The sequence below is a fragment of the Salvelinus alpinus genome, chromosome 1 (assembly GCF_045679555.1).
Source record: "Salvelinus alpinus chromosome 1, SLU_Salpinus.1, whole genome shotgun sequence".
In the NCBI taxonomy this organism is placed as follows: domain Eukaryota; kingdom Metazoa; phylum Chordata; class Actinopteri; order Salmoniformes; family Salmonidae; genus Salvelinus; species Salvelinus alpinus.
Window position 1 is genome coordinate 23,342,478 of NC_092086.1, and position 72,089 is coordinate 23,414,566.

The following is a 72,089-nucleotide window of genomic DNA, read 5'->3' on the forward strand; positions in this document are numbered from 1 at the left end:
CTCCTCCTCCCCTTCTCCCCTCCTCCTCACTCATCCCTTTCTCCCCTCCTCCTACCCTTCTCCCCTCCTCCTCTCTCCTTCTCCCCTCCTCCCCTCCTCCTCCCCTCCTAATCCTCTCTCCCCTCCTCCCCTTCTCTCCTCCTCCTCCCTCCTTCTCCCCCCCCTCCGCCTCCCTCCTTCTCGACCCAGTTCTTCATCATCTGTTGTTAGATTCCTCCTTAAATCATTCTGTCACTTCTCACACTCAGCGCCTGTGGAGCGTGAGCCGAGCCTGAGCTGGTTTCAATTTGAGTCCCGGTAGAAGTTAATACGTTTGTGATAAATTCTGCTGGGTCTGGCTGAAGCTGGAGCTGATTTGGAAGCGGTGTATGCTTTCGGCTCCTGCCTTGATTACCTACCCAGCTACCTCTCGTCCTAGACTTCATTGGGAAAACACAAAGAGAGCCTGTGTTTTCCACTCTGACCCCTGATGCAACACGACCCCATGCAGAGAGAAGCCTGCTATTGTTGCTTCTTAGAGGGCTCAGGTTACAGGTGGGCCCAGGTATTAAAAAGATAACACTGACGTGGTGAATGCATGGCTGCTGGCTACTGCAATAGTATATGTGGTGTCAAGGGGGAAAGTAGATTTCATTTCTTGCCGGTACAGGACACAAAAGTGCACGCACACATTTTTTTATACTACAAAAATGACAGGGTAGCCTACTCTGCTGACACTGGCAAACAGATCAATAAAAACCATGTTGTCTGTCCATCTGACCTGGAGGAGGAAATGATTGTCCAAAAACAAACAAAAGTGGCACTGACCCAGTGAAAAAGACAGTGAACATGCACATTTACCTGGGATATGTTCTCCAATGGTGCCAATAAGAGGCTACTATTAGCTCAATTAAATTAAGAATTTTGATAACTGAATGACAGATTGGAGTATTTTCATTGTCATCTCATTAATGCAATAGCCATTTGCTTTCCAAAACAGTTTTTCCGCAATTGCATTTTTTAATATTGCACATGCCTGGCTGGGACTCTCTGCTTTTCACGGACAGTCGCAACTCAACAATAATCTATTTGGTATTTGCAGCGCGTGCTGCCCAAATTGCAGGCCCTTCCGACATCAGTCTATGCTATTTAAAACAATCCACAGCTTTTTAAAGACGCTAATGATCCTCTGTGGCCAAATCATGCTTTCTGTTGTATTAGCATATTTTGAATGAGTGTATTTATTTATGTATAGAAAGGAGTAAGCTAATTAGGCTATATCATTTTGCCAATTTACTTGAATTTACTTTAGTTTCCTCTAGCCTTATGGACACACCGCCTATGCCTTTTAGTGTGTCATACACACCACCAGTCATGATGTTTTCATCTGATGGTCAAACAGTCATCTAACAAAGGTGCTCCTGCAGGCTACACGTGCACATTCGTCCACTCACAACAAAACATTCAGCATCCAAACCTCAACAGTGCGCTGTGCCCCCGCAATCTGATGAATGGAATGAGACATCTGTTATAAAACAACTACGTGTATTGTAATGACGTTCTGCGATTGTCATTAGTCCTACATTTGTAGCCTAATTGATGAAGCCACTGTTGTCCTCGTGCGCTTCGACTTCGGTCTCGGCCACAAATCTCTGCATTGACAAAATGTAAGTGTTCTCCTCAAACCACAATGCAATTTGGAGCGTATACCACCCAGTTAGGTGTCAATTTGCTAATTGTTCATGTGGCTGACCTGCAGTAATGTTAACCAATGGTGTAGTAGCCTATAGTCTTTTGGGCATGCTGCATTAATTGTGATTGGCTCACGTTTTAAAGGTATGGAGTACCGCACTATTTATTTTGCAGGATGCTGTACTGGACCTATCACCTTACTTTCACCCCTGGTGGTGTCCCTGGCGGTGTCCCTGGTGGTGTCCCTGGTGAATGCTTGGAAAACACATCAGGAACTAATGGAAGGGAGTCTGCCTGATCCACAACATCAACAAAATAACAATAAGGGCTGTCAAATGTAACATTTCATTAAAGAGAGTTGTCACAATCCAAGGATTTTCAAATCAAACATCTGTTTTGGCCCAACTAAATGTAAAATGAAGTTGCTCTTGTAGAAATTAAATGCTTGAGCAATTGGTTTGTGGGTTAAGGACCAGCCCCTGTTCCTCTTGTGTAATTTCACAAACCTCTCAACGGACCACTGAGCTCGACATAGACGTATTGCAGCATGATCATTATTCGTTATTTTCTAGGACCTACTTTACTTTTTCAGACAAGTCTTCATTGTACCTGGAGAGAAATGATTCCCAGTCGTAGAGGGGCTGACTGGGAGCCAGCAGCTAGCAGCTACACCATAAGTGACAATGGCATTTAGTAAAACAAACCTCGCAGCCATTTAATAGTCATCCGTGGTAACCTTTGGAAAATGGCGTGATGTTGGTAAGCACCCGTTTGGCCATCATTAACCAGCTGGAAATGAGTAGAGCCTTTCACTGCCAGGCAAAGTGATTGGACGGCATCCGCCAGTCACCCAACACAGCGGCCAATTAGAGATAATTTAAGACTAAAGTCATTTGGACAGTTTTTCTGGAAATGACTGTAGAGGTCTTGTTGCCGTTCTTGAACACGTATAAATGAGCGAGCGAGTGAAGGGGATATTTTGACAGGTTTTTGCCAAAATCCAGAGAGAGAGAGAGAGAGATCATGGAGAGACAGAGATTATATGTTGTCTAACATCCCTGTGTTGATTGGAGGTAAAGTAATGGGGTTAAGCGAGGTCTAGCTAGCACAGTTGTGGATTACCAGAGAAAATTCATTGGGCCCAGACGTCAATTCATCGTCTATTCCACGTTGGTTCAATGTAATTTAATTGAAATGACGTGGAAACAACGTTGATTCAACCAGTGTGTGCCCAGTGGAAAATTAAATAAAACAAAGGGTCTCCCAACTTCAACTCACCTGTCCCCAAATCACCTCTCCATGAACATGCTGGCTGAATCGCTGCACGAACACACAGAGGATAAATGTACCTAGGTGGTCGGACTTCCCCACTTAAGAAATCTGACGATTGTTCTTGTAGGAAAACAGCGCGAAAATTGTCCAGCAGCCAAAGAACATAAGGCTAGTCTTTAGTCTGGGCATGCTTTACTGAGAACATTCAACTCTGGTGCTTTCATTTATTACTTTCCAAAATTGTGGGTAAAGTTGTGGATAAAGTTATAGATAAAGTTGTGGACAAAGTTGTGGATAAAAATTGAAATGTATTTCTTTACACGTCCAGTACCAGTCAAAAGTTTAGACACACCTACTCATTCAAGGTTTTTGTTAATTTTTACTGTTTTCTACCTTTTTGAATATTAGGGAAGATATCAAAACTATGAAATAACATAAATGCAATCATGTAAACAAAAAGTGTTAAACAAATCAAAATATATTTTAGATTTTAAATTCTTCAAAGTAGCCACCCTTTGCCTTGATGACAGCTTTGCACACTCTTGACATTCTCTCAACCAGCTTCACCTGGAATGCTTTTACAACAGTCTTGAAGGAGTTCCCACATATGCTGAGCACTTGTTGGTTGCTTTTCCTTCACTCTGCGGTCCAACTCATCCCAAACCGTCTCAATTGGGTTGAGGTCGGGTGATTGTGGAGGCCAGGTCATCTGATGCAGCACTCCATCACTCTCCTTCTTGGTCAAATAGCCCTTCCACAGCCTGGAGGTTTGTTTTGGGTATTGTCCTGTTGAAAAACAACTGATCGTCCAACTAATCGCAAACCAGATGGGATGGTGTATCCTTGCAGAATGCTGTGGTAACCATGCTGGTTAAGTATGCCTTGAATTCTAAATAAATCACAGACAGTGTCACCAGCAAAGCACCCCCACACCATCACACCTCATCCTTCGTTCACCTACTCTGCGTCTCACAAAGATATGGCGGTTGGAACCAAAAATCTCAAATTTGGACTCATCAGACCAAAGGACAGATTTCCACCAGTCTAATGCCCATTGTTCGTGTTTCTTGGACCAAGCAAGCATCTTCTTCTTATTGGTGTCCTTTAGTAGTGGTTTATTTGCAGCAATTCGACCATGAAGGCCTGATTCACATAGTCTCCTCTGAACAGTTGATGTTGAGATGTGTCTGTTACTTGAACTCTGTGAAGTATTTATCTGGGCTGCAATCTGATGTGCAGTTATTCTAATGATGTTATCCTCTGCAGCAGAGGTAACTCTGGGTCTTCCTTTCCTGTGGCGGTCCTCATGAGAGCCAGTTTCATCATAGTGTTTGAAGAATCTCAAATATAAAATATATTTTGATTTGTTAAAATTTTTTGGGGTTACTACATGATTCCATATGTGTTATTTCATAGTTTTAATATCTTCACTAATATTCTACAATCAGGAAAATAGTAAAAATAAAGAAAGATCCTGCAATGAGTAGGTGTGTTCAAACTTTTGACTGGTACTGTATGTGTACAGTGAAGAGTAATTGATTCCTCTGTTAGTTATACTCCCTGGAAAATATACTCCCTGGAAAGCAGTGAGAATTGTTGTTGAGTGGACTATCCTGGCTAAATAAAGAATTGTATTGAACCCATCAAGTGGAGCCCTGCACCCGTTATCCTCATAGACTTCCTCACAGTCCTAGCAGACCTCTCTAAAAACACATCGCTGACTTTGGCCCATCGTTGACATGCATTGACTCACTCTGGGGCCCTGCCGCTCTGGGGCCCTGCCACTCTTCCCTGAGGTCCGGGGACCTGACCAAGATCAGCCCCTTGACCTGGCTGTGTGAACAGGTGGAAGGGCCCTGTGTGCTTGCCATCCGTCTCTCACTGTTTGCTCGGGGATGGTCTGACAGGAAACCGGCCAGACTGCGGTCGGCTGAACCGGCCGGCGCTGAGCCCTTTTCGGCTAGGTGTGAGGAAGAACTGGTGACATCACCGCACTGGTGGAATCCTCCTCAGCCAGGAGAAAAGGGGAGGAGAGGAGAAGGAAGGGAGGAGGAGAGGAGGAGGAAGTGAGGAAGGGAAGAGGAGAAAGGGAGGAGGAGGTGAGGGGATGAGGGGAGGGAGGAGACAGGTTGAGTCTATTTCAAGCAGTACTTATATAGACACTGACCTGGATGAGACACTACCTAAGAACAAGGCTGTGGATAAAGCCCTTAGTGTTTTACAACATATCACAGCTTGGTTCAAGAGGTTTCTCTGGTTCATGTTGTACAGGACGAACCCCTGGCCCTAGTCATAGTGTTGTGTATTAAGTTGTTGAAGACCGATTCCATTGATGGATTAGAAACATGATCCATTTACCGCATGGATTAATATGTGATATGTTGGTTTCTACACATCAATGACGTATTGACTGCTACTCATGACTGTCAGATATACTATCCCTGTATGAAGTAGAGAGCCTGGCATCTCCCACTATACACACAGCCAATCAGAGTTACAACAAAATAAACTCATTGGCATTGACACAAGGTTGGACAGCATTGCTCTTCTTGGTGAATAATGTAGTACATTTAGGGAAAACATAACTGCTTGTGGGATATGGTGTACCATGAAGGCCTCAGCCAGGCCCAGGTCTAATCCACTGTGCTTCCTGCTGCTGCTCCTGCCCAGTGTCAGAGGTTTACTGTCCCATGGCCCTATCCACCAATAGTCACATCCAATCAGCCCACGAAGCTCACACAGTGTGTGTGTGTGTGGGTGCATGTGTGGGTGTGTGTCCTATATGTGTGTGGTCCTATTCACAACACACGCACACACACACACACACACACACACACACACACACACACACACACACACACACACACACACACACACACACACACACACACACACACACACACACACACACACACACACTGCCTTCCTCTCCTCGTTTGGTCTACCAACACCTCTTCGCCCTGAGACTCAATTAGGAGCCCTTGGCCGGAAAGCCGCCGACGTCCACTCACTGGGTCCAGACGCTGAGACAAGAACAGGCTCACCAGGCAGTTCCCCTTCTCCCCTCCACCCTCCACCCCTCTCACCTCCAACCCTCTCCCCTTCTCCCTTCTCCCCTCTCCCCTTTCCCCTCCACCCCTCTCCACTCCAACCCTCTCCCCTCCACCCCTCTTCCCTTCTCTCTCCACTCCAACCCTCCACCCCTCTCCCCTTCTCCCCTATCCCCTTCTCCCCTCCACCCCTCCACCCCTCTGAATCTCTGACAGCTCTTTGGCAAAACGCAGACAACCAGAGATGTCAGGGCAAGGCAAAAGTGCAATCTGTCTCAAAACACTTGGTTAACTGTGGGAGCTGATGCTAGCCTGACACATAGCATCTCTCTTGCTTTGCACTGAGCCATGCATGGACATGTCTACATAGAGAGAGAAACAGGAGGGTCTGGGTTTAGTGGAGGACAGCGTATGGACATGGCTACATAGAGAGAGGGAAACAGGAGGGTCTGGGTTTAGTGGAGGACAGCGTATGGACATGTCTACATAGAGAGAGGGAAACAGGAGGGTCTGGGTTTAGTGGAGGACAGCGTATGGACATGGCTACATAGAGAGAGGGAAACAGGAGGGTCTGGGTTTAGTGGAGGACAGCGTATGGACATGGCTACATAGAGAGAGGGAAACAGGAGGGTCTGGGTTTAGTGGAGGACAGCGTATGGACATGTCTACATAGAGAGAGGGAAACAGGAGGGTCTGGGTTTAGTGGAGGACAGCGTATGGACATGGCTACATAGAGAGAGGGAAACAGGAGGGTCTGGGTTTAGTGGAGGACAGCGTATGGACATGTCTACATAGAGAGAGGGAAACAGGAGGGTCTGGGTTTAGTGGAGGACAGCGTATGGACATGGCTACATAGAGAGAGGGAAACAGGAGGGTCTGGGTTTAGTGGAGGACAGCGTATGGACATGTCTACATAGAGAGAGAAACAGGAGGGTCTGGGTTTAGTGGAGGACAGCGTATGGACATGGCTACATAGAGAGAGGGAAACAGGAGGGTCTGGGTTTAGTGGAGGACAGCGTATGGACATGTCTACATAGAGAGAGGGAAACAGGAGGGTCTGGGTTTAGTGGAGGACAGCGTTTTATACCTGTTGAGCAGGAGGTCCAGAAGCAGAGCATGCCCATTGATGCTTTTTCTCCGCTGTAGACCAACTGGACTCATGAGCCAATGAGAAAACGTGTAGTCTCGACTTCTACCCAACGAGAGAACGTGATTGGACGCTGATTAAAAACAGATGGGCGATCTATCTTCATTTTCAGTTTGAAAATAGAAAAAATATTTTTAAATCCTTCCTGATTGCTGCAGGACACAGTCATTTTTCAATCGATTTATAAAAAACATATTTCGCTCCTGGATTTATTCTGAGATCGAGTAAATAACTTCAATGGCATAGTTAGTTAATTTCATGGCATAGAACCAACACAACTAACAGCAGCTACTGCGCTGAATCACTGAGTAACTACAGACTGCAAAGTTGTCCATAACATATTCCCTGGGGTCAAATGACAGCTCTTCCCCAATAAAAACAGTTCATATTTAGAATAGTGTCCTGCTGAATAGCCCAGGGCACCCCATTAACCTCTGACCTCTGACCTCTAACTAGGCACTAAGCTACTGGGGGTTTACAGCTGTGAGTTTCACGCTGGGGTCAGACCTTGGTTCAAATATGATTTGAAGCTATTTCAAATATTTCATCTGTGCTTGATTGAACTTGCCTGGCTTAATGGACAGACAGAATACTCCCAAAAATGTAAACACTCTCTGCTACTCCCGGCAAGCCAACGATATACGTTATTTGAATGATTTCAAACTCTATCTGAACCCAGGTCTGGTTAAGGTGGGTAGAAGCTCTTTCATGAAGTTTGAATCCAAGCAGGAAAACAAGTAAGCAGCCGGTACGATTCCCAGACGACTTCAGTGATGTTTAGATGTTGTGTCAATCTTCTGTCCATCAGCAAGATCATTAAGATTTTAATAGACTCAATTATTCATACCAGAATAATACACCAGGGTTTTATATTATTGCTGTTATACCCATGTAGTATCACTGAAATTACACAATCCAGCCACTCAACTACATTTATATGTAAATACAAAGTATTTTCTAAAGTATCATGTAACAACAAAGTTGTTATTACAGCATTAAAACGTAAGTAGGAGCAACTTCTTTGTGTATAATGTAGATAAGAAAATGAGATAGAAAAGATTCCATAATGAATCATCTTATTCTACTGTTTCAGCCTTCATTTTGTGAAAGAGTGTGTGAAGGATTAGTTTGTTTATCCAACCAGGAATGAACAGCTGTTGAAGATGAAGTGCTTTGAGAGGGCGCGACACTTCTGTGACAAGTGAGACTGTCGTGTTGGAGTGTCACCAGTCACCTGATCTCACCTGATAACACGACAGGAGTGTGTCAAGTGTTACTAAGGGCTCTATTCAGTCTGTATGGCAGAAGCATTACAGATTCCTCAATGGAAATGTGAAGGTATCTTCTATTTCAGGGACATATACAGCGTTAGCCATGAATGCATGTCTCTGCTCCGGCGGGAACATTGTCTTTACATTTCAAGCACGCTCTGAAGCTGATCTTCCGCAATAAGGTTTGAAAATTGCCCTTAGCTGTGACCTTTTGATGTGAAATCTCACTCTTTTCACCACCCTTTAACTTGGTACTTTTCTCTACATCTGAGTGATTTCCCATCACATTCCTTAATCTCAAATAATTGACAAGTAAACAAACATGTCCTGACAAAAATCTGTGTAGAAGACAAAGTAAATCAGCGCCCATTCCTGAAAGATAGAACACTGGCCAACTGGAACACTTCTACTTCCTCATTCCCAATGTCTCTAATTGGTTGCTGGTGTTTGACACGGAGGTGACAGGTGTTTGTATTTCTCTTCCTGAACCCCACCCAAGGTTTATCTAGGTTTTCACACCCTGGCTACATCCACCAACCCACCACCCCAGCCCAGCTCTAGTCCTTCAGCAGAGGCAAGGCGTTGCATGTGTGACTCACATCTCACCACTATCTCCGTGTGTGTGTGTATGTTGTGTGCATGTGTGCATTTGTGTGTATGATGTGTGCATGTGTGCATGTGTGTGTATACACCAACTGAAACTGACTGAATCCCACAATTCTAAAGCATTTTTTGGCCAAAACAGAAAGAGGTGTTCCCTTTGCTGATCTCCGTTGCATGCCTTGCCTGCATTCAGTGTTTTCAACGTTTCAAAGTTTATTCCCCACGTGCACAGGATACAACAGGTGTAAAACACTACGTTTAAATTATTCCGTGAGAGCTCTTTCCCTGCATTGCAGTGTGCAGTTGATGTAATGTAATTTGCTGTAAACATTGAAGAAGCCATGAGAACGTACAGTTACAATACATCACATACCAGTCAGATTAATGATAAAACTCCCCTAGCAATAGAAATCTGATGATCAGACAGTCAGTCCCAGTTACTGTGTAGTATTGTACTGAGTGGACTGATCAGACAGTCAGTCCCAGTTACTGTGTAGTATTGTACTGAGTGGACTGATCAGACAGTCAGTCCCAGTTACAGTGTAGTATTGTACTGAGTGGACTGATCAGACAGTCAGTCCCAGTTACAGTGTAGTATTGTACTGAGTGGGCTGATCAGACAGTCAGTCCCAGTTACAGTGTAGTATTGTACTGAGTGGACTGATCAGACAGTCTGTCCCAGTTACAGTGTAGTATTGTACTGAGTGGGCTGATCAGACAGTCAGTCCCAGTTACTGTGTAGTATTGTACTGAGTGGACTGATCAGACAGTCAGTCCCAGTTACAGTGTAGTATTGTACTGAGTGGGCTGATCAGACAGTCTGTCCCAGTTACAGTGTAGTATTGTACTGAGTGGGCTGATCAGACAGTCTGTCCCAGTTACAGTGTAGTATTGTACTGAGTGGACTGATCAGACAGTCAGTCCCAGTTACAGTGTAGTATTGTACTGAGTGGACTGATCAGACAGTCAGTCCCTGTTACTGTGTAGTATTGTACTGAGTGGACTGATCAGACAGTCAGTCCCAGTTACAGTGTAGTATTGTACTGAGTGGACTGATCAGACAGTCAGTCCCAGTTACAGTGTAGTATTGTACTGAGTGGACTGATCAGACAGTCAGTCCCAGTTACAGTGTAGTATTGTACTGAGTGGACTGATCAGACAGTCAGTCCCAGTTACAGTGTAGTATTGTACTGAGTGGGCTGATCAGACAGTCAGTCCCAGTTACAGTGTAGTATTGTACTGAGTGGACTGATCAGACAGTCAGTCCCTGTTACTGTGTAGTATTGTACTGAGTGGACTGATCAGACAGTCAGTCCCTGTTACTGTGTAGTATTACATACATCTTTGTGGATGAAGCTGGATTCAACCTGGCAAAAACACGCCGCTGGGGAAGAAATGTGATTGGACAGAGAGCAACCGTGAATGTCCCAGGCCAGAGAGGAGCTGACATCACAATGTGTGCAGCACTGTCCAACGACGGTTTGCTGTTACACAAACCACTCATTGGCCACTACAATACAGAGAGGCTCATTTCTTTTCTTGATGACCTGCATAATCGATTTGTGCCAGCGGAGGAGAGAGGGCAAGAAACTCCCCTACCTTCGTTGTTGTGTGGGATAATGTGGCATTCCACCAGTCTGCTGCAGTCACATTTTCTCCGCTGTTTATCCAGGAAGAACATTGCTTGTGATGTAGATGAGGTGCTGTGGTCAGATCAAAATAGGAAGCAGGATGCAACCTAATGTCTTTGTTCTTACATTTTGCATGTGTTTTTGTTTTTTTGTGTTTAGAGTTTTGAAAGAATGAGCCACTTTCATTTTTTAGTTTTGTACAGAACACCCTTTATCTTACTGAATGTTTTTCCTGGTTTTCTCCTGTTGGGTATGGAAAGTGTTACATACAAAACACAAGTGTTCAAAAATACTGCATTTTGGAAATAAATGACAACGTTTTTGTTACCGTATTGCATTTTTGTGTGTTTATTTATGTATATTTGAGTAGGTATACATTACTGTAACATGCTTTTACAACCAACTACAGTGTAACACTGAAAATGCATAAAGCATAAACCTACTGATGGTATATTCATAGTAGTGTTTTGTGTTGAGCACATCAGTGTGTTGGTTGGTAGACAGATCTATTCACATGACGCGTGTGTGTCATTTTGATGCAAATAATACATTTAGGAAAGAGAGAACAGTTTTTGCTAGAGATTTGTAGAGTTTTGTGATTTTGTGTTTAGATTTTTGAGAGAACAGCTTTTGCTAGAGATTTGTGGTTTTGTGTTTAGATTTTTGGGAAAATGGCCCAAAGATTCAGCAAACATGTATAAACAATTGTGGGAAAACTGTGCTATATGCAAAGATATAGATAACATGAAGTATATAGTAGATAACATGAAGTATATTGAAGCAAATTGCTGCATTTCTGATTCATTCTTCTTACATATACTTTAGTACAGTCAAAGTGAAAAGGTGTTATTCTATAATGAAATAGTGATTTATGAGAAATCATTCACACTTCAAAGAGAAGTTCATAATGTATGTAATGGTCCCTGTTAGTGTCTCTTAGGTCAGTGTGTTATGAGTGACAATGTATGCTTTCTGAGAACTGTTGCCAGTGTTATGGTCGACCGAGCTAATTTTGAGACATGTATTAAGTGTTTTGGTGGTTTGAGTGAGTTTTCGAAGTGAGATTACCTGTTTGGCTAAGATGCATGTTGATAATGCAGACTGAAGAGTTTTGAAAAAGTGGCTTCAGTATTGACCGATGCTTGTAAGCAATTGAAAAAAACTTAAACTGGCCAGCAATTACTCATATTTTAGCTGTAATTTACAACTCAGCTCATATGAAGTGGAAATGTAAAAACATGCTTTTTTATAGGATAAACTGCATAGAAAATGTCTTGTAATGCATCATACAGCGCAGTGTGGAAACAATTATTTTGTGGCAAGCCCAGCTTTGTTGGCAGATCCCTACCTGTGCTGTGTGTGTGTGTGTGTGTGTGTGTGTGTGTGTGTGTGTGTGTGTGTGTGTGTGTGTGTGTGTGTGTGTGTGTGTGTGTGTGTGTGTGTGTGTGTGTGTGTGTGTGTGTGTGTGTGTGTGTGTGTGTGTGTGTGTGTGTGTGTGTGTGTGTGTGGATACACTTCAGCACAGGGGGAATAATTGCCTATGAAACATCACTAAGTTCCTTTTGACAAGTGTGCTGCGCTTCAGCCAAACATCATCTGGACCTAGAGAATCCAAGCACTGCCAGACACATGTATTATGAGTCTCAACTCTCTGCAGCTGAAGGCCTGCCAGGCTGAGTGAGAAAAAACACAGTCAGAACACTATTACAGCTCAACAAAGTAAGTCTGCTACTTCATGTGTGAACGGACTCAAACCCTGGGCCCCTAGGAGGACGGACTGGACTCAAACCCTGGGCCCCTAGGCGGACGAACTGGACTCAAACCCTGGGCCCCTAGGCGGACGGACTGGACTTAAACCCGGGGACCCTAGGCGGACGGACTGGACTCAAACCCTGGGCCCCTAGGCGGACGGACTGGACTCAAACCCGGGGAACCTGGGCGGACAGATTGGACTCAAACCCGGGTAATATCTGTGACTATGTTAGCCTGTTAGCCTAAAGCCTAGACATTAATTCTCATCATGTTGCTCATCACATGTGTGGGTCACCAACCACCTCTGTAACACATGACTATTAACCAACTAAAGACAATATTTGTTTACCTTTTAACCTAAATGTAACCTTTATTTTATAATGTAATAATGCAGACATAGTTACAATAACACGTATTGATCCTATATAGCCAATAATATGGACCCACTCCATGTGGACTGAGTACAAAACACCACAACCGGTTAAGAGCTTCAGTAAGTTGTGTGTTGTGGTGTGCATGTGCTTGTGCAGTGTAGACAGTGCTCAACACAAAAATGTCAGAGAAAAGGAGTCTGGGACAGTAGGTTGGTGGGGATCATACAAACACAAATAAAAGTTGTTCCCAAAATACAAGCACAGGATTATAGTCGCCCCAGAGAGGCAGTAAAGCTCATGAAATAAAGTTGACTAACACATAAAGACATAATAAGTATTCCTTTCAGCCATTAACAGGACGGGGTAACTTAACGAGGGGATGCCATGGCCACATACACACACTAAACCAGATTCTGACACACCAATGGCCATCATGGATATTTATCTGAAGGGAGAGATATACAGTACAGTACCAGTCAAAGGTTTGGACACAGCTACTCATTATTTTTACTATTTTCTACATTGTAGAATAATAGTGAAGACATCAAAACTATGAAATAACACATATGGAGTCATGTATTAACCCAAAAAGCGTTAAACAAATTCTTCAAAGTAGGCACCCTTTGCCTTGATGACAGCATTGCACACTCTTGGCATTCTCTCAACCAGCTTCACCTGGAATGCTTTTCCAACAGTCTTGAAAATCCCACTAATGCTGAGCACTTGTTGGCTGCTTTTCCTTCACTCTATGGTCCAACTCATCCCAAACCATCTCAATTGGGTAGAGGTCGGGTGACTGTGGAGGCCAGGTCATCTGATGCAGCACTTGATCACTCTCCTTCTTGGTCAAATAGCCCTTCCAAAGCCGTTAGGTGTGTTGGGTCATTGTCCTGTTGAAAAACAAATGAAAGTCCCACTAAGTGCAAACCAGATGGGATGGCCTATTGCTGCAGAATGCTGTGGTAGCCATGCTGGTTAAGTGTGCTTTGAAATTCTAAATAAATCACAGACAGTGTCACCAGCAAAGCAGCCCCACACCATCATACCTCCTCCTCCTATATTCACCTACTCTGCGTCTCACAAAGACACGGAGGTTGGAACCAAAAATGTTACTTTTGGACTCATGACACCAAAGTCAGATTTCCACCAGTCTGATGTCCATTGCTCGTGTTTCTTGGCCCAAGCAAGTCTCTTCTTCTTATTGGTGTCCTTCGGTAGTGGTTCTTTGCAGCAATTCGACCATGCAGGCCTGATTCACACAGTCTCCTCTCAACAGTTGATGTTGATATGTGCCTGTTACTTGAATTCAGTGAAGCATTTATTTGGGCTGTAATTTGAGGCTGGTAACTCTTATGAACTTATCCTCTGCAGCAGAGGTAACTCTGGGTCTTCCTTTCCAGTGGCAGTCCTCATGAGAGCCAGTTTCATCATAGTGCTTGATGGTTTTTGCGACTGCACTTGAAAAAAAGTTAAAGGTTCTTGACATTTTCCAGATTGAATGACCTTCATGTCTTAAAATAATGATTGACTGTCATTCCTCTTTGCTTATTTGAGCTGTTCTTGCCATAATATGGACTAGGTCTTTTACCAAATAGGGCTATCTTCTTTATACCACCCTCACCTTGTCACAACACAACTGATTCACCACAAATTAACTTTTAAAAATGCACACCTGTTAATTGAAATACATTCCTGGTGACTACCTCATGAAGCTGGTTCAGAGAATGCCAAGAGTATGTAAAGCTGTCATCAAGGCAAAGGGTGGCTACTTTGAAGAATCTCAATATAAAATATATTTTGAACACTTTTTTGGTTACTACATTAATCCATGTGTCATTTCATAGTTTTGATGTCTTCACTATTATTCTACAATGTAGAAAATCGTAAAAATAAAGTAAAACCCTTGAATGAGTAGGTGTGTCCAAACTTTTGACTGGTACTGTACATCAGAGATGTATCATGACTACTATTTTAGAAAAACAATATAGAGATGTTTATTAGAGATGTATCATGATCTCTATCTGAAGGGAAAGACACTGTGGAGGTGTTTATTAGAGATGTATCATGATCTCTATCTGAAGGGAAAGACTGTAGAGATGTTCATTAGAGATGTATCATGATCTCTATCTGAAGGGAAAGACTGTAGAGATGTTCATTAGAGATGTATCATGATCTCTATCTGAAGGGAAAGACTGTAGAGATGTATCATGATCTCTATCTGAAGGGAAAGACACTGTGGAGATGTTTATTAGAGATGTATCATGATCTCTATCTGAAGGGAAAGACACTGTAGAGATGTTTATTAGAGATGTATCATGGATATATCCCATTGTCGTCAACAAGGCTAGGTGCCTTTAATCTCTAGGTGTGTGTGTGTGTTTGTGTGTGTGTGTGTGTGTGTGTGTGTGTGTGTGTGTGTGTGTGTGTGTGTGTGTGTGTGTGTGTGTGTGTGTGTGTGTGTGTGTGTGTGTGTGTGTGTGTGTGTGTGTGTGTGTGTGTGTGTGTGTGTGTGTGTGTGTGTGTGTGTATGCACGTGTATCGGAGAACTGTCCTTGATTTTAAAGCCTGAGACCAATCTGGTCCCAGTTAAACTATTCCAAGCATAGTGGTGTTAAAAGGTTTGACTAAACTAAAGGATACCTGAGGAGGCGTTCCAAGCGCCGTAATTCTCCGTAACCTAACGTAATGATGTTCAACTTCTGGTGTGATTGAAGAGTGGAATATATTGTATCATGTGCTGAAGGTTTCTATGTGGGTTATTTTAGTTTGTAAAAGTACAGTTCAGCTGCATTGATCAACTCAATAGAATTGATTATAATACATGTTGGAACTAATACACTACTCTGCCACTGAAGTAAGAAGCCTTAGTATTTAGTTGTCAGTAATATGACTGGAGAGTTGAGACGACACAAACGTCTAAGAGAATTGAGACATCTTAGCCATTTACACGGCACCGTTGTGTTTCCTAGCAAAGAGCGGTGGGGTAGCTACTGTAACTAGTTATGAAGAAGGGAATCATTAATGCCACACAGTTAGACAACTTATTTAGCTAGTTAGATAAAGTTGTAAACAATTAGTTGAACAGCATTCCTGCACAATTTTGCTAGTTAACAAAACGTTGTCACCTCACAAACATGTCTCTAGTCCAGTTTACATTTTGCTGATTGTGACTTATCCTCTTTTCAAGCATATCGGTCTGCATTGCAGTCCCACTCAGGAAGAAATTTGCTCGCAGACAGACAGCAAGCCAGACAGTAAGCTAAACAGCAAACTAGACGTTAAGCTAAACAGCAAGCTAGATGGCAAGCTAAACAGCAAGCAAACTAAAATAAAAACATAGCCAAGAGCAGTCCTGAAGTAAACTTTCATTTCATTGACTGTGCCATTAAAAGGCAGTTGGCGGTGTTGCAAGTTTGAGATAACATGACAAATTGAAGCTATGTAGCGGCTGAGGTAATAAGGGAGGCAGGAGAAATTAGCTACTAAGGTCTGCTCTCTGTTGGGTATAAGTGATTTTGATTGGTTGATGGGGTACGGGGGAGTTGTGGGTAGGGGTTGCAAAATAGTACATGCACCAAATGTCTGTGCATGACATGTTGTTGTGTTATGCTCACTGGCTCTGTGTCTGGGGCTCAGAAGTAATAAACCCTTCTTTTTCATGTGTATATTTGGTCTAATATGTCTCTGTTCACATCTGGCCTCAAAGTCTACTGTATTAGAACAGCATAATCCTCCCTGGCCCTGTGGCCTCAAAGTACAGAATTTGATTTGATTTGATTTGATTAGAACAGCAGAATCCTCCCTGGCCATGTGGCCTCAAAGTACAGAATGTGATTTGATTTGATTAGAACAGCAGACTCCTCCCTGGCCATGTGGCCTCAAAGTACAGAATGTGATTTGATTTGATTTGATTAGAACAGCAGAATCCTCCCTGGCCATGTGACCTCAAAGTACAGAATGTGATTTGATTTGATTAGAACAGCAGAATCCTCCCTGGCCATGTGGCCTCAAAGTACAGAATTTGATTTGATTTGATTAGAACAGCATAATCGTCCTTGGCCCTGTGGCCTCAAAGTACAGAATTTGATTTGATTTGATTTGATTAGAACAGCAGAATCCTCCCTGGCCATGTGGCCTCAAAGTACAGAATGTGATTTGATTTGATTAGAACAGCAGACTCCTCCCTGGCCATGTGGCCTCAAAGTACAGAATGTGATTTGATTTGATTTGATTAGAACAGCAGAATCCTCCCTGGCCATGTGGCCTCAAAGTACAGAATGTGATTTGATTTGATTAGAACAGCATAATCCTCCTTGGCCATATGGCCTCAAAGTACAGAATTTGATTTGATTTGATTAGAACAGCAGAATCCTCCCTGGCCATGTGGCCTCAAAGTACAGAATTTGATTTGATTTGATTAGAACAGCAGAATCCTCCCTGGCCCTGTGGCGTTGACATCAGGGCTGGGTCCTGACTGGGCAGAGTAAGTCATATATTCTCCCTCTTGGCAAGCCTGCAAGCAGTGACCGACCACCCTGTCTGGAGAGAGGGAAGTGGTAACACCCCTCTGGGTGAAAAAAACGTTGCACTGCTTTTAGAAGCTGGGTTCAAATAGTATATACTGTATATATTTTTTTCAAATACTTAAGATGCACTTGATTGAGCTTGTCTAGCACAATGGAACGAATGGAATAGTCACAAAAGATCAAACCCCACCTCTATGGCACTCCAGGCAGACTCACAGTGTAATGGAGACACAGGGCGTTAGGAACCAGGTGCAGTTGGAGAGTTTAATATAAATGAAAACGTAATGACACAAAAACAAGAGAAGAGTCTGGACATTAGAACATAAACAGAGACAATAACAGGAGGAGGGGGGATGGAGGAGGGGGATGGACAGACGGACATTAGAACATAAACAGAGACAATAACAGGAGGAGGTGGGATGGAGGAGGGGGGATGGACAGACGGACATTAGAACATAAACAGAGACAATAACAGGAGGAGGGGGGATGGACAGACGGACATTAGGAATGATGATCATTAATCCTTCTCTCTCTGGCCAATGCCACTCCTTCAGGCTTCAGACCACCTGTCTAATCAAAGGGTTTATACTACAAGATAGAGTTCCGCGTTCTCTTTGTCACCTACAAACACACACACACATACACATACACATACACAAACACACACACACACACACACACACACACACACACACACACACACACACACACACACACACACACACACACACACACACACACACACACACACACACACACACACACACACACACACACACACACACACACTTACAGTGCATTTGGAAAGTATTCAGACCCTTTCTCCACATTTTGTAACATTACAACCTTATTCTAAAACGTATTGAATATTTTTTTCCCTCATCAATCTACACACAACACCCCATAATGACAAAGCGAAAACAGCTTTTTAGAAATGTTTGTACATTTATAAAAAAACAAAAACAGAAATACCTTATTTACATAAGTATTCAGACCCTTTGCTATGAGACTTGAAATTGAGCTCAGGTGTATCCTATTTCCATTTATCATCCTTGAGATGTTTCTACAACTTGATTGGAGTCCACCTATGGTAAATTCAATTAATTGGACATGATTTGGAAAGGCACACACCTGTCTATGCAAGGTCCCACAGTTGACAGTGCATTTCAGAGCAAAAACCAAGTCATGAGGTTGAAATAATTGTCCGTTGAGCTTCGAGACAGGACTGTGCCGAGGCACAGATCTGGGGAAGGGTACCAACAAAATTCTGCAGCATTCAAGATCCCCAAGAACACAGTGGCCTCCATCATTCTTAAATGGAAGAAGTTTGGAACCACCAAGACTAGAGCTGGCCACTTGGACAAACTGAGCAATCAGGGGAGAAGAGCCTTGGTCAGGGAGGTGACCAAAAACCCGATGGTCACTCTGACAGAGCTCCAGAATTGCTCTGTGGAGATGGGGGTACCTTACAGAAGGACAACCATCTCCACAGCACTCCAACAATCAGGCCTTTATGGTAGAGTGGCCAGACGGAAGCCACTCCTCAGTAAAATACATACAGTTTGACAGCCCGCTTGGAGTTTAACAAAAGGCACCTAAAGGACTCTCAGGCCATGAGAAACAATCTTCTCTGGTCTGATGAAACCAAGACTGAACTATTTGGCCTGAATGCCAATGCAGCAAAGTACAGAGAGATCCTTGATGAAAATCTGCTCCAGAGCGTTTAGGACCTCAGACTGTGAAGGTTCACCTTCCAACAAGACAACGACCATAAGAACACAGCCAAGACAACGTAGGAGTGGCTTCGGGACAAGTCTCTGAATGTCCTTGAGTGGCCCAGCCAGAGCCTGAACTTGAACCCGATCGAACATCTCTGGAGAGACCTGAAAATAGCTGTGCAGCAACGCTCCCCTTCCAACCTGACAGAGCTTGAGAGGATCTGCAAAGAAGAATGGGAGAAACTCCCCAAATACAGGGTTTCTAGAAACCTGTTTTTGCTTGTCATTATGGGGTATTGTGTGGTGATTGATGAGAAAAAAAACTATAATGTAACAAAATGTGGAAAAAGTCAAGGGGTCTGAATACTTTCCAAATGCACTGTACACACATACACACACACCACCCTCACACCTCCCAACACATCCCTCTCCCACCATCCTCCATCCTTGTCCTGCTCCCTAATTGGTTTCCTCAGTGTTTTTGGCCGGTAGAGCTGGCACAGTGTGGTGACTAGGATGTCATTTTCAGAGTGTCTGGCTCAGTGGGGTGACTAGGATATCAGTGTCAGCGTGTCTGTGTGACACGTAATTGCAGCGGTTCCAAATTGCAATCCCCGCTGTGACAGTAAAAATATACGGACTTTGCCAAATACAGACAGATTATTCTGACATTCACAGTACTATTCATAATTTCTGCCTGACCAATCTCAGAAATAGTCTCAGAAATGCTAAGTTGTACTGGTTTTGCCAGTAATCATATCATGCATTGACAGGGATCCATGAATAGTTCTTACCCGCTAACTGACTCCTAGGTTGAATATTAACAAACATCATATTCAGTAATGTCTCAAGTTGAAATCTTTTCCATATTATGTCGTGACCTGTGCCACCAAATGTATGTAAAACATCTGTTTTTCCCAGGGATTGACTTCACATCTGCAAATGGTAGAACGTGACTGAGAGCCTTAGAGTGGAGATACAGTATGTAAGGAAGGGTGTTGGGTTGTGTGTGTGTGTGCGTGTGTGTGTGTGTGTGTGTGTGCGTGCGTGCGTGCGTGTGTGCGTGCGTGCGTGCGTGCGTGCGTGGGTGCGTGCGTGCGTGCGTGCGTGCGTGCGCGCGCGCGCGCGCGTGTGTGTGTGTGTATATATGCATGACCAGGCAGATCGCTCAAGAGTGACTTCGAAATTGGACATATGTCCACATCCTGAGGTCGTTGGGAAATGTCTTCAAAACCGGCCACTGGGGGGCAACAGTGAGCGCTATTACCATCACGGTTTTGCCAGGGCGTTATGGACGGGGGTGATGGATGGGCGTAATCTCATGACTCTGGATCAGAAGGTTGTGTGTTTGACCACAGTGGTGGACACTCATTTTTTATTTAGATTTTCTTACCCTATCCCAAACGTAATTCTTACCTTAACCATTCAGAATGAGTGTCTAAGCTTAATGTTTTAACCCTATACAAAACCTTAACCTTGGAGCTACTTCGAAATTTGACGTTTGGAGAAACGTGGATCAACGTCTAATTCTGCAGTGAGACTGTGAGAGCTTGTTGATATGACAGGTTTGAAGACCCTTTCCCACATACATAAGGACACTGGTGGCTGACGTGAGGGAAGCCACAGATGGGTGAGGTCATTATGACCTCGCCGCCGCCCCACCACCGCTGAGGTCTGGTCCTGACGTGTGAACGCAGGCTTCTCAAACTGTCGCCCAACTGACAGGACCAACCCCAGTATTTAGAGAGGCCTCGGTATCCCCCGTATACATTTCCAGCCACACCACACACACACACATGCGCGCTACCACACACACATATGCACACAAACATACCTAGGGACGGACACACACCCACACATACTTTGGGCAGCTGCCCAGTTGTTAGCCCAGCCAGCAATCAACCTCACCCATGATTAACACTAGGGATCGGATCCAGCAGAGATGTGGCTAAAGTACCCAGCAGCTTCATCGGTGCCTCATCGGTGTCATGTCACTTCCAGAGCAGTGTGAAGGAGGTCTTGCTTTCATAATACTCATGCATGGCTTAAACAGGGCGGAGGGAAGGGTGTGTGGTGGTGGTGTGCTTGTGTGTGTGTGTGTGTGTGTGTGTGTGTGTGTGTGTGTGTGTGTGTGTGTGTGTGTGTGTGTGTGTGTGTGTGTGTGTGTGTGTGTGTGTGTGTGTGTGTGTGTGTGTGTGTGTGTGTGTGTGTGTGTGTGTGTGTGTGTGTGTGTGTGGTAAAGAGTCTCTCAACCCTGTTGGAATCCATATCTCTCTTCGCTCCTCGTTTGGTTCCGAGCATTGCTGGATGCCAGTAGAATACGGTAAACGCACTACATTAACCTCTGGTTGATTAATATTTAGAAGTACCTCATATTAAGAAAAGAAAATGGTTGTATAGCAAAAATAATCTCATTTTTAAAACGAACCATATCATTGAGTGTATGTTCATTTATCTTTCTCTTGCCATTCGCCGAAACCTAAAAACATAACATTTGGATAGGAGTTACCGCACTGTGGGCTGTGGTCCTCGAGTCAATACAATGGTCTTAGCATACAGCTACATCAAACTTTGTCCCAAATGGCACCCTATTCCCTATATACTGTAGTGCACTACATTTGACCAGGACCCATAGGAGTAGTGCACTATATAGGTATTACGGTGCAATTTGGGACTCAACATAAATGTCCATAAGACAGACGTTGAGAATCAATATGTTAACCACACGTGATCTGTAGCAGCATTATGAAGATCACAAATAAATGATCTACTTAGTCGCTTTAAGGCACAATCCTGGGTTTGTGTTTCAGCTCAATGGTAGCCCTAATATCTGGTTTGGTATAAGTCTGAGAGACCGGGCTGGGGAAATGTTACCACTCTCAAATTAATATCAAGCTGCAGCTGCAAGGACTGGCAATACATGAAATCAACATGGAGGTTGAGAAAAATCTAGCAGTGACTCTGATTGGACCACAGATCGCCATCAGCTCTTTCTGATTGGTCTACAGAAGCAAACACTTTTAGTTTTCCTTGGCCGACCGTCCTATCCTCTAGAGGAGTCCTTGTGGAAAAAAGGGTCAGCGGAGTGAAGTGGCGCCGAAAAAACACAAAGTCAAATAAACCAAATGTTTTAAAAGCTTTCACACATATTTATTTTCACATAAATAAAGGCGCAGGTATTACTTCTTCATAATTAAGCCTGTTGACGGTGGGATTCAGAGCTCAGCCAACATAGAGTTCCCTTTTTTCATTTGTGTCAATGTAACATTCATGCTGAGCCCCAGAGAGTGCCCGGTTTGGGGAAGTGGGGCTTTCAAAAGCGATAAAAATCAACTAGTGCCTGCCCAAGGACGTGGCTGTGTATGTCAAGGACAGAGACATTAGCAAGTCAAGCATAAAACTGAAACACAGCCAGGCTATAGGAGGGGTTTCCACCGTGAAACTGAAACACAGCCAGGCTATAGGAGGGGTTTCCACCGTGAAACTGAAACATACCCAGGCTATAGGAGGGGTTTCCACCGTGAAACTGAAACATACCCAGGCTATTGGAGGGGTTTCCACCATGAAACTGAAACATAGCCAGGCTATAGGAGGGGTTTCCACCGTGAAACTGAAACATAGCCAGGCTATAGGAGGGGTTTCCACCGTGAAACTGAAACATACCCAGGCTATATGAGGTGTTTCCACCGTGAAACTGAAACATACCCAGGCTATAGGAGGGGTTTCCACCGTGAAACTGAAACATAGCCAGGCTATATGAGGGGTTTCCACCGTGAAACTGAAACATACCCAGGCTATAGGAGGGGTTTCCACCGTGAAACTGAAACATACCCAGGCTATAGGAGGGGTTTCCACCGTGAAACTGAAACATACCCAGGCTATAGGAGGGGTTTCCACCGTGAAATTGAAACATACCCAGGCTATAGGAGGGGAAATGAAATAGAAAAATAATGATTTTAATAACAGGTATGACTGGTTTTAAATTGTGTATAAGTAGTGTAGAGTTAATTATTAGGTAATATTATTATTTTAGTTTTTAATCATTAACAAACAGTTAAAATTTATCGGTTTTATTTGGTTCTTGTCAGACAGTTGTCTTTTAGATGGTTGCAAAATAACTCATAAAAGGGTCGTTCCTCCAATTCCGTGCCTTTTGAGAAGTGTAACTTGGTCAAAAGAAACGTTCACCTAATTGTAACATTGTGTCATAAAGAGCATTCTAACAAGTTTGTCCATCTCAATAGTTTTTTTCTTTACTATAGTAAGTGCCTATTAAGTGCCGAATAAAGTAACAGGGTTGATCGTAACAGGGTTGATGATTTCTTCTTAAATCAGCCATAAATCCCATTGTGACAGGGGGAATGGAAGCTTGTTGTGTGCAACAGGGTGTGGCAATTGAATGCAAGCTTTACAAAAAAAAAATATTGTAAAAAAAAATCTAGTTTGTCTATTTATGGGTACCAGGATTGACGTGTTATGCTCGACCCACTAAGTTTTCCACTACAGAACACCAGAGAATGGCCAAAAAGAGTAGAACCAGCGCACCTGCTTTTACTCTATGAGACTATTAGATGAGCAATGTTTGTTTTGAAAAAGATATAGAGTTCAGTTCACATCACAGGGTTGACCAAAAAATGAGGAACAGACGTAAACAAATCACTAATTGTCTACCGTAAAACATACCAGGTAGAAGACTACAGTAAAGCTATTTTAAGGGTGTAGGGACAAGTACATGAAGATAAACCAAAATGCAGATAAAACCATGATAAAGCAGCTGATTGAATCCAGTCTGAAGAGTTCTTCAGTTCCTTACTAGATCTTGTCTGCGCTGAAATAGTCCCATTCCTATGCATGTGTTTATTAATAACCAGGGAAAGCTATGTTTTGAAAAGCTTAGTAGTGAATAGCTTTTTTGGCCATTTGAAACCTTCACAAATGTTAAATGCTACACAACGCAGATCGCTCATGAAGCTTTGAAATTAGCTTACCAGACTGTTGCCTTTCCAACATAGAAATATAATTACTAGAAGGAACTAAGACCTCAGACAATGGCAATTTGACTGGAACACTCATGGGGAGCCAACACCCAATATTCCACCAGTCCATCCATCTCAGAATACTGACTTGAATGAACATTTCTATTTGTATTTCAAACACCCTACAGATCATACCAAAGACTGCCTCTATTATCTGCATTCAGAAACTCTTTCTGTTGTGAAGAGAGTTAGTTCTCTAGTGTATGGAGGCTCTGACACAGTGACAACATCCGTGAAATCAATAATACTGACAAATCTTACTTTTCAAACACTACGGTGAGTTCACCAAGGCACACTGAAGAATCTTACCTTCCAAAGATGACATACAGTAGCTACACTATCTGATATCTTCTGCGATAAGAACTTCATTGACCAGTCTTAGATTCCCATACTCCCTTAGAGAGACTACAGGAAGAGCAGAAGGCAGCCATAACCCCAACAGCTCAAATTCTATCTATTTTTCCAAATGCTGTTGCTCTTCCCACCTCCATTAGGCTCCATTAGCCTATTTGAGATACACTGTACACTTCAGTGTGTTTTCTCTGATTACATTACCCTGCGTCCTCTGCCGTGATCATTTCACTGGTGAGTAATATTCTGAGGAGCTGTTTTACTTCCTGTTTGGTGACCCAAGAGACCAAGACCTGGGTTACTTCCTGACCCCATGACCTCCATGACCCCTCCAGTACCCCTCCACCCTGCCTCATTAAAACTCTCAGGGGGGGCACCATCTGTACTTCTTTCCACTGAACATTTCACAGAAAATATGTTCAATTATATTATCACTGTACTTGAATAAACCTGAAAACTGAAAATACATTTTTAACATTTCAATATATCGCTATAGGAAAACAAAGATGTTTTTTGTTTGTATTTGCTGAAACACAGAATTGGTGAAAATCTGTTTCAAATGCATTTCATCATGTATACAATAGATATTACCAACAAACTTTGAATGTATAAATTCCCTGGGCCTGGCTGTGAACACCGGTTATTAAAGAGACACTGATCTTACTGATCACTTCACTCAGTTAAGGTGCACTGAAGCCAGGCTGATCCACTTCACATGCAGGTCACGGGAGTAGCTGGGTGCAGCTAGGTGTAGCTAGGTTCTGGGTAACTCTATAGGTTTAATTACAGGACCTTAGCAGCAGGATAAGAGGGTCACAGCTTCTTGATAACCCGGTGGTGAGTCAGAGCTGTTTGTCTCTAACCCGGCCGTCGGAGCGTTCACTGTGAGAACTGGGACAAATAGTTGTTGTCTTTGTGTCAATATTATCCACCTCCCACACTTGTGCATGCACATACGCACACACATACACGGATAGACACACACACACACGCACACAGATATACACACACATACACACACACATACAAACCGTAGACGACTACCCTCCTCGGCCCTGGCCACATAACTGAGTCACCAAGCAAAGTCTACTCCTGTTGAGATACAGTGGGTTCACAGGGTAGGATGAAACAGTGGTTAGCACTAAGCTTGAAAACATCCCCAGCTACTTTATTTGAGGCTGTGTGTGATCGTCAATCCCATAACCTGACATTATCTTAGTCTACTATGACATACTGTAGCTGTGTGTCCTAAAGCAAAAATATACAGTAATAATACATTATCTAAAGAAATTGATTTAGAAAGGGGCACAAGACAGGGATATCCCCTCTCCCCCCTCCGGTTTGCACTAGCAATTTAACCAATTGCAGAAATAATTAGACAGGACCCAAACGTAACAGGTTGGTAAACATTAAACTATATACCTGACCAATATTAAAACGCAATGCCCCCTTTGCAAAAATATTTTGTGAATACTCAAAAATCTCAGTATATAAAACGAATGTGAAAAAAAACAAAATAATGGAAATCGGAATTTTTTTACAAATAACTCAAGATCTACAACAATCATTTAAGTGGACCACAAAAATATATGAAATACTTAGGATGCTTAATAAGTGACAACAAACAAAAAATATTTTAAGATAACTTTATTCCATTACTCAACAATATGAAAGCAGATCGAATTAAATGTAATAATCTTCCCATAAATCTTACAGGGAGAATATACCTCTTTAGAATGGCATGGCTGCCACCGTTTAAAAAAAATGTGGGTAATACCAATTGCCCCACCTAAGACATTCTTTTAAAAAAGTATACTCGATCATAACAGTCATAGAATAAAAAGGAAGGTTTTACATCTTCCTAAGTCTGCTGATGGTTTTAACGTTCCAGACATGGAATTGTATTGCTCTCCAAGGCTTTTACTTGCGACATATAGTTAAATGCACTAAAGAGAAACAATGGGTACATATTGATGATGCGCGTGCTCATCCCCAGAAACTTTTTACATTCATTTTTTGAAAGTATAAAGCTAAGAACATTAACAACTTCATAGTTAAGAACAATATAACAATATTGGGGGAAATTAAACGTTTTCTACAAGAACCTATATCGCTTCATAAAAAACACAACCTCATGTAACAATCCTTGGATAGCTTTTCAGAATTCACCGATAAATTGGTCCATATGGAAAACTAAAGGCATAGAAACCGTAAATGTCTTGGTAACAGGAAATAAATGTATTTCCATGACAGAATTAAAAAGTCATTTTGGACTGACCAATGTAGATAGTTTCAAATACATGCAACTTAAAAGTTGCATATCACGAAATGTCGATGTGAAATCAGAGCAACCGTGAGGGACTCTGTTTTGTATCAGAAAAGGATGTTGATAGGTAAAATATGCAAAACCTTGCAGAGAGCATATCCAACTGACAATATCTTAGAAACAAATATCAACTATTGGACCAATAACTGATGTTGGCACAAAATGTAGGGAAAGCAAAATTGGAGCATAAATAACAAAATTACACTTAATTAAAATGTACGCTTATCCAGTATAAGTTATATAGAATTTATTATACAAGAGACAAAATTCACAAATTCTACATCACAACAACAGAGTCATGTCTTAAGTGTAAAACTAATAATGACTCAATAATCCATGCTTTCTGGGAATACAATAAAGTCCTAAAGTTGTTGGCAGAGCTAGAAAGTTGGCTGTCAGAAGTACAGTATTACAATGTAAACGTACTTTTAATACATATGTCAGCATATTTCAAGACATGGCATATGGGGCTGTAGTGAGATACCCGATGGGTTGGACGATTCTCATCAGTCATCTTTAAAAAATGGAGAACTTGGAAATTAATCAATCAGCCATTATTAACGAAAATCAAATGATGTATTATTTAAAACCCCCTACAGTTGATTTACGCACTGGTGTTAAGTTACATAACAGAAAATACCATCAGAATCTGTCAGTTTAAACTAGAGATATCACTCAGTTAAGGTGCACTGAAGCCAGGCTGATGGCACTTCACATGCAGGTGACGGGAGTAGCTGGGTGCAGCTAGGTGTAGCTAAGTTCTGGATAACTCTATAGGTTTAATTACAGGACCTAAGCAGCAGGATAAGAGGGTCACAGCTTCTTGATAACCCGGTGGTGAGTCAGAGCTGTTTGTCTCACCCGGCCGTCGGAGCGTTCACTTTGAGAACCGGGACAAATAGTTGTCTTTGTGTCAATATTATCCACCTCCCACACTTGTGCATACCCATGTGCATGCGCATGCACACACACACACACACACACACACACACACACACACACACACACACACACACACACACACACACACACACACACACACACACACACACACACACACACACACACACACACACACACACACACACACACACACACACACACACAGATAGACACACACATACACATACACACCCACACACACACAAGCAGTAGACAACTACCCTCCTCAGCCCTGGCCACATAACTGAGTCACCAAGCAAAGTCTACTCCTGTTGAGATACAGTGGGTACACAGGTTAGGATGAAACAGTGGTTAACTCTAAGCATGAAAACATCCCCAGCTACTTTACTTGAGGCTGTGTGTGATCAATTTTACATAACAAAACATACCATCAAAATCTGTCAGTTTATACTGGAGAAATCTGTTTCATTGCATTGGAATGCGTCTCAATCCACCGCATCCTCCAGTGTCACACCTCCGCATCTGCGGTGAAAGGTGGCAGAGCTAGAATGGTGTTTGTCAGACCATGAGACATCATGAAAATCGGTCTTCTCATGTAAATGTCTGTTGTGTCCGGTTTGACCTACAAACTATTATGACCACTCTATGAAAAGGGGAGACTCTCACGAACACGATGGTGTTCTCTGTTCTGCTTTAAGTCTCACGGGACTCATCTGAAGGTAACCGGTACCGGTTAAATTAAAGGGAATGGAAAGAGGATGGTAGTTTCATGCCTACCAAAAAAAAGGGTTAAATATGTGTAAATAAATATTACACTATTTCAATTTTTTTTCAAATATCTCCTAGATTTAGAACAGACACTTCAAAACCTTATCTCTTATGAATTTTTTTGGTCTGTCCTATTTTCCGTTTCTGAATGTGTTTTTCAATGTGTTTCTATAGGCCAAAATCAATATTTGATCAAATAATTTAAAAAAATATATTTTTGATTCCAAAAGGTGTCCTAAAATTCTAAATCAAATAGCTAAATGATCCATAGTATGACCATCTTATAATAATTCCATATGTCAGTTTAGCAACCCCCCCCAACATCTTAGACTTTAAAGAAAACATTGAAAGTGGTTTCAAGCCATGTGGTGGAGGGTGATGCAGGCGCTGGAGATGGGTGTGTGTGGCTCAGTTGGTAGAGCATGGCGCTTGCAACGCCAGGGTTGTGGGTTCATTCCCCACGGGGGGACCAGGATGAATATGTATGAACTTTCCAATTTGTAAGTCGCTCTGGATAAGAGCGTCTGCTAAATGACTTAAAATGTAAAAAATGTAAATGTTAGTGGATCTAGGCATGGGTGATGTAGTTCATGTTAGTATGATGTTGTCGTTTGCATGTGTATGTTTTGTATTTTTTTTCAAATAAAATCTTTCAAAAATAAATAAATAAATAAGAGATAGCTGTGCGAAGAAAGGAATTGTATGTAACCCAACACAAAATCATTATAATAAAGCACAGCGGCACACATTCCTCCAGTCATTGTGACTGTTTGGAGGTAGCTAGTCAGGTATATGGTGGCCCAGACAGACCCGCAGACAGACAGACAAACACAGACAGACAGGAAAACACACAGACAGACAGACCCGTAGACAGACAGACAGAGAACAAAGACTCCTCCATGGCAGATCTTATAAACAACTACACTCATCTTTCTTTCCTCCCACCGTGCAGTCATAACGCTGCCTGGATCAAATATTGAACCTCAGGAAATCGAGGAGGACAATTTCCTCAGAGTGTAACGTTAGAACGCAGAAGGCCGGGCTCCCGGAATCTCGGGGCCACCACCGCTGTGCTGTCCAGTTAGAGACTGCCTCCCCGCAGTGCCCACACTGACATCGAACTGAAAAACGGGAGAACACCAAGAGGAGGAGGAGAAAGAGTAGGAGGATGACAGGAGGAGGAAGGAGAGGAAGGAGACACAGAGCTCCTTAGAGCACACTATTGTTCTTGGCACATTTCAACTGAACGTCTCTCTTTCTCGCTACCGGCTCCAGTTCCCGCTGCCTCAGCCACTTTGCGAAGTGATTGTGAGGCATGGACAGAAAGAGGAGGGGGGAAGATGAAGGGAAGAGAGGGAGGAGGGAAGCAACCCCTGTTGTGTGCCATTATTTACATCTCTGATCAAAATAAGTGCTGTGTACGTACAGTATCAATGACCATCTCCATTTCCCAATGGTTATGTTTTTCAGCAATCCTTCCAGCAAGCCTGTTTTCAATTGGAAGTGTCTTGACCCTGTCCAAGTAGAATCATGTAAAATAGAAGTATTTGTGCTCTCTGTAGAACAGAAGAAGCTCTTCCAACAGCTGTTCATAACAGTGTTGTAGGAATACCTAGAGAGTACAAAATGGCCCACATTCTAACACATGAAAACGTATATCCATACACTCTCAATCTTTACACAAGTTGTTTCATAACCTCATCGCTTTTTTCTTGTTATTTCAAAGATATTCAGACATTGTCTCATTTCATTGTCCCCCCCATTCTGCCCCTGAATGGAATGTATAAAACTTGGCACTCACAGCACGGTCATTTGACACTGTCTTAAAGGCCTTGAAGTGTGCCATTGTTCATTTCACCTCCTCATCCTCCCTAATTATACTAATACCATTGTCGCAGTCCAATGCTAAAATTCCCAGTGGTGATGCCTGAAAGAGTTCAATCTGATCGGCCACACCAGATTAATAACATTTTCTGCAACACTTTATAATAACTTTAGAACATTTAAAAAATAAGCATAATAAATAAGCATAATAAATAAACGTAATAAATAAGCATAATAAATAAATATAATAAATAAGCATAATAAATAATCATAATTAATAAGAATAATAAATAAGCATAATAAATAAACATAATGAATAAACATAATAAATAAGCATAATAAATAATCATAATAAATATGCATAATAAGTAAGCATAATAAATAAGCATAATAAATAAACATAATAAATAAGCATAATAAATAAACATAATAAATAAGCATACTAAATAATCATAATAAATATGCATAATAAGTAAGCATAATAAATAAGCATAATAAATAAACATAATAAATAAGCATAATAAATAAACATAATAAATAAGCATAATAAATAAACATAATAAATAAGCATAATGAAACAGCATAATAAATAAGCATAATTGTCACGACTTCCGCCGAAGTCAGTCCCTCTCCTTGTTCGGGCGGCGTCACCAGCTTTCTAGCCACCGCCGATCCACTTTTCATTTTCCATTTGCTCTGTCTTTGTCTTATCACACCTGGCTTCACTTAATCAATGACTTGTTTAATATTAACCCCCTGTTCTACATGTTGTATTTGTGAGTGATTGTTTGTTGTATTGTGGTCCGTATTGTGTGGCCGTGTATATTACGTTTGAATTTTTGAGTAAAGTATTTTACTACTCATATCTGCTGACCTGCGCCTGACTCATCTCACCAGCTACACACAGACGCCTTTACAATAATAAATAAGCATAATAAACAAACATAATAAATAAGCATAATAAACAAACATAATAAATAAGCATAATAAATAAGCATAATAAATAAGCATATCATCATTTTCAAAAACATTTTTAAGGATGTTGTGCTTTACAATTCATAAGCATTAAGAACATTTATGATCTCTTATAAAGGATTTATAAACATGGAATAATAATTATAATATTAATATAAGTTGAAAATCAAGTCTTACCCAACTTTCTGTTAACAGCAACAGGTTTCATTGTTACCGACACACCTGCAGTGCAGTATTACATTGAAATTGTCACTCTCTTTAACAGTGGAGAGGAAATTTGTATCCAGAACTAAACCTAGACCAGTAGAGAGGAAGTGAGTATCTACATTAGAACTAAACCTAGACCAGTAGAGAGGAAGTGAGTATCTACATTAGAACTAAACCTAGACCAGTAGAGAGGAAGTGAGTATCTACATTAGAACTAAACCTAGACCAGTAGAGAGGAAGTGAGTATCTACATTAGAACTAAACCTAGACCAGTAGAGAGGAAGTGAGTATCTACATTAGAACTAAACCTAGACCAGTAGAGAGGAAGTGAGTATCTACATTACAACTAAACCTAGACCAGTAGAGAGGAAGTGAGTATCTACATTAGAACTAAACCTAGACCAGTAGAGAGGAAGTGAGTATCTACATTAGAACTAAACCTAGACCAGTAGAGAGGAAGTGAGTATCTACATTAGAACTAAACCTAGACCAGTAGAGAGGAAGTGAGTATCTACATTAGAACTAAACCTAGACCAGTAGAGAGGAAGTGAGTATCTACATTAGAACTAAACCTAGACCAGTAGAGAGGAAGTGAGTATCTACATTAGAACTAAACCTAGACCAGTAGAGAGGAAGTGAGTATCTACATTAGAACTAAACCTAGACCAGTAGAGAGGAAGTGAGTATCTACATTAGAACTAAACCTAGACCAGTAGAGAGGAAGTGAGTATCTACATTAGAACTAAACCTAGACCAGTAGAGAGGAAGTGAGTATCTACATTAGAACTAAACCTAGACCAGTAGAGAGGAAGTGAGTATCTACATTAGAACTAAACCTAGACCAGTAGAGAGGAAGTGAGTATCTACATTAGAACTAAACCTAGACCAGTAGAGAGGAAGTGAGTATCTACATTAGAACTAAACCTAGACCAGTAGAGAGGAAGTGAGTATCTACATTAGAACTAAACCTAGACCAGTAGAGAGGAAGTGAGTATCTACATTAGAACTAAACCTAGACCAGTAGAGAGGAAGTGAGTATCTACATTACAACTAAACCTAGACCAGTAGAGAGGAAGTGAGTATCTACATTAGAACTAAACCTAGACCAGTAGAGAGGAAGTGAGTATCTACATTAGAACTAAACCTAGACCAGTAGAGAGGAAGTGAGTATCTACATTAGAACTAAACCTAGACCAGTAGAGAGGAAGTGAGTATCTACATTAGAACTAAACCTAGACCAGTAGAGAGGAAGTGAGTATCTACATTACAACTAAACCTAGACCAGTAGAGAGGAAGTGAGTATCTACATTAGAACTAAACCTAGACCAGTAGAGAGGAAGTGAGTATCTACATTAGAACTAAACCTAGACCAGTAGAGAGGAAGTGAGTATCTACATTAGAACTAAACCTAGACCAGTAGAGAGGAAGTGAGTATCTACATTAGAACTAAACCTAGACCAGTAGAGAGGAAGTGAGTATCTACATTAGAACTAAACCTAGACCAGTAGAGAGGAAGTGAGTATCTACATTAGAACTAAACCTAGACCAGTAGAGAGGAAGTGAGTATCTACATTAGAACTAAACCTAGACCAGTAGAGAGGAAGTGAGTATCTACATTAGAACTAAACCTAGACCAGTAGAGAGGAAGTGAGTATCTACATTAGAACTAAACCTAGACCAGTAGAGAGGAAGTGAGTATCTACATTAGAACTAAACCTAGACCAGTAGAGAGGAAGTGAGTATCTACATTAGAACTAAACCTAGACCAGTAGAGAGGAAGTGAGTATCTACATTAGAACTAAACCTAGACCAGTAGAGAGGAAGTGAGTATCTACATTAGAACTAAACCTAGACCAGTAGAGAGGAAGTGAGTATCTACATTAGAACTAAACCTAGACCAGTAGAGAGGAAGTGAGTATCTACATTAGAACTAAACCTAGACCAGTAGAGAGGAAGTGAGTATCTACATTAGAACTAAACCTAGACCAGTAGAGAGGAAGTGAGTATCTACATTAGAACTAAACCTAGACCAGTAGAGAGGAAGTGAGTATCTACATTAGAACTAAACCTAGACCAGTAGAGAGGAAGTGAGTATCTACATTAGAACTAAACCTAGACCAGTAGAGAGGAAGTGAGTATCTACATTAGAACTAAACCTAGACCAGTAGAGAGGAAGTGAGTATCTACATTAGAACTAAACCTAGACCAGTAGAGAGGAAGTGAGTATCTACATTAGAACTAAACCTAGACCAGTAGAGAGGAAGTGAGTATCTACATTAGAACTAAACCTAGACCAGTAGAGAGGAAGTGAGTATCTACATTAGAACTAAACCTAGACCAGTAGAGAGGAAGTGAGTATCTACATTAGAACTAAACCTAGACCAGTAGAGAGGAAGTGAGTATCTACATTAGAACTAAACCTAGACCAGTAGAGAGGAAGTGAGTATCTACATTAGAACTAAACCTAGACCAGTAGAGAGGAAGTGAGTATCTACATTAGAACTAAACCTAGACCAGTAGAGAGGAAGTGAGTATCTACATTAGAACTAAACCTAGACCAGTAGAGAGGAAGTGAGTATCTACATTAGAACTAAACCTAGACCAGTAGAGAGGAAGTGAGTATCTACATTAGAACTAAACCTAGACCAGTAGAGAGGAAGTGAGTATCTACATTAGAACTAAACCTAGACCAGTAGAGAGGAAGTGAGTATCTACATTAGAACTAAACCTAGACCAGTAGAGAGGAAGTGAGTATCTACATTAGAACTAAACCTAGACCAGTAGAGAGGAAGTGAGTATCTACATTAGAACTAAACCTAGACCAGTAGAGAGGAAGTGAGTATCTACATTAGAACTAAACCTAGACCAGTAGAGAGGAAGTGAGTATCTACATTAGAACTAAACCTAGACCAGTAGAGAGGAAGTGAGTATCTACATTAGAACTAAACCTAGACCAGTAGAGAGGAAGTGAGTATCTACATTAGAACTAAACCTAGACCAGTAGAGAGGAAGTGAGTATCTACATTAGAACTAAACCTAGACCAGTAGAGAGGAAGTGAGTATCTACATTAGAACTAAACCTAGACCAGTAGAGAGGAAGTGAGTATCTACATTAGAACTAAACCTAGACCAGTAGAGAGGAAGTGAGTATCTACATTAGAACTAAACCTAGACAGTAGAGAGGAAGTGAGTATCTACATTAGAACTAAACCTAGACCAGTAGAGAGGAAGTGAGTATCTACATTAGAACTAAACCTAGACCAGTAGAGAGGAAGTGAGTATCTACATTAGAACTAAACCTAGACCAGTAGAGAGGAAGTGAGTATCTACATTAGAACTAAACCTAGACCAGTAGAGAGGAAGTGAGTATCTACATTAGAACTAAACCTAGACCAGTAGAGAGGAAGTGAGTATCTACATTAGAACTAAACCTAGACCAGTAGAGAGGAAGTGAGTATCTACATTAGAACTAAACCTAGACCAGTAGAGAGGAAGTGAGTATCTACATTAGAACTAAACCTAGACCAGTAGAGAGGAAGTGAGTATCTACATTAGAACTAAACCTAGACCAGTAGAGAGGAAGTGAGTATCTACATTAGAACTAAACCTAGACCAGTAGAGAGGAAGTGAGTATCTACATTAGAACTAAACCTAGACCAGTAGAGAGGAAGTGAGTATCTACATTAGAACTAAACCTAGACCAGTAGAGAGGAAGTGAGTATCTACATTAGAACTAAACCTAGACCAGTAGAGAGGAAGTGAGTATCTACATTAGAACTAAACCTAGACCAGTAGAGAGGAAGTGAGTATCTACATTAGAACTAAACCTAGACCAGTAGAGAGGAAGTGAGTATCTACATTAGAACTAAACCTAGACCAGTAGAGAGGAAGTGAGTATCTACATTAGAACTAAACCTAGACCAGTAGAGAGGAAGTGAGTATCTACATTAGAACTAAACCTAGACCAGTAGAGAGGAAGTGAGTATCTACATTAGAACTAAACCTAGACCAGTAGAGAGGAAGTGAGTATCTACATTAGAACTAAACCTAGACCAGTAGAGAGGAAGTGAGTATCTACATTACAACTAAACCTAGACCAGTAGAGAGGAAGTGAGTATCTACATTAGAACTAAACCTAGACCAGTAGAGAGGAAGTGAGTATCTACATTAGAACTAAACCTAGACCAGTAGAGAGGAAGTGAGTATCTACATTAGAACTAAACCTAGACCAGTAGAGAGGAAGTGAGTATCTACATTAGAACTAAACCTAGACCAGTAGAGAGGAAGTGAGTATCTACATTAGAACTAAACCTAGACCAGTAGAGAGGAAGTGAGTATCTACATTAGAACTAAACCTAGACCAGTAGAGAGGAAGTGAGTATCTACATTAGAACTAAACCTAGACCAGTAGAGAGGAAGTGAGTATCTACATTAGAACTAAACCTAGACCAGTAGAGAGGAAGTGAGTATCTACATTAGAACTAAACCTAGACCAGTAGAGAGGAAGTGAGTATCTACATTAGAACTAAACCTAGACCAGTAGAGAGGAAGTGAGTATCTACATTAGAACTAAACCTAGACCAGTAGAGAGGAAGTGAGTATCTACATTAGAACTAAACCTAGACCAGTAGAGAGGAAGTGAGTATCTACATTAGAACTAAACCTAGACCAGTAGAGAGGAAGTGAGTATCTACATTAGAACTAAACCTAGACCAGTAGAGAGGAAGTGAGTATCTACATTAGAACTAAACCTAGACCAGTAGAGAGGAAGTGAGTATCTACATTAGAACTAAACCTAGACCAGTAGAGAGGAAGTGAGTATCTACATTACAACTAAACCTAGACCAGTAGAGAGGAAGTGAGTATCTACATTAGAACTAAACCTAGACCAGTAGAGAGGAAGTGAGTATCTACATTAGAACTAAACCTAGACCAGTAGAGAGGAAGTGAGTATCTACATTAGAACTAAACCTAGACCAGTAGAGAGGAAGTGAGTATCTACATTAGAACTAAACCTAGACCAGTAGAGAGGAAGTGAGTATCTACATTAGAACTAAACCTAGACCAGTAGAGAGGAAGTGAGTATCTACATTAGAACTAAACCTAGACCAGTAGAGAGGAAGTGAGTATCTACATTAGAACTAAACCTAGACCAGTAGAGAGGAAGTGAGTATCTACATTAGAACTAAACCTAGACCAGTAGAGAGGAAGTGAGTATCTACATTAGAACTAAACCTAGACCAGTAGAGAGGAAGTGAGTATCTACATTAGAACTAAACCTAGACCAGTAGAGAGGAAGTGAGTATCTACATTAGAACTAAACCTAGACCAGTAGAGAGGAAGTGAGTATCTACATTAGAACTAAACCTAGACCAGTAGAGAGGAAGTGAGTATCTACATTACAACTAAACCTAGACCAGTAGAGAGGAAGTGAGTATCTACATTAGAACTAAACCTAGACCAGTAGAGAGGAAGTGAGTATCTACATTAGAACTAAACCTAGACCAGTAGAGAGGAAGTGAGTATCTACATTAGAACTAAACCTAGACCAGTAGAGAGGAAGTGAGTATCTACATTAGAACTAAACCTAGACCAGTAGAGAGGAAGTGAGTATCTACATTAGAACTAAACCTAGACCAGTAGAGAGGAAGTGAGTATCTACATTAGAACTAAACCTAGACCAGTAGAGAGGAAGTGAGTATCTACATTAGAACTAAACCTAGACCAGTAGAGAGGAAGTGAGTATCTACATTAGAACTAAACCTAGACCAGTAGAGAGGAAGTGAGTATCTACATTAGAACTAAACCTAGACCAGTAGAGAGGAAGTGAGTATCTACATTAGAACTAAACCTAGACCAGTAGAGAGGAAGTGAGTATCTACATTAGAACTAAACCTAGACCAGTAGAGAGGAAGTGAGTATCTACATTAGAACTAAACCTAGACCAGTAGAGAGGAAGTGAGTATCTACATTAGAACTAAACCTAGACCAGTAGAGAGGAAGTGAGTATCTACATTAGAACTAAACCTAGACCAGTAGAGAGGAAGTGAGTATCTACATTAGAACTAAACCTAGACCAGTAGAGAGGAAGTGAGTATCTACATTAGAACTAAACCTAGACCAGTAGAGAGGAAGTGAGTATCTACATTAGAACTAAACCTAGACCAGTAGAGAGGAAGTGAGTATCTACATTAGAACTAAACCTAGACCAGTAGAGAGGAAGTGAGTATCTACATTAGAACTAAACCTAGACCAGTAGAGAGGAAGTGAGTATCTACATTAGAACTAAACCTAGACCAGTAGAGAGGAAGTGAGTATCTACATTAGAACTAAACCTAGACCAGTAGAGAGGAAGTGAGTATCTACATTAGAACTAAACCTAGACCAGTAGAGAGGAAGTGAGTATCTACATTAGAACTAAACCTAGACCAGTAGAGAGGAAGTGAGTATCTACATTAGAACTAAACCTAGACCAGTAGAGAGGAAGTGAGTATCTACATTAGAACTAAACCTAGACCAGTAGAGAGGAAGTGAGTATCTACATTAGAACTAAACCTAGACCAGTAGAGAGGAAGTGAGTATCTACATTAGAACTAAACCTAGACCAGTAGAGAGGAAGTGAGTATCTACATTAGAACTAAACCTAGACCAGTAGAGAGGAAGTGAGTATCTACATTAGAACTAAACCTAGACCAGTAGAGAGGAAGTGAGTATCTACATTAGAACTAAACCTAGACCAGTAGAGAGGAAGTGAGTATCTACATTAGAACTAAACCTAGACCAGTAGAGAGGAAGTGAGTATCTACATTAGAACTAAACCTAGACCAGTAGAGAGGAAGTGAGTATCTACATTAGAACTAAACCTAGACCAGTAGAGAGGAAGTGAGTATCTACATTAGAACTAAACCTAGACCAGTAGAGAGGAAGTGAGTATCTACATTAGAACTAAACCTAGACCAGTAGAGAGGAAGTGAGTATCTACATTAGAACTAAACCTAGACCAGTAGAGAGGAAGTGAGTATCTACATTAGAACTAAACCTAGACCAGTAGAGAGGAAGTGAGTATCTACATTAGAACTAAACCTAGACCAGTAGAGAGGAAGTGAGTATCTACATTAGAACTAAACCTAGACCAGTAGAGAGGAAGTGAGTATCTACATTAGAACTAAACCTAGACCAGTAGAGAGGAAGTGAGTATCTACATTAGAACTAAACCTAGACCAGTAGAGAGGAAGTGAGTATCTACATTAGAACTAAACCTAGACCAGTAGAGAGGAAGTGAGTATCTACATTAGAACTAAACCTAGACCAGTAGAGAGGAAGTGAGTATCTACATTAGAACTAAACCTAGACCAGTAGAGAGGAAGTGAGTATCTACATTAGAACTAAACCTAGACCAGTAGAGAGGAAGTGAGTATCTACATTAGAACTAAACCTAGACCAGTAGAGAGGAAGTGAGTATCTACATTAGAACTAAACCTAGACCAGTAGAGAGGAAGTGAGTATCTACATTAGAACTAAACCTAGACCAGTAGAGAGGAAGTGAGTATCTACATTAGAACTAAACCTAGACCAGTAGAGAGGAAGTGAGTATCTACATTAGAACTAAACCTAGACCAGTAGAGAGGAAGTGAGTATCTACATTAGAACTAAACCTAGACCAGTAGAGAGGAAGTGAGTATCTACATTAGAACTAAACCTAGACCAGTAGAGAGGAAGTGAGTATCTACATTAGAACTAAACCTAGACCAGTAGAGAGGAAGTGAGTATCTACATTAGAACTAAACCTAGACCAGTAGAGAGGAAGTGAGTATCTACATTAGAACTAAACCTAGACCAGTAGAGAGGAAGTGAGTATCTACATTAGAACTAAACCTAGACCAGTAGAGAGGAAGTGAGTATCTACATTAGAACTAAACCTAGACCAGTAGAGAGGAAGTGAGTATCTACATTAGAACTAAACCTAGACCAGTAGAGAGGAAGTGAGTATCTACATTAGAACTAAACCTAGACCAGTAGAGAGGAAGTGAGTATCTACATTAGAACTAAACCTAGACCAGTAGAGAGGAAGTGAGTATCTACATTAGAACTAAACCTAGACCAGTAGAGAGGAAGTGAGTATCTACATTAGAACTAAACCTAGACCAGTAGAGAGGAAGTGAGTATCTACATTAGAACTAAACCTAGACCAGTAGAGAGGAAGTGAGTATCTACATTAGAACTAAACCTAGACCAGTAGAGAGGAAGTGAGTATCTACATTAGAACTAAACCTAGACCAGTAGAGAGGAAGTGAGTATCTACATTAGAACTAAACCTAGACCAGTAGAGAGGAAGTGAGTATCTACATTAGAACTAAACCTAGACCAGTAGAGAGGAAGTGAGTATCTATATTAGAACTAAACCTAGACCAGTAGAGAGGAAGTGAGTATCTACATTAGAACTAAACCTAGACCAGTAGAGAGGAAGTGAGTATCTACATTAGAACTAAACCTAGACCAGTAGAGAGGAAGTGAGTATCTACATTAGAACTAAACCTAGACCAGTAGAGAGGAAGTGAGTATCTACATTAGAACTAAACCTAGACCAGTAGAGAGGAAGTGAGTATCTACATTAGAACTAAACCTAGACCAGTAGAGAGGAAGTGAGTATCTACATTAGAACTAAACCTAGACCAGTAGAGAGGAAGTGAGTATCTACATTAGAACTAAACCTAGACCAGTAGAGAGGAAGTGAGTATCTACATTAGAACTAAACCTAGACCAGTAGAGAGGAAGTGAGTATCTACATTACAACTAAACCTAGACCAGTAGAGAGGAAGTGAGTAACTACATTAGAACTAAACCTAGACCAGTAGAGAGGAAGTGAGTATCTACATTAGAACTAAACCTAGACCAGTAGAGAGGAAGTGAGTATCTACATTAGAACTAAACCTAGACCAGTAGAGAGGAAGTGAGTATCTACATTAGAACTAAACCTAGACCAGTAGAGAGGAAGTGAGTATCTACATTAGAACTAAACCTAGACCAGTAGAGAGGAAGTGAGTATCTACATTAGAACTAAACCTAGACCAGTAGAGAGGAAGTGAGTATCTACATTAGAACTAAACCTAGACCAGTAGAGAGGAAGTGAGTATCTACATTAGAACTAAACCTAGACCAGTAGAGAGGAAGTGAGTATCTACATTAGAACTAAACCTAGACCAGTAGAGAGGAAGTGAGTATCTACATTAGAACTAAACCTAGACCAGTAGAGAGGAAGTGAGTATCTACATTAGAACTAAACCTAGACCAGTAGAGAGGAAGTGAGTATCTACATTAGAACTAAACCTAGACCAGTAGAGAGGAAGTGAGTATCTACATTAGAACTAAACCTAGACCAGTAGAGAGGAAGTGAGTATCTACATTAGAACTAAACCTAGACCAGTAGAGAGGAAGTGAGTATCTACATTAGAACTAAACCTAGACCAGTAGAGAGGAAGTGAGTATCTACATTAGAACTAAACCTAGACCAGTAGAGAGGAAGTGAGTATCTACATTAGAACTAAACCTAGACCAGTAGAGAGGAAGTGAGTATCTACATTAGAACTAAACCTAGACCAGTAGAGAGGAAGTGAGTATCTACATTAGAACTAAACCTAGACCAGTAGAGAGGAAGTGAGTATCTACATTAGAACTAAACCTAGACCAGTAGAGAGGAAGTGAGTATCTACATTAGAACTAAACCTAGACCAGTAGAGAGGAAGTGAGTATCTACATTAGAACTAAACCTAGACCAGTAGAGAGGAAGTGAGTATCTACATTAGAACTAAACCTAGACCAGTAGAGAGGAAGTGAGTATCTACATTAGAACTAAACCTAGACCAGTAGAGAGGAAGTGAGTATCTACATTAGAACTAAACCTAGACCAGTAGAGAGGAAGTGAGTATCTACATTAGAACTAAACCTAGACCAGTAGAGAGGAAGTGAGTATCTACATTAGAACTAAACCTAGACCAGTAGAGAGGAAGTGAGTATCTACATTACAACTAAACCTAGACCAGTAGAGAGGAAGTGAGTATCTACATTAGAACTAAACCTAGACCAGTAGAGAGGAAGTGAGTATCTACATTAGAACTAAACCTAGACCAGTAGAGAGGAAGTGAGTATCTACATTAGAACTAAACCTAGACCAGTAGAGAGGAAGTGAGTATCTACATTAGAACTAAACCTAGACAGTAGAGAGGAAGTGAGTATCTACATTAGAACTAAACCTAGACCAGTAGAGAGGAAGTGAGTATCTACATTAGAACTAAACCTAGACCAGTAGAGAGGAAGTGAGTATCTACATTAGAACTAAACCTAGACCAGTAGAGAGGAAGTGAGTATCTACATTAGAACTAAACCTAGACCAGTAGAGAGGAAGTGAGTATCTACATTAGAACTAAACCTAGACCAGTAGAGAGGAAGTGAGTATCTACATTAGAACTAAACCTAGACCAGTAGAGAGGAAGTGAGTATCTACATTAGAACTAAACCTAGACCAGTAGAGAGGAAGTGAGTATCTACATTAGAACTAAACCTAGACCAGTAGAGAGGAAGTGAGTATCTACATTAGAACTAAACCTAGACCAGTAGAGAGGAAGTGAGTATCTACATTAGAACTAAACCTAGACCAGTAGAGAGGAAGTGAGTATCTACATTAGAACTAAACCTAGACAGTAGAGAGGAAGTGAGTATCTACATTAGAACTAAACCTAGACCAGTAGAGAGGAAGTGAGTATCTACATTAGAACTAAACCTAGACCAGTAGAGAGGAAGTGAGTATCTACATTAGAACTAAACCTAGACCAGTAGAGAGGAAGTGAGTATCTACATTAGAACTAAACCTAGACCAGTAGAGAGGAAGTGAGTATCTACATTAGAACTAAACCTAGACCAGTAGAGAGGAAGTGAGTATCTACATTAGAACTAAACCTAGACCAGTAGAGAGGAAGTGAGTATCTACATTAGAACTAAACCTAGACCAGTAGAGAGGAAGTGAGTATCTACATTAGAACTAAACCTAGACCAGTAGAGAGGAAGTGAGTATCTACATTAGAACTAAACCTAGACCAGTAGAGAGGAAGTGAGTATCTACATTAGAACTAAACCTAGACCAGTAGAGAGGAAGTGAGTATCTACATTAGAACTAAACCTAGACCAGTAGAGAGGAAGTGAGTATCTACATTAGAACTAAACCTAGACCAGTAGAGAGGAAGTGAGTATCTACATTAGAACTAAACCTAGACCAGTAGAGAGGAAGTGAGTATCTACATTACAACTAAACCTAGACCAGTAGAGAGGAAGTGAGTATCTACATTAGAACTAAACCTAGACCAGTAGAGAGGAAGTGAGTATCTACATTAGAACTAAACCTAGACCAGTAGAGAGGAAGTGAGTATCTACATTAGAACTAAACCTAGACCAGTAGAGAGGAAGTGAGTATCTACATTAGAACTAAACCTAGACCAGTAGAGAGGAAGTGAGTATCTACATTAGAACTAAACCTAGACCAGTAGAGAGGAAGTGAGTATCTACATTAGAACTAAACCTAGACCAGTAGAGAGGAAGTGAGTATCTACATTAGAACTAAACCTAGACCAGTAGAGAGGAAGTGAGTATCTACATTAGAACTAAACCTAGACCAGTAGAGAGGAAGTGAGTATCTACATTAGAACTAAACCTAGACCAGTAGAGAGGAAGTGAGTATCTACATTAGAACTAAACCTAGACCAGTAGAGAGGAAGTGAGTATCTACATTAGAACTAAACCTAGACCAGTAGAGAGGAAGTGAGTATCTACATTAGAACTAAACCTAGACCAGTAGAGAGGAAGTGAGTATCTACATTAGAACTAAACCTAGACCAGTAGAGAGGAAGTGAGTATCTACATTAGAACTAAACCTAGACCAGTAGAGAGGAAGTGAGTATCTACATTAGAACTAAACCTAGACCAGTAGAGAGGAAGTGAGTATCTACATTAGAACTAAACCTAGACCAGTAGAGAGGAAGTGAGTATCTACATTAGAACTAAACCTAGACCAGTAGAGAGGAAGTGAGTATCTACATTAGAACTAAACCTAGACCAGTAGAGAGGAAGTGAGTATCTACATTAGAACTAAACCTAGACCAGTAGAGAGGAAGTGAGTATCTACATTAGAACTAAACCTAGACCAGTAGAGAGGAAGTGAGTATCTACATTAGAACTAAACCTAGACCAGTAGAGAGGAAGTGAGTATCTACATTAGAACTAAACCTAGACAGTAGAGAGGAAGTGAGTATCTACATTAGAACTAAACCTAGACCAGTAGAGAGGAAGTGAGTATCTACATTAGAACTAAACCTAGACCAGTAGAGAGGAAGTGAGTATCTACATTAGAACTAAACCTAGACCAGTAGAGAGGAAGTGAGTATCTACATTAGAACTAAACCTAGACCAGTAGAGAGGAAGTGAGTATCTACATTAGAACTAAACCTAGACCAGTAGAGAGGAAGTGAGTATCTACATTAGAACTAAACCTAGACCAGTAGAGAGGAAGTGAGTATCTACATTAGAACTAAACCTAGACCAGTAGAGAGGAAGTGAGTATCTACATTACAACTAAACCTAGACCAGTAGAGAGGAAGTGAGTATCTACATTAGAACTAAACCTAGACAGTAGAGAGGAAGTGAGTATCTACATTAGAACTAAACCTAGACCAGTAGAGAGGAAGTGAGTATCTACATTAGAACTAAACCTAGACCAGTAGAGAGGAAGTGAGTATCTACATTAGAACTAAACCTAGACCAGTAGAGAGGAAGTGAGTATCTACATTAGAACTAAACCTAGACCAGTAGAGAGGAAGTGAGTATCTACATTAGAACTAAACCTAGACCAGTAGAGAGGAAGTGAGTATCTACATTAGAACTAAACCTAGACCAGTAGAGAGGAAGTGAGTATCTACATTAGAACTAAACCTAGACCAGTAGAGAGGAAGTGAGTATCTACATTAGAACTAAACCTAGACCAGTAGAGAGGAAGTGAGTATCTACATTAGAACTAAACCTAGACCAGTAGAGAGGAAGTGAGTATCTACATTAGAACTAAACCTAGACCAGTAGAGAGGAAGTGAGTATCTACATTAGAACTAAACCTAGACCAGTAGAGAGGAAGTGAGTATCTACATTAGAACTAAACCTAGACCAGTAGAGAGGAAGTGAGTATCTACATTAGAACTAAACCTAGACCAGTAGAGAGGAAGTGAGTATCTACATTAGAACTAAACCTAGACCAGTAGAGAGGAAGTGAGTATCTACATTAGAACTAAACCTAGACCAGTAGAGAGGAAGTGAGTATCTACATTAGAACTAAACCTAGACCAGTAGAGAGGAAGTGAGTATCTACATTAGAACTAAACCTAGACCAGTAGAGAGGAAGTGAGTATCTACATTAGAACTAAACCTAGACCAGTAGAGAGGAAGTGAGTATCTACATTAGAACTAAACCTAGACCAGTAGAGAGGAAGTGAGTATCTACATTAGAACTAAACCTAGACCAGTAGAGAGGAAGTGAGTATCTACATTAGAACTAAACCTAGACCAGTAGAGAGGAAGTGAGTATCTACATTAGAACTAAACCTAGACCAGTAGAGAGGAAGTGAGTATCTACATTAGAACTAAACCTAGACCAGTAGAGAGGAAGTGAGTATCTACATTAGAACTAAACCTAGACCAGTAGAGAGGAAGTGAGTATCTACATTAGAACTAAACCTAGACCAGTAGAGAGGAAGTGAGTATCTACATTAGAACTAAACCTAGACCAGTAGAGAGGAAGTGAGTATCTACATTAGAACTAAACCTAGACCAGTAGAGAGGAAGTGAGTATCTACATTAGAACTAAACCTAGACCAGTAGAGAGGAAGTGAGTATCTACATTAGAACTAAACCTAGACCAGTAGAGAGGAAGTGAGTATCTACATTAGAACTAAACCTAGACCAGTAGAGAGGAAGTGAGTATCTACATTAGAACTAAACCTAGACCAGTAGAGAGGAAGTGAGTATCTACATTAGAACTAAACCTAGACCAGTAGAGAGGAAGTGAGTATCTACATTAGAACTAAACCTAGACCAGTAGAGAGGAAGTGAGTATCTACATTAGAACTAAACCTAGACCAGTAGAGAGGAAGTGAGTATCTACATTAGAACTAAACCTAGACCAGTAGAGAGGAAGTGAGTATCTACATTAGAACTAAACCTAGACCAGTAGAGAGGAAGTGAGTATCTACATTAGAACTAAACCTAGACCAGTAGAGAGGAAGTGAGTATCTACATTAGAACTAAACCTAGACCAGTAGAGAGGAAGTGAGTATCTACATTAGAACTAAACCTAGACCAGTAGAGAGGAAGTGAGTATCTACATTAGAACTAAACCTAGACCAGTAGAGAGGAAGTGAGTATCTACATTAGAACTAAACCTAGACCAGTAGAGAGGAAGTGAGTATCTACATTAGAACTAAACCTAGACCAGTAGAGAGGAAGTGAGTATCTACATTAGAACTAAACCTAGACCAGTAGAGAGGAAGTGAGTATCTACATTAGAACTAAACCTAGACCAGTAGAGAGGAAGTGAGTATCTACATTAGAACTAAACCTAGACCAGTAGAGAGGAAGTGAGTATCTACATTAGAACTAAACCTAGACCAGTAGAGAGGAAGTGAGTATCTACATTAGAACTAAACCTAGACCAGTAGAGAGGAAGTGAGTATCTACATTAGAACTAAACCTAGACCAGTAGAGAGGAAGTGAGTATCTACATTAGAACTAAACCTAGACCAGTAGAGAGGAAGTGAGTATCTACATTAGAACTAAACCTAGACCAGTAGAGAGGAAGTGAGTATCTACATTAGAACTAAACCTAGACCAGTAGAGAGGAAGTGAGTATCTACATTAGAACTAAACCTAGACCAGTAGAGAGGAAGTGAGTATCTACATTAGAACTAAACCTAGACCAGTAGAGAGGAAGTGAGTATCTACATTAGAACTAAACCTAGACCAGTAGAGAGGAAGTGAGTATCTACATTAGAACTAAACCTAGACCAGTAGAGAGGAAGTGAGTATCTACATTAGAACTAAACCTAGACCAGTAGAGAGGAAGTGAGTATCTACATTAGAACTAAACCTAGACCAGTAGAGAGGAAGTGAGTATCTACATTAGAACTAAACCTAGACCAGTAGAGAGGAAGTGAGTATCTACATTAGAACTAAACCTAGACCAGTAGAGAGGAAGTGAGTATCTACATTAGAACTAAACCTAGACCAGTAGAGAGGAAGTGAGTATCTACATTAGAACTAAACCTAGACCAGTAGAGAGGAAGTGAGTATCTACATTAGAACTAAACCTAGACCAGTAGAGAGGAAGTGAGTATCTACATTAGAACTAAACCTAGACCAGTAGAGAGGAAGTGAGTATCTACATTAGAACTAAACCTAGACCAGTAGAGAGGAAGTGAGTATCTACATTAGAACTAAACCTAGACCAGTAGAGAGGAAGTGAGTATCTACATTAGAACTAAACCTAGACCAGTAGAGAGGAAGTGAGTATCTACATTAGAACTAAACCTAGACCAGTAGAGAGGAAGTGAGTATCTACATTAGAACTAAACCTAGACCAGTAGAGAGGAAGTGAGTATCTACATTAGAACTAAACCTAGACCAGTAGAGAGGAAGTGAGTATCTACATTAGAACTAAACCTAGACCAGTAGAGAGGAAGTGAGTATCTACATTAGAACTAAACCTAGACCAGTAGAGAGGAAGTGAGTATCTACATTAGAACTAAACCTAGACCAGTAGAGAGGAAGTGAGTATCTACATTAGAACTAAACCTAGACCAGTAGAGAGGAAGTGAGTATCTACATTAGAACTAAACCTAGACCAGTAGAGAGGAAGTGAGTATCTACATTAGAACTAAACCTAGACCAGTAGAGAGGAAGTGAGTATCTACATTAGAACTAAACCTAGACCAGTAGAGAGGAAGTGAGTATCTACATTAGAACTAAACCTAGACCAGTAGAGAGGAAGTGAGTATCTACATTAGAACTAAACCTAGACCAGTAGAGAGGAAGTGAGTATCTACATTAGAACTAAACCTAGACCAGTAGAGAGGAAGTGAGTATCTACATTAGAACTAAACCTAGACCAGTAGAGAGGAAGTGAGTATCTACATTAGAACTAAACCTAGACCAGTAGAGAGGAAGTGAGTATCTACATTAGAACTAAACCTAGACCAGTAGAGAGGAAGTGAGTATCTACATTAGAACTAAACCTAGACCAGTAGAGAGGAAGTGAGTATCTACATTAGAACTAAACCTAGACCAGTAGAGAGGAAGTGAGTATCTACATTAGAACTAAACCTAGACCAGTAGAGAGGAAGTGAGTATCTACATTAGAACTAAACCTAGACCAGTAGAGAGGAAGTGAGTATCTACATTAGAACTAAACCTAGACCAGTAGAGAGGAAGTGAGTATCTACATTAGAACTAAACCTAGACCAGTAGAGAGGAAGTGAGTATCTACATTAGAACTAAACCTAGACCAGTAGAGAGGAAGTGAGTATCTACATTAGAACTAAACCTAGACCAGTAGAGAGGAAGTGAGTATCTACATTAGAACTAAACCTAGACCAGTAGAGAGGAAGTGAGTATCTACATTAGAACTAAACCTAGACCAGTAGAGAGGAAGTGAGTATCTACATTACAACTAAACCTAGACCAGTAGAGAGGAAGTGAGTATCTACATTAGAACTAAACCTAGACCAGTAGAGAGGAAGTGAGTATCTACATTAGAACTAAACCTAGACCAGTAGAGAGGAAGTGAGTATCTACATTAGAACTAAACCTAGACCAGTAGAGAGGAAGTGAGTATCTACATTAGAACTAAACCTAGACCAGTAGAGAGGAAGTGAGTATCTACATTAGAACTAAACCTAGACCAGTAGAGAGGAAGTGAGTATCTACATTAGAACTAAACCTAGACCAGTAGAGAGGAAGTGAGTATCTACATTAGAACTAAACCTAGACCAGTAGAGAGGAAGTGAGTATCTACATTAGAACTAAACCTAGACCAGTAGAGAGGAAGTGAGTATCTACATTAGAACTAAACCTAGACCAGTAGAGAGGAAGTGAGTATCTACATTAGAACTAAACCTAGACCAGTAGAGAGGAAGTGAGTATCTACATTAGAACTAAACCTAGACCAGTAGAGAGGAAGTGAGTATCTACATTAGAACTAAACCTAGACCAGTAGAGAGGAAGTGAGTATCTACATTAGAACTAAACCTAGACCAGTAGAGAGGAAGTGAGTATCTACATTAGAACTAAACCTAGACAGTAGAGAGGAAGTGAGTATCTACATTAGAACTAAACCTAGACCAGTAGAGAGGAAGTGAGTATCTACATTAGAACTAAACCTAGACCAGTAGAGAGGAAGTGAGTATCTACATTAGAACTAAACCTAGACCAGTAGAGAGGAAGTGAGTATCTACATTAGAACTAAACCTAGACCAGTAGAGAGGAAGTGAGTATCTACATTAGAACTAAACCTAGACCAGTAGAGAGGAAGTGAGTATCTACATTAGAACTAAACCTAGACCAGTAGAGAGGAAGTGAGTATCTACATTAGAACTAAACCTAGACCAGTAGAGAGGAAGTGAGTATCTACATTAGAACTAAACCTAGACCAGTAGAGAGGAAGTGAGTATCTACATTAGAACTAAACCTAGACCAGTAGAGAGGAAGTGAGTATCTACATTAGAACTAAACCTAGACCAGTAGAGAGGAAGTGAGTATCTACATTAGAACTAAACCTAGACCAGTAGAGAGGAAGTGAGTATCTACATTAGAACTAAACCTAGACCAGTAGAGAGGAAGTGAGTATCTACATTAGAACTAAACCTAGACCAGTAGAGAGGAAGTGAGTATCTACATTAGAACTAAACCTAGACCAGTAGAGAGGAAGTGAGTATCTACATTAGAACTAAACCTAGACCAGTAGAGAGGAAGTGAGTATCTACATTAGAACTAAACCTAGACCAGTAGAGAGGAAGTGAGTATCTACATTAGAACTAAACCTAGACCAGTAGAGAGGAAGTGAGTATCTACATTAGAACTAAACCTAGACCAGTAGAGAGGAAGTGAGTATCTACATTAGAACTAAACCTAGACCAGTAGAGAGGAAGTGAGTATCTACATTAGAACTAAACCTAGACCAGTAGAGAGGAAGTGAGTATCTACATTAGAACTAAACCTAGACCAGTAGAGAGGAAGTGAGTATCTACATTAGAACTAAACCTAGACCAGTAGAGAGGAAGTGAGTATCTACATTAGAACTAAACCTAGACCAGTAGAGAGGAAGTGAGTATCTACATTAGAACTAAACCTAGACCAGTAGAGAGGAAGTGAGTATCTACATTAGAACTAAACCTAGACCAGTAGAGAGGAAGTGAGTATCTACATTAGAACTAAACCTAGACCAGTAGAGAGGAAGTGAGTATCTACATTAGAACTAAACCTAGACCAGTAGAGAGGAAGTGAGTATCTACATTAGAACTAAACCTAGACCAGTAGAGAGGAAGTGAGTATCTACATTAGAACTAAACCTAGACCAGTAGAGAGGAAGTGAGTATCTACATTAGAACTAAACCTAGACCAGTAGAGAGGAAGTGAGTATCTACATTAGAACTAAACCTAGACCAGTAGAGAGGAAGTGAGTATCTACATTAGAACTAAACCTAGACCAGTAGAGAGGAAGTGAGTATCTACATTAGAACTAAACCTAGACCAGTAGAGAGGAAGTGAGTATCTACATTAGAACTAAACCTAGACCAGTAGAGAGGAAGTGAGTATCTACATTAGAACTAAACCTAGACCAGTAGAGAGGAAGTGAGTATCTACATTAGAACTAAACCTAGACCAGTAGAGAGGAAGTGAGTATCTACATTAGAACTAAACCTAGACCAGTAGAGAGGAAGTGAGTATCTACATTAGAACTAAACCTAGACCAGTAGAGAGGAAGTGAGTATCTACATTAGAACTAAACCTAGACCAGTAGAGAGGAAGTGAGTATCTACATTAGAACTAAACCTAGACCAGTAGAGAGGAAGTGAGTATCTACATTAGAACTAAACCTAGACCAGTAGAGAGGAAGTGAGTATCTACATTAGAACTAAACCTAGACCAGTAGAGAGGAAGTGAGTATCTACATTAGAACTAAACCTAGACCAGTAGAGAGGAAGTGAGTATCTACATTAGAACTAAACCTAGACCAGTAGAGAGGAAGTGAGTATCTACATTAGAACTAAACCTAGACCAGTAGAGAGGAAGTGAGTATCTACATTAGAACTAAACCTAGACCAGTAGAGAGGAAGTGAGTATCTACATTAGAACTAAACCTAGACCAGTAGAGAGGAAGTGAGTATCTACATTAGAACTAAACCTAGACCAGTAGAGAGGAAGTGAGTATCTACATTAGAACTAAACCTAGACCAGTAGAGAGGAAGTGAGTATCTACATTAGAACTAAACCTAGACCAGTAGAGAGGAAGTGAGTATCTACATTAGAACTAAACCTAGACCAGTAGAGAGGAAGTGAGTATCTACATTAGAACTAAACCTAGACCAGTAGAGAGGAAGTGAGTATCTACATTAGAACTAAACCTAGACCAGTAGAGAGGAAGTGAGTATCTACATTAGAACTAAACCTAGACCAGTAGAGAGGAAGTGAGTATCTACATTAGAACTAAACCTAGACCAGTAGAGAGGAAGTGAGTATCTACATTAGAACTAAACCTAGACCAGTAGAGAGGAAGTGAGTATCTACATTAGAACTAAACCTAGACCAGTAGAGAGGAAGTGAGTATCTACATTAGAACTAAACCTAGACCAGTAGAGAGGAAGTGAGTATCTACATTAGAACTAAACCTAGACCAGTAGAGAGGAAGTGAGTATCTACATTAGAACTAAACCTAGACCAGTAGAGAGGAAGTGAGTATCTACATTAGAACTAAACCTAGACCAGTAGAGAGGAAGTGAGTATCTACATTAGAACTAAACCTAGACCAGTAGAGAGGAAGTGAGTATCTACATTAGAACTAAACCTAGACCAGTAGAGAGGAAGTGAGTATCTACATTAGAACTAAACCTAGACCAGTAGAGAGGAAGTGAGTATCTACATTAGAACTAAACCTAGACCAGTAGAGAGGAAGTGAGTATCTACATTAGAACTAAACCTAGACCAGTAGAGAGGAAGTGAGTATCTACATTAGAACTAAACCTAGACCAGTAGAGAGGAAGTGAGTATCTACATTAGAACTAAACCTAGACCAGTAGAGAGGAAGTGAGTATCTACATTAGAACTAAACCTAGACCAGTAGAGAGGAAGTGAGTATCTACATTAGAACTAAACCTAGACCAGTAGAGAGGAAGTGAGTATCTACATTACAACTATAAATACCTAGGGGTCTGGCTAGACTGTAAACTCTCCTTCCAGACTCATATTAAACATCTCCAATCCAAAAATCAAATCTAGAATCAGCTTTCTATTTCGCAACAAAGCCTCCTTCACTCACGCCGCCAAACTTACCCTAGTAAAACTGACTATCCTACCGATCCTTGACTTCGGCGATGTCTACTACAAAATAGCTTCCAATACTCTACTCAGCAAACTGGATGCAGTCGATCACAGTGCCATCCGTTTTGTTACCAAATCACCTTATACCACCCACCACTGTGACCTGTATGCTCTAATCGGCTGGCCCTCGCTACATATTCGTTGCCAGACCCACTGGCTCCAGGTCATCTATAAGGCTATGCTAGGTAAAGCTCCGCCTTATTTCAGTTCACTGGTCACGATAACAACTCCCACCCGTAGCACACGTTCCAGCAGGTATATCTCACTGATCATCCCCAAAGCCAACACCTCATTTGGACGCCTTTCCTTCCAGTTCTCTGCTTCCTTCCAGTTCTCTGCAAAAATCGCTGAAGTTGGAGACTGTTGTTTCCCTCACCAACTTTAAACATCAACTATCTGAGCAGCTAACCGATCGCTGCAGCTGTACATAGTCCATCTGTAAATAGCCCACCTGTCACGTTCTGACCTTAGTTCCTTTTTTATGTCTTTATTTTAGTTTGGTCAGGGCGTGAGTTGGGGTGGGCATTCTATGTTGTTTTTCTATGTTTTGTTCTGTATGTTATATTTCTATGTGTTTGGCCTAGTATGGTTCTCAATCAGAGGCAGGTGTCAGTCGTTGTCTCTGATTGGGAGCCATATTTAGGTAGCCTGTTTTCTATTGTGTTTTGTGGGTGATTGTTTCCTGTGTTAGTGTTTGCACCATATGGGACTGTTTCGGTTTTCATTTATTCTCTTGTTCTTTTGTATTTTGTATTCATTCTCTATTAAATGATATTATGGATACGTACCACGCTGCATTTTGGTCCTCCTCTCCTTCCACCAACGAAAGCCGTTACACCACCCAATCTACCTACCTCATCCCCATACTGTTTTTATTTTATTTACTTTTCTGCTCTTTTGCACACCAGTATTTCTACTTGCACATCATCTGCTCATTTATCACGCCAGTGTTAATCTGCTAAATTGTAATTATTCGCTCCTATGGCCTATTTATTGCCTATCTCCTCATGCCTTTTGCACACACTGTATATAGACTATATTTTTTCTACTGTTGCATTGACTTGTTTATTGTGTTATTGTCTTGTTTATTGTTTACTCCATGTGTAACTCTATGTTGTTGTCTGTGTCACACTGCTTTGCTTTATCTTGGCCAGGTCGCAGTTGTAAATGAGAACTTGTTCTCAACTGGCCTTCCTGGTTAAATAAAGGTGAAATAAAAACAATGAAATAAAAATGAGAACCTTCCTAGGCCAGTGGATCTGCAGGCTGTCGTGCTGCTAGTATATCCTGGTAGTAGAGAGGCAGGTGCTACACCCTGGAAGTGGATCTGCAGGCTGTCGTGCTGCTAGTATATCCTGGTAGTAGAGAGGCAGGTGCTACACCCTGGAAGTGGATCTGCAGGCTGTCGTGCTGCTAGTATATCCTGGTAGTAGAGAGGCAGGTGCTACACCCTGGAAGTGGATCTGCAGGCTGTCGTGCTGCTAGTATATCCTGGTAGTAGAGAGGCAGGTGCTACACCCTGGAAGTGGATCTGCAGGCTGTCGTGCTGCTAGTATATCCTGGTAGTAGAGAGGCAGGTGCTACACCCTGGAAGTGGATCTGCAGGCTGTCGTGCTGCTAGTATATCCTGGTAGTAGAGAGGCAGGTGCTACACCCTGGAAGTGGATCTGCAGGCTGTCGTGCTGCTAGTATATCCTGGTAGTAGAGAGGCAGGTGCTACACCCTGGAAGTGGATCTGCAGGCTGTCGTGCTGCTAGTATATCCTGGTAGTAGAGAGGCAGGTGCTACACCCTGGAAGTGGATCTGCAGGCTGTCGTGCTGCTAGTATATCCTGGTAGTAGAGAGGCAGGTGCTACACCCTGGAAGTGGATCTGCAGGCTGTCGTGCTGCTAGTATATCCTGGTAGTAGAGAGGCAGGTGCTACACCCTGGAAGTGGATCTGCAGGCTGTCGTGCTGCTAGTATATCCTGGTAGTAGAGAGGCAGGTGCTACACCCTGGAAGTGGATCTGCAGGCTGTCGTGCTGCTAGTATATCCTGGTAGTAGAGAGGCAGGTGCTACACCCTGGAAGTGGATCTGCAGGCTGTCGTGCTGCTAGTATATCCTGGTAGTAGAGAGGCAGGTGCTACACCCTGGAAGTGGATCTGCAGGCTGTCGTGCTGCTAGTATATCCTGGTAGTAGAGAGGCAGGTGCTACACCCTGGAAGGCAATCAGATCTCATCACTCTTTCATTAACCAGGCATTTCAACTATCACTGTGACTGTGCAGAAAGAAAGGCCCTTTCATTGGACACCTAGCTAGCTCAGTGAGCCCTGATGAAAGAATAGGATTAGGTGGGAGAATAAAGGAATGAAGAAAGAGAGAAAAGAAGGAAGGGGTAAAGCAGTTTCACAAAACCATGACATCAGATCCTTGTTATGTATAGTGAAGTGTATCCGTGATAGGGGTATTTATAGGTTACACTGGCAAACATTGTTTGGCCCACACAGTTTCACTTGGGACTTAAAGGGGAAATCTGGGATCCAACAAACCGGACACTGTTTTGGTAAACAGCTGAGGGTTGGGGTTGGAGAACATCATAGATTGATAAATTCACACACAGATCTATGAATTTAAGGACTGACCATCCATGAGATCAAAATGATAGTTTGACCAATGAATTGAAGCTATACAGTGTTTGTTTACAATTACATTACTTCAAAACAATGGAGTAAAACAAGCTTGTTTTGGGTTCTAATGGGGCGAAGACAGTTGAACTAAGTTCATGAGGCATTTATATATTATATTTTTTGTGAATCTATGACTGTATAGCATTCATTTAAGCCAAAAGATGCATGTACCAATCCCAGATTTCCCTTTTATAGTGAGTGGTGAGAGCGACTGGTATGAGACTGGTATGAATGATTAACTCAGTGGTAAACAGGACAGTTGATGGGGCTTGGGGAGGGTTTTAAGGAAGTGATTGAAAATAATTCAGCTTATTTTCAGGTTCTTCATGACGCAAGAGGGAAATAAACAGCCAGGCTGTTGTCTTCATCAGACAGTGATGCAGACATAGGTGGGTGAGGATGGGGGTTGACTATTCCCGGAACACTTCAATGAAAGCCTGTGGCTATAGGGATTTACTGCATGAAATACATAGCCTACAGTTGCATTGTAAAATTAGTTTTTGGTGTGTGCTTGTGTGTCTGTCTGTCTGTGGGCGTGTGTGCACGTGTGTGTGTGTGTGTGTGTGTGTGTGTGTGTGTGTGTGTGTGTGTGTGTGTGTGTGTGTGTGTGTGCAGAGAAGTTTCAGGTTGACATCATAGAGAGCTGTAGAGTGCTGAGTGTCTCTTTGATGTGCCGTGCCATGGAGCTGTGAGAACTGTCTGCAGGGCTGAGTCAGCACAATACACCAAATAGACAGACACACATAGCAACATGCGGACACATACGCCGTCACACATACAGAACATACACATGCACACACAGATTCATGCACTTTAACACACACATGCACATGTACGCACACAAACACCCACTCTTAACCTTTCACAGCAGTGGGCTAAATCAGGGTCACACAGAGTGTTTCTTGGTAGTCTTAAATACATCTACTTTAAAACAGAAGTATTCACCTCACACACATGGTTCTGGGCTTAAGAAAAGAAGACACCTGCACCATGTCAGATATAGAGTTGAAATGTATTACATTTTGCATCCCAATATTACACTTTATATACATCATAGAAGACTGAAATATAACAAAACCGTTTGACATTGAAACACAGTTGTTGTTTTTTTACATTTCTGCACACACACAAGCACACACAAACACCCACTCTTAAACCACCCACTTTACTGCCATACCAAACTGCTCAACGTGTTCATTCAACACTGGATCAATTGTTTATTTGATTCCAAGCTCAGGTTCCAATAGCCACACTATTATACTAGCTAGTTAGAATGCATTCCCATTGCATTCTACTGTATGTGGTACAGTGGGGATATTGGAAAAGAGGCTGAATATGTCTCTCTCTGCCTGTCATCTGTCTGCCGTTCAGGCCCCGAGTGTGGCAGGGCATTGTCTGAGGACACAAAGACTGTGACAGATGATGTCATAACACGTCGTCAGCACTGCCAGAGGTTAGCCATTGTCATTCAATCATCATTACTGGTTTCAGTGAAATGGCAAGAGAGTGACCTGGCTGTAGAAATCAGACGCTGCTATTGATGATTAGCATTTCACAGTCATTTCAACTGTTGCAGAGCAGAGTTTATTTCACCCAGAGGCATGGGAAGGTCTTACTCACTCATTTACTCACCCACTCTTCAATGTTCAATCATATGTTTCAGTACTAAAGGGTCAACCATCCAAAAGAGGTTTTCTGTTGGGTACCTGGGTAGTAAATAACTAGATTACATATGAATCCATAGACAACATGTTGCATTAGCAAATGACTGTGAGCATTGAGCAAAATAACCATAAGATTTCAACTAGAAGGGAAAGCACATTATCCAACGCAAGTTCCAAGTTTACTAGCTAGATCTGTGCTGTTTTTCACTAGCTAGATCTGGGCTGTATTTCACTAGCTAGATCTGGGCTGTATTTCACTAGCTAGATCTGTGCTGTTTTTCACTAGCTAGATCTGGGCTGTATTTCACTAGCTAGATCTGGGCTGTATTTCACTAGCTAGATCTGTGCTGTTTTTCACTAGCTAGATCTGTGCCGTATTTCACTAGCTAGATCTGGGCTGTATTTCACTAGCTAGATCTGTGCTGTATTTCTCTAGCTAGATCTGTGCTGTTTTTCACTAGCTAGATCTGTGCTGTATTTCACTAGCTAGATCTGGGCTGTATTTCACTAGCTTGATCTGGGCTGTTTTTCACTAGCTAGATCTGTGCTGTATTTCACTAGCTATATCTGTGATGTATTTCACGAGCTAGATCTGTGCTGTTTTTCACTAGCTAGATCTGGGCTGTATTTCACTAGCTTGATCTGGGCTGTTTTTCACTAGCTTGATCTGGGCTGTATTTCACGAGCTAGATCTGTGCTGTATTTCACGAGCTAGATCTGGGCTGTTTTTCACTAGCTAGATCTGGGCTGTTTTTCACTAGCTTAATCGGTACTGTTTTTTCATGACCTATAATTGGTCTTTCTTGACAGCAGAAAAACTACTCCTGAACCAAACAGTCTTGTTTCTTGATTACAACACGTTGAAGTAAAGGTGGCTATGAGACTTGTGGTTAAGAGATTGCACATTTAGGTGTATAGTATTGCTTGACTTGTGTAAGAGTAGTTCTCACCCACTGTTGGAACCTGTTCAATAGCACTGCAGTTTACTGGTGGAAGTTGGAGCCCGTCCAATGGCAAGTCAGTCTATCTGGAACGATTGGTGCCAGTGTATCGCCGGTTCGACAAGCATTTCCTCTCCCACAGATACCCTATCAATGAGTGCCCAAGGTGTTTCAGTTAACTTGAAGCCAGGAGGGTTGAGATAAGGGCTAGATTACAGTGGTGCTATCTCCCAGGGAGGCAAGGGGAGGGGAAGATATACAAGAAAGTGTGCGGCAGCAATTACCGTAAGGCACAGTCAGAAAGGTGAAGGCCAGGAAAAGTTGGCTCCTGAGTCAAAGTATTCTAGAGCTCTAGCTGTGTGATAGGACGGCAGTTAAACCTGTCTGATCTGGTGAAATCATAGCTGCCATTTGCCAAGGCAGTAAGTAATGTGTTCATTATGCATGTCACCATTCATCTTTGTTTGCAGAGGGTGGTCTTGTGGTTACTATACAGTGTTGTGTGGCTGAGGTGCCTATGGCATTAATTGATTTCTCATGATCGTTGTGAAGGGGAATCTGTTCAAAGTCTAATTTGACTCGATTATGCATCTGATGACGATAAAGCATCTCTGCTTTCTCCCAGTATTAACCTCTGTGTTTGTGCTGACTTTAGGCTGTATTTCTGAGGATGTCCTAATATGGACACCGTAAACATTCTCAGTATGAAACATTGTCAATATTTCTACATGGGTATAGTTTGGTTGTCAGATGTCAGATCTACATTAGGCCTACATTTCTCCAAGTCTCAGCCAGCTTTTTGGTAGAAGCATTAGACTTAATTGTGAAGAAGGCACAGCATCTTCCCCCTTGGGAGGCTGAAAAGATTTGGCATGGGCCTTCAGACCCTCAAAAGGTTATACAGCCACACTATCGAGAGCATACTGGCAGCATCACCATTTGGTTTGGCAAATGCACAACCCTGGACCGCAAAGCGTTACAAAGGTATATGCAGACAGCCCAGTGCATCGCTGGGGCCGAGCTCCCTGCCATCCAGGACCTTTAAATCAGGCGGTGTCAGAGGAAGCCCCGAAAAATTGCCAAAGACTCCAGCAACCCAAGCCATAGATTGTTCGCTCTGCAACAGTCCGGCAAACGGTACCCAAGCATCAGCTCTCGGATCAACAGGCTCCGGGACAGCTTAAACCCCCAAGCCATAAGACTGCTAAATAGCCAGACTGTTAAATACGCAATTAATGGTACCTGAACAATCTGCACTGACTCTGTCTTGCACTGACCCTACGTACACTCACTAGACTTTACATACACACCATTTACACACTCACTAGACTTTACATACACACCATTTACACACTCACTAGACTTTACATACACACCATTTACACACTCACTAGACTTTACATACACACCATTTACACACTCACTAGACTTTACATACACACCATTTACACACTCACTAGACTTTACATACACACCATTTTCACACTCACTAGACTTTACATACACACCATTTACACACTCACTAGACTTTACATACACACCATTTACACACTCACTAGACTTTACTTACACACCATTTACACACTCACTCACACACTACGCTGTTACACAAACACAAAACCCTAACACATTTACAAGCACTACATCTACGCACACAAATATCGACACAACACAAACACACATACACAGTCGTACACACACGCACGCACGCACGCACACACACACACACACACACACACACACACACACACACACACACACACACACACACACACACACACACACACACACACTTGCTGCAACTCTGTTCTTAATTTTACTCTTATTATGATCTATCTTGATGCCTAGTCACTTTATCCTGCCTTCGTGTACATATCTACCTCAAATACCTTATTATGATCTATCCTGATGCCTAGTCACTTTACCCTGCCTTCATGTACATATCTACCTCAAATACCTTATTATGATCTATCCTGATGCCTAGTCACTTTACCCTGCCTTCATGTACATATCTACCTAAAATACCTTATTATGATCTATCCTGATGCCTAGTCACTTTACCCTGCCTTCATGTACATATCTACCTAAAATACCTTATTATTATCTATCCTGATGCCTAGTCACTTTACCCTGCCTTCATGTACATATCTACCTGAAATACCTTGTACCTCTGCACATTGATCTGGTACTGGTACTCCCTGTAAATAGCTCCACATTGATCTGGTACTGGTACTCCCTGTATGTAGCTCCACATGGATCTGGTACTGGTACTCCCTGTATATAGATCCACATTGATCTGGTACTGGTACTCTCTGTATATAGCTCCACATGGATCTGGTACTGGTACTCCCTGTATATAGATCCACATTGATCTGGTACTGGTACTCCCTGTATATAGATCCACATTGATCTGGTACTGGTACTCCCTGTATATAGCTCCACATTGATCTGGTACTGGTACTCCCTGTATATAGATCCACATTGATCTGGTACTGGTACTGTATATAGCTCCACATTGGTCTGGTACTGGTACTCCATGTATATAGATCAACATTGATCTGGTACTGGTACTGTATATAGATCAACATTGATCTGGTACTGGTACTCCATGTATATAGATCCATATTGATCTGGTACTGGTACTCCATGTATATAGATCCACATTGATCTGGTACTGGTACTCTCTGTACTGTATATAGCTCCACATTGATCTGGTACTGGTACTCCATGTATATAGATCCACATTGATCTGGTACTGGTACTCCCTGTACTCTATATAGCTCCACATTGATCTGGTACTGGTTCTCCATGTATATAGCTCCACATTGATCTGGTACTGGTACTGTATATAGCTCCACATTGGTCTGGTACTGGTACTCCATGTATATAGATCCACATTGATCTGGTACTGGTACTCCCTGTATATAGATACACATTGATCTGGTACTGGTACTCCCTGTATATAGCTCCACATTGATCTGGAACTGGTACTTCCTGTATATATCTCCACAATGATCTGGTGCTGGTACTCCCTGTATATAGGGGGGGGGCAGGGTAGCCTAGTGGTTAGAGCGTTGGACTAGTAACCGAAAGTACCACATTGATCTGGTACTGGTACTGTATATAGCTCCACATTGATCTGGTACTCCCTGTATATAGATCCATATTGATCTGGTACTGGTACTCCATGTATATAGATCCACATTGATCTGGTACTGGTACTCTCTGTACTGTATATAGCTCCACATTGATCTGGTACTGGTACTCCATGTATATAGATCCACATTGATCTGGTACTGGTACTCCCTGTACTCTATATAGCTCCACATTGATCTGGTACTGGTTCTCCATGTATATAGCTCCACATTGATCTGGTACTGGTACTGTATATAGCTCCACATTGGTCTGGTACTGGTACTCCATGTATATAGATCCACATTGATCTGGTACTGGTACTCCCTGTATATAGATACACATTGATCTGGTACTGGTACTCCCTGTATATAGCTCCACATTGATCTGGAACTGGTACTTCCTGTATATATCTCCACAATGATCTGGTGCTGGTACTCCCTGTATATAGGGGGGGGGGGCAGGGTAGCCTAGTGGTTAGAGCGTTGGACTAGTAACCGAAAGTACCACATTGATCTGGTACTGGTACTGTATATAGCTCCACATTGATCTGGTACTCCCTGTATATAGATCCACATTGATCTGGTACTCCATGTATATAGATCCACATTGATCTGGTACTCCCTGTATATAGATCCACATTGATCTGGTACTGTATATTGCTCCACATTGATCTGGTACTCCCTGTATATAGATCCACATTGATCTGGTACTCCCTGTATATAGATCCACATTGATCTGGTACTGTATATTGCTCCATTCTTGGGTATTTCACTGTATTCCTCTTGTGTTCGTTACTATTTCATTTTGTATTATTATTTTTCAACTCTGCATCGTTGGGAGGGTTTGCAAGTAAGCATTTCATTGGAAAGTCTACACCTGTTCTATTCGGCGCATGTGATAAATAAAAGGTAGGCCATGTGATAAATTACATTTTATTTTATGTAATTTACCTTTCTCTAAGTCTCAGCCAGCTCATTGCTTCAGACATTTTGACCTAAATTTCTCCAAGTCTCAACCAGCTCTTTGGTCCAGACATTAGTGGCGAGATGACGGGGAGGTGCGAGAAAGCAAGAGGGACAACCTCTGCCCTGGCCATCTTTCTGATAAGTCCTGTTTAAACTTCCCCTCGGGAAAATATCAACAGCATCTCGTGCGCCCAAAACGCTCTGATCTGGTAAAAGACGGAACATCTATCAAGATGGAGTCGTGACGGGTCCCTGACAGCTCCCTGAGGTACACTGTAACTGCCATGTGGGTTGTCAAACACACACACACACACACACACACACACACACACACACACACACACACACACACACACACACACACACACACACACACACACACACACACACACACACACACACACACACACACACACACACACACACACACACACTCACACACACAGCATGCACGGCATGCACACACAGTACCACAAACACACACACACACACAGCTCTAAGGGTTGTGCGATTGAATAACGACAAAGTAGTCACTCCTCTGGTAAAGCAAACAAGTGGAAGCAGGAGGAAGAAAAGTTCAAGTGGAGTAATATAGCATCCTTGCACCCTGCCATGCCTTGGGCAGCTGGCACTAGTGGAGGAATGTCCCAGACAGGTGTGATGTCAAGGTTCTTGCTGGTCCAGAACCTTCTTTCCCTCCCCGACCTCTCCCGCATCATCTATCACTGAAGGAATTCTTCTCATTCTTCACGGGTCTCGGACCAGGTACCTCAAACAAACCTTTGGCCTCTTCTTCCTCGGTTCTGGCCACACAGCTTGACACCCTTCTCAGTCAGCTCTTTCACAGGTCCCCTGTGACCTGGATAGACTGCCCAGTCATGACTCCCAGGATAGTTTGAATCCTAGAAGTAGACTGACGAGAACAGACATTCTCATTCAAGTCAATGTGCTGTGATGCAATTGTATTTATATGATTCAAACCACCCTGGGAACCATGACTGAGGGCTTTGTCCATTCTAGTAATGATATTTATATGGTTTGAATGCTGGGATCCACTAGTGGGAGGGGGCTAGGTGTAGATGTCTCAGACAGCTCATGGATATACAGTATGAATGTTTTCTTTTTCTAAACCATGTGATCTGACTAGGAAAATCCAGGATCAAGGTTTTTCCGGACACATGGTCCGGGTACATGGAGAACGGCTTAGGGGTTTGAAAATTTGTTTCCTATGTGCCACAAACCCTCCCAACGATGCAGAGTTGAAAAATAATAATACAAAATGAAATAGTAACGAACACAAGAGGAATACAGTGAAATACCCAAGAATGGAGCAATATACAGTACCAGATCAATGTGGATCTATATACAGGGAGTACCAGATCAATGTGGATCTATATACATGGAGTACCAGATCAATGTGGAGCTATATACAGGGAGTACCAGATCAATGTGGATCTATATACAAGGAGTACCAGATCAATGTGGATCTATATACAGGGAGTACCAGATCAATGTGGATCTATATACAGGGAGTACCAGATCAATGTGGATCTATATACATGGAGTACCAGATCAATGTGGATCTATATACAGGGAGTACCAGATCAATGTGGAGCTATATACAGTACCAGTACCAGATCAATGTGGTACTTTCGGTTACTAGTCCAATGCTCTAACCACTAGGCCTATATACAGGGAGTACCAGCACCAGATCATTGTGGAGCTATATACAGGGAGTACCAGTACCAGATCAATGTGGAGCTATATACAGTACCAGTACCAGATCAATGTGGATCTATATACGGGGAGTACCAGTACCAGATCAATGTGGAGCTATATACAGGGAGTACCAGTACCAGATCAATGTGTATCTATATACAGGGAGTACCAGTACCAGATCAATGTGGAGCTATATACAGGGAGTACCAGTACCAGATCAATGTGGAGCTATATACAGGGAGTACCAGTACCAGATCAATGTGGAGCTATATACAGGGAGAATCTGTCACGCGGGACTAGGTGGGTGAAGGAATCAGACGCAGAGAGAGATCCACTTTGGAAAAATATTCCTTTTTACTATTGCACATAAAAAATGGTAAGCCCAAACATCCAGGGCGCAGAGAACAACTTGACAACCCAAAACACAGGGTGCCAAGTAAATAGTAAAATAATACACCTCTACCTAAAACACACACACGTAACATAAAGACAATCCCGCACAAAACAAGGGCGGGTCTACCTACTAAATATAGGGAAGCTCATTAACCGAAAACAACAGAAACACAGGTGAAACTAATAAGACAAAACAAACAGACAAACGAAAAAGGGATCGGTGGCGGCTAGTAGGACGGTGACGACGACCGCCGAGCACCGCCTGAACAGGCAGGGGAGCCAACTTCGGCGGAAGTCGTGACAGAATCAGTACCAGATCAATATGGATCTATATACATGGAGTACCAGTACCAGACCAATGTGGAGCTATATACAGTACCAGTACCAGATCAATGTTGATCTATATACATGGAGTACCAGTACCAGACCAATGTGGAGCTATATACAGTACCAGTACCAGATCAATGTTGATCTATATACATGGAGTACCAGTACCAGACCAATGTGGAGCTATATACAGTACCAGTACCAGATCAATGTGGAGCTATATACATGGAGTACCAGTACCAGATCAATGTGGATCTATATACAGTACAGGGAGTACCAGTACCAGATCAATGTGGATCTATATACATGGAGTACCAGTACCAGACCAATGTGGAGCACACTAAAACACACTAAAACACACCCACCTACAGTACACACTAAAACACATCCAACTACAGTACACACTAAAACACACCCACCTACAGTACACACTAAAACACACCCACCTACAGTACACACTAAAACACATCCAACTACAGTACACACTAAAACACACCCACCTACAGTACACACTAAAACACACCCACCTACAGTACACACTAAAACACACCCACCTACAGTACACACTAAAACACACCCAACTACAGTACACACTAAAACACATCCAACTACAGTACACACTAAAACACATCCAACTACAGTACACACTAAAACACACCCACCTACAGTACACACTAAAACACACCCACATACAGTACACACTAAAACACACCCAACTACAGTAAACACTAAAACACATCCAACTACAGTACACACTAAAACACATCCAACTACAGTACACACTAAAACACATCCAACTACAGTACACACTAAAACACACCCACCTACAGTACACACTAAAACACACCCAACTACAGTACACACTAAAACACACCCACCTACAGTACACACTAAAACACATCCACCTACAGTACACACTAAAACACACCCAACTACAGTACACACTAAAACACATCCAACTACAGTACACACTAAAACACACCCACCTACAGTACACACTAAAACACATCCAACTACAGTACACACTAAAACACACCCATCTACAGTACACACTAAAACACACCCACCTACAGTACACACTAAAACACATCCAACTACAGTACACACTAAAACACATCCAACTACAGTACACACTAAAACACATCCAACTACAGTACACACTAAAACACATCCAACTACAGTACACACTAAAACACATCCAACTACAGTACACACTAAAACACATCCAACTACAGTACACACTAAAACACATCCAACTACAGTACACACACATGCACAGACACACAAACAAACCCACCTTCAAAAAGAGAGCGCTGGTCAGCTCAAACATTTACAGTGGAATCCGCGAGAGTGAGGAGGGGTGGAAGACATGATTTAGCAGTTTACTCCTAGTGTTTCCCCCACATTTTTTAACACTGTGGCTCGAAGTCAAGCTGAGAAGTTTCCCAAGGCCTACTGGTATCTACAGGCTGGAGACCCATGCATGAACACCACAGTCTGGGCCTGGCCCAGGGGCTATCTCCACCCCCCTGGTTCCACCACCACAGTCTGGGCCTGGCCCGAGGGCTATCTCCACACTCCTGGGTCCACCACCACAGTCTGGGCCTGGCCCAGGGGCTATGTCCACCCCCCTGGTTCCACCACCACAGTCTGGGCCTGGCCCAGGGGCTATGTCCACCCCCCTGGTTCCACCACCACAGTCTGGGCCTGGCCCAGGGGCTATATCCATCCCCCTGGTTCCACACCACAGTCTGGGCCTGGCCCAGGGGCTATGTCCACCCCCCTGGTTCCACCACTACAGTCTGGGCCTGGCCCAGGGGCTATCTCCACCCCCCCTTGTTCCACCACCACAGTCTGGGCCTGGCCCAGGGGCTATGTCCACCCCCCTGGTTCCACCACTACAGTCTGGGCCTGGCCCAGGGGCTATCTCCACCCCCCCTGGTTCCACCACCACAGTCTGGGCCTGGCCCAGGGGCTATGTCCACCCCCCTGGTTCCACCACCACAGTCTGGGCCTGGCCCAGGGGCTATCTCCACCCCCCCTGGTTCCACCACCACAGTCTGGGCCTGGACCAGGGGCTATCTCCACCCCCCTGGTTCCACCACCACAGTCTGGGCCTGGCCCAGGGGCTAGCTCCATCCCCCTGGTTCCACCACCACAGTCTGGGCATGGCCCAGGGGCTAGCTCCATCCCCCTGGTTCCACCACCACAGTCTGGGCATGGCCCAGGGGCTATGTCCACCCCCCTGGTTCCACCACCACAGTCTGGGCCTGGCCCAGGGGCTAGCTCCATCCCCCTGGTTCCACCACCACAGTCTGGGCATGGCCCAGGGGCTAGCTCCATCCCCCTGGTTCCACCACCACAGTCTGGGCATGGCCCAGGGGCTATGTCCACCCCCCTGGTTCCACCACCACAGTCTGGGCCTGGCCCAGGGGCTAGCTCCATCCCCCTGGTTCCACCACCACAGTCTGGGCATGGCCCAGGCGCTATGTCCACCCCCCTGGTTCCACCACCACAGTCTGGGCCTGGCCCAGGGGCTATATCCACCACCCTGGTTCCACCACCACAGTTTGGGCCTGGCCCAGGGGCTATGTCCACCCCCCCCTTGTTCCACCACCACAGTCTGGGCCTGGCCCAGGGAATATCTCCACCCCCCTGGTCCCACCACTACGGGCTGTCAGTGGGGCACAACACTGCCAACCCAGCCAGAGGAAAGGAGGGGAGGACACTCCCAGTTCTGTCCCCCTCTCTCCTACTTCTGTGGGTCTCCCCTCTGAGCCTAGTTCTTTGCTAGGTTTCTTCCTTCTAGCTGGGTACTGTAAATCACTTTGTCTTAATTGATGTTAAAAAGTGATTTATAAATACATTTGATTGAATGATGGATTGATTGACAGGAGTACAGAGGGTGGATTACTAACCTGTTCTCATGCTGGATGTGTAAGGTTCTGTACTTATTTTCTTAGTCAACCTTGTGTTCTGTTTCTTTGTGTTCTTGAACAGCCCTGTCTTTCATTTTTGTTCATTGTTTTCACCTGTGTTAGTTACTCACCTGGTCTCATCAGCTCCTTATTTAGTTCAGTTCATTCTGTTTGTGCCTTTGTGGAGGTATTGTTCGTTTTGACTTTACTAAGCCTTTTCCTAGCTCGATTGTGAGAACCAGTTATAGCCTTCAGTCCTAGTTTTGATTCACCTGCCTGTTTGCCTACCTGTGTACGACCATTGTCTGCCTGTGACCACGATTCCTGCCTTCTGCGAAATAAACACCTGCTGCGCTCTGTGCGAAATCTACACCTTTTTCTCCCTGAATATTCATTACACCTTTTTCTCCCTGAGTATTCATTACACCTTTTTCTCCCTGAATATTCATTACACCTTTTTCTCCCTGAATATTCATTACACCTTTTTCTCCCTGAATATTCATTACACCTTTTTCTCCCTGAGTATTCATTATACCTTTTTCTCCCTGAGTATTCATTACACCTTTTTCTCCCTGAATATTCATGACACCTTTTTCTCCCTGAGTATTCATTACACCTTTTTCTCCCTGAATATTCATTACACCTTTTTCTCCCTGAGTATTCATTATACCTTTTTCTCCCTGAGTATTCATTACACCTTTTTCTCCCTGAGTATTCATTACACCTTTTTCTCCCTGAATATTCATTACACCTTTTTCTCCCTGAATATTCATTACACCTTTTTCTCCCTGAATATTCATTACACCTTTTTCTCCCTGAGTATTCATTATACCTTTTTCTCCCTGAGTATTCATTATACCTTTTTCTCCCTGAGTATTCATTACACCTTTTTCTCCCTGAGTATTCATTACACCTTTTTCTTCCTGAGTATTCATTACACCTTTTTCTCCCTGAGTATTCATTACAGGATGTACTGGACCAACTCTACTATCATTGTCATACTAAACACAAACCATAGTGAATTATACCTCATTCAAATACATTCCTCTCTCTTGACATTCTGTGAGGACGTCATCACCGAGACATATAGTTATTGACATTCTGTGAGGATGTCATCACAGAGACATAACGTTCTTGACATTCTGTGAGCATGTCATCACAGAGACACATAGTTCTTGACAATCTGTGAGGATGTCATCACAGAGCCATATAGTTCTTGACATTCTGTGAGGATGTCATCACAGAGCCATATAGTTATTGACATTCTGTGAGCATGTCATCACAGAGACACATAGTTCTTGACATTCTGTGAGCATGTCATCACAGAGACACATAGTTCTTGACATTCTGTGAGCATGTCATCACAGAGACATATAGTTATTGACATTCTGTGAGGATGTCATCACAGAGACATATAGTTCTTGACATTCTGTGAGGATGTCATCACAGAGACACATAGTTCTTGACATTCTATGAGGATGTCATCACAGAGACACATAGTTCTTGACATTCTGTGAGGATGTCATCACAGAGCCATATAGTTCTTGACATTCTGTGAGGATGTCATCACAGAGACATATAGTTCTTGACATTCTGTGAGGATGTCATCACAGAGACATATAGTTCTTGACATTCTGTGAGGATGTCATCACAGAGCCATATAGTTCTTGACATTCTGTGAGGATGTCATCACACAGACATATAGTTCTTGACATTCTGTGAGGACGTCATCACAGAGACATATAGTTCTTGACATTCTGTGAGGATGTCATCACAGAGCCATATAGTTCTTGACATTCTGTGAGCATGTCATCACAGAGACACATAGTTCTTGACATTCTATGAGGATGTCATCACAGAGACACATAGTTCTTGACATTCTGTGAGCATGTCATCACAGAGACATATAGTTATTGACATTCTGTGAGGATGTCATCACAGAGACACATAGTTCTTGACATTCTGTGAGGATGTCATCACAGAGACACATAGTTCTTGACATTCTATGAGGATGTCATCACAGAGACACATAGTTCTTGACATTCTGTGAGGATGTCATCACAGAGCCATATAGTTCTTGACATTCTGTGAGGATGTCATCACAGAGACATATAGTTCTTGACATTCTGTGAGGATGTCATCACAGAGACATATAGTTCTTGACATTCTGTGAGGATGTCATCACAGAGCCATATAGTTCTTGACATTCTGTGAGGATGTCATCACACAGACATATAGTTCTTGACATTCTGTGAGGACGTCATCACAGAGACATATAGTTCTTGACATTCTGTGAGGATGTCATCACAGAGCCATATAGTTCTTGACATTCTGTGAGCATGTCATCACAGAGACACATAGTTCTTGACATTCTATGAGGATGTCATCACAGAGACACATAGTTCTTGACATTCTGTGAGGATGTCATCACAGAGCCATATAGTTCTTGACATTCTGTGAGGATGTCATCACAGAGACATATAGTTCTTGACATTCTGTGAGGACGTCATCACAGAGACATATAGTTCTTGACATTCTGTGAGGATGTCATCACAGAGACATATAGTTCTTGACATTCTGTGAGGATGTCATCACAGAGACATATAGTTATTGACATTCTGTGAGCATGTCATCACAGAGACATATAGTTCTTGACATTCTGTGAGCATGTCATCATAGAGACATATAGTTTTTGACATTCTGTGAGCATGTCATCACAGAGACATATAGTTCTTGACATTCTGTGAGGACGTCATCACAGAGACATATAGTTCTTGACATTCTGTGAGCATGTCATCACAGAGACATATAGTTCTGTGAAGAACATGTACTGTGTACACGGATCCATTTAGTAAGCAGAGGAGTATAATTCCAAATGCCTTCCACTTACTGTAGTAATAACCTGGACATGCATTGTGCACATTCTGCACAAACCACAGTATCACATCTCAACAGTTGAACTAACCTCTCGACAAACAGTGAGGTGTAATGGCTTAAGCCTGCAGTTATTAGAGTCGTATTACCTTGATGAGCTCTGAAATCAGGATAATCATACCTGTTCCAACTGGTGATGAAACAAAAGTAACCTAACCTCCAATTTATCTAATTCTCTCCTTATCCACACCATGTATTTTGGGGGTATAGCGTTTCTGTGGCTTATGTCATCCAGCTTGAGTTGACAGACAGAGGGCCTACTTGCTTGGCCGGCACCGCTTCCAGTCAGCCAATGAGACGGAGCATTGTAATTACAGGTACGGCTGTCAGGCCAATCAGGGTTGATTTGAATGAAAATGCCAGGTCGTGACCCCTGGAGGTTACCTAGCAACACAGGTGAAACCGTATCCTGGCACACTGTTCTTTTTTGGACCATATATTGCTGAAGCGAAACCTTCAGAATTTCAATGAGCACTTTAATTTAGTCTGTTTCTATGTGTGTTGTTCTTAACCGGTGATCCAGCAAAACACTGTTCACACATACAGTAGACCCCATTAGAGTTGTATTGTAACGCCATTATTTGGTTGTAAACCAGGAATATGTAAGCAATAGAAACACTGTACATGAAACATGAACATTACTCCACTGGTTTCTCATCTGGTAACGTCCTTAATGTGTTTGATTGAATACATCAAAAGCCATACCATAAGGACAGTTGGGAGAAAGACACCTGCAATCTGTTTGGTGTCAAACTTCAAGTAGCCCAACAAAGCACATGTGCCAACACATTACGCTGAAAATGACATTTCCACAACAATTTTCCCAAACATTCACTGCTCATCATTACACACACTATTACACACACTACACAACTCAATCACAGTAACAACACAAAAAGTAAAAAGATGATTAGAATTGTGTAATGATACATTGTTATTATCATTTTTGTTATTATTATTACTACTATTATTATCATCATTATTACTAACATTATTATTTAAATATCATTACCATCATTGCCACTGCTGAAGTTTAGAGTGTATGATGTCACTGAATAATGTATAACAGCACTGCATAGTACATCGAAAAAATAACATTCTGTTTCAACCTTAAAAATGTGTATGTGGAACGTTATATTCGGATTAGGTTTCTAAAATGAAATACCCGGATTAGTGACTGAACCCCTCTCTACAAAGCGCCCATTGTCCCAGACCAAACAAGTTCTGGCGCTCGCCCAACAAGGTTGACCTTACTGCTGGTGACACATTTGTTTCGTTTCATTTAGGCAGCGTTATTTATCTGGGTGATACCTACTCTTGTGCTTCATGTCAATCAAATGTTATAATACAGTAGTTTGAAATGTGAAGCAACTCATGCATTGATTATTTAACTTGTGTTATTGATTATTTAACTTGTGTTATTATTGATGCTGTTGTTGTTGTTGTAATTAGTATTACCATATAATAATGATCACGACCTAAATAGATATTTAATAATTTGAGAAATCAACATCAGTAAAATCGAAATTATTGACGAGTAGTCTTGAAAACAACATTAAACATGAGCAAATAATGGAGCAGCGAGAAAGAGAGAGAGAGAGATAGATCACCTTAAATTGAAACATTTAAATTGAGAGGGAAAGCGCAAGAGAGCGAGAGAGAGAGAGAGAGAAAGAGAGATAGAGAAGAGAGAGAGAGATAAAGTTGATAAACAGTATTAGCTGTAGGGCCTATAAGAAAACAAGTATTTGCCAATTAACACTATATTATACCATATAGATACATGGTCATTTTAACAATTAGTTCAAAAATAATTGACCCATTATACAATATGTGCGGACGGAGAGAGTGAATTTAGAAGTATCTCTCATTGCGGTTGCTATGTAGCTCTTACTTATGGATCTATAGGCCTATATACCCACAATAACATCCATGGTGAGGGCGATCATAATGTTTACTATGATTATAAAGTATGTTCAACATTATTTTATGAAGATGAGCATTCATTTCTAATCATCTATAGGTCTACTCACCGTTGACATTATGGGGACGTCACAGCCCTTCAGTGGAGTTTCTGGACTGTTGTCTCCCCCTATTGGTCAAAATAGACGGTGCTGCTGTGCAGTGGCACGGAGAGCAGAGTCGGTGTTGTGTAACAATCCACATGAAATGACAGAAAGCATTCAGCAGGAGATACCACAAAAAGAAGACAGCTACTATGGGCCTTACTGAATTATATTAAGCAGATGTTTCTTTTTATGTAGGTTAATTAATAGGCCTGGCCTGGTTTAACAGTTTCTTTGGCTGAATATTTGAGACGCCAAATCATGTTCAGTAACT